At 40.2% G+C, this 60,948-nt stretch overlaps 1 long non-coding RNA gene and 1 pseudogene across 1 annotated transcript; both read right to left on the bottom strand.

Moving 5' to 3' along the window:
- Window positions 1-21,230: 21,230 nt before the first annotated feature.
- Window positions 21,231-23,863, bottom strand: LOC148213011 (uncharacterized; annotated as a pseudogene).
- Window positions 23,864-24,095: 232 nt separating this feature from the next.
- LOC148213010 (uncharacterized) lies at window positions 24,096-26,475 on the bottom strand. The gene is made up of 3 exons (XR_015789425.1): window positions 25,755-26,475; window positions 25,629-25,668; window positions 24,096-24,401 (listed from the first exon to the last, which is right to left on the bottom strand). It is a non-coding gene; the product is annotated as an uncharacterized LOC148213010 (long non-coding RNA).
- Window positions 26,476-60,948: the final 34,473 nt, after the last annotated feature.

Raw genomic sequence — 60,948 nt, 5'->3', positions numbered from 1 at the left:
ATAAAGAGTTGCATGCAAACATAAGGTCTAAGTTAATTAATTTTAAACCCCTTTAAAATTAATTAGACCTTAGGTTATATCTTCTAATGTGATTAAGGGTAGTCTTTTATTTTGTTTTAACTAGGTTTAAAATGAAATAACAAAAGACTAAATATAAAATGTTGTCTATAAGGGAACCCTGTCTAAGGAAGGTTCTGTCTAGACTGAGGTATTTAAGCTGACGGTAAGGGAACACCTCTACCTGGGAACCAACCTAGGGGTTGAATTAGTCAATATTTTATATACAAGCAATAATGTCGTTGGTTCATTAAAGTGTTTAACGAACTAAAACATTATTGTACAACTTCCGATATAATAGTTATATTGGACCGACTAAAAATACACTTAGTTAATTTCACTTAGCCGGAATTTATCTAAGTAATATACCCTAGTCTTAGAATACTAAGTGGGAGCAAAAGAGAATATGTAATATACAGCGTATATATTTGATATACAAAGTATATATAACATACTTTACTCTCTCTCTCACGTTCTCCTTTAAATTCACGCTGTGAGTTCCATGCTCGGCCTCGTGTCGCCCTGGGCGCAGCCTCCCTACGGAAGGTGTTTGCATGGTTCAATATCGAGGTGAATGGAGATAGTGTTCATTGTAAGTGGCAGAAGGACGTGTGACAACACATCCTACGGTCTCCGCCATTGGTTTGCACTGTGAGGTTTCATACATGACCTGCGTGTCGTACTGGAGCGACCATCTCTACGGAGGGTTCATTGTATGAGAATCAAAATCAAGGCAAACTCCAGAAATGGATAGGAGTCTCTTAGGTTTTGCTCCAATATTTTCCTTCTCTACGACAGGATTATTGGGGTGGACCTCTGAGGTCCGAAAATGTTGGGTCACGCATACGAGGAGTTGTTAAGTTAGTTAGCAATTTCCTGACCAAATAAACGATGACTAAAATTTATAGGAATAAGAGTTATTCTGGTGTAAAATTTAGTCGAAAATGTCTCAATTCAGTGAAGGAGTACATGTCCGCACTACAGTGGTTGTTGCTCTAAATCACTGAAGTGTCGTTGCAAAACCATTTTGTTAGGGTGCTTAATTACTTTTGTTAAATTTTGATTGGGTTTAAAAGGCTAATGCATGAAACTAATATAGGTTTGTTTTTACTTTCAGCATGCTACTTCTATTATTGCATTCTTAGCCGCGCAAAGACTTAATGGCGAAAATTACAAACAATGGAAGTCAAACCTAAATACTATTCTCGTGATAGAGGATCTTAGGTTCGTCTTGCAAGAGGATTGTCCTCAAGCTCATGCGCCTAACGCCACTGTGGCGGTGCGCAACGCCTATGACAGGTGGATCAAGGCCAATGACAAGGCCAAGGTCTACATCTTGGCTTGCATATCGTATGTGCTTGCCAAGAAGCACGAGGACACGGTCACTGCTAAGGAGATCATTGACTCTCTGCAGAGCATGTTTGGACAACCGTCCTCACAGGCTCGACATGAAGCCCTTAAGTTTATTTACAACTCCTGCATGAAGGAGGGTTCATCAGTGCGAGAACACGTTCTCAACCTGATGGTCCACTTCAACGTGGCTGAGTCGAACGGGGCCGTCATAGACGAGCAGAGTCAGGTCAGCTTTATTCTGGAATCACTTCCGAAGAGTTTCCTCCCATTCCGCAGCAATGCGGTTATGAATAAGCTGGAGTACACTCTTACCACGCTCCTAAACGAGCTTCAGACCTACCAGTCTCTTATGAAATGTAAGGGACGAGAAGGGGAGGCAAATGTAAAGAGGTTCAACAGAGGATCGTCCTCTAGAACCAAGTCTGCGCCTTCTTCTTCTGGAAGTAAGACTTTTAAGAAGAAGAAGGCTGCTGGTAAGGGGTCTAAACCTGACTTAGCTGATGCTGCCCAGAAAGGCAAGGTCAAGGTTGCAGAGAAAGGAAAGTGTTTCCACTGCAATATGGACGGGCATTGGAGGCGCAACTGTTCAAAGTACTTGGCCGAAAAGAAGAAAGCCAACGAAGGTAAATATGATTTACTTGTATTGGAAACATGTTTAGTGGAGAATGATGACTCCGCCTAGATACTGGATTCAGGAGCCACTAATCACGTTTGTTCTTCATTTCAGGGAATTAGTTCCTGGAGGCAACTTGACGCCGGAGAGATGACTCTCAAGGTCGGAACGGGAGAGGTCGTCTCAGCTGTGGCGGTAGGGGATCTCAAGTTGTTTACAAACAATAATATGTATATATTATTAGATAATGTGTACGTTGTTCCTAAAATTAAAAGAAACTTAATTTCAATTTCTTGTTTGTTAGAACATATCTATTCAATTTCTTTTCATATGAATGAAGCGTTAATCGAGAAAAGGTGTTAATATTGTTCTGCTTTGCTTGAAAACAACTTGTATGTGCTAAGACCAACCATAACTAAAGCATTTTTAAATACCGAGTTGTTTAAAAATGCTAGAACTCAAAATAAAAGGCAAAAAGTTTCTCAAAAGGAAGATACCTATCTTTGGCAGTTAAGATTAGGTCACATTAATCTCAATAGGATTGAGAGGTTGGTTAAGAATGGCATTCTAATTGAGTTAGAAGATGATTATTTACCACCATGTGAGTCTTGTCTTGAAGGCAAGATGACTAAAAGACCTTTTACCAAAGAGCCTTTAGAACTTATACATTCAGACCTTTGTGGTCCGATGAATGTTAGAGCTCGAGGAAGGTATGAATACTTCATCTCTTTTATCGATGATTATTCAAGGTATGGTTATTTATACCTAATGCAACATAAGTCTGAAGCCCTTGAAAAGTTCAAAGAGTACAAGACTGAAGTTGAAAATCAATTAGGTAAAACCATTAAAACACTTCCATCAGATCGGGGTGGAGAGTATATGGACTTGAGATTCCAGGACTATATGATAGAACATGGAATCACGTCCCAACTCTCAGCCCCTGGTACACCTCAACAAAATGGTGTATCAGAAAGGAGAAACAAAACCCTGTTGGACATGATTCGATCAATGATGAGATATGCTCAGTTGCCTAACTCGTTTTGGGGTTATGTAGGGGAGACTGCAGTTTATATTTTGAACGTAGTTCCATCAAAGAGTGTTTCTGAAACACCCTTTGAGCTGTGGAAGGTCGTAAACCTAGTTTTACGTCACTTTCGCATTTGGGGATGCCCGGCACACGTGCTCATGACTAACCCGAAGAAACTGGAACCTCGTTCAAAAGTATGCCTATTCGTAGGTTACCCTAAAGAGACGAGAGGTGGTCTCTTCTTCGATCATAAAGAAAACAGAGTATTTGTATCGACAAATGTTACTTTCTTAGAAGAAGGCCATGTTCCAGATCATAAACCACAGAGTAAGGTAGTAATTAACGAGATTTCCAATGAGGCTACAAACACGTCAACAAGAGTTGTTGATCAAACTGGAACTACAATAAGAGTTGTTGATGAAGCCAGCACATTGCGTCAGTCACATCCACCTCAAGTGTTGTGGGTGCCTCGACGTAGTGGGAGGATTGTGTCACAACCTGACCGCTACGTGGGTTTAACTGAAACTCAAGTTGTCATACCTGATGACGGCGTTGAGGATCCATTGACCTATAAGAAAGCAATGGAAGATACTGACAATGACAAATGGGTCAAAGCAATGGACTTGGAAATGGAGTCGATGTACTTCAATTCCGTTTGGGAACTTGTAGATCAACCTGACGGGGTAAAACCCATAGGGTGCAAATGGATCTACAAGCGAAAACGAGACGCCGAAGGAAAGGTACAGACCTATAGAACATCAATTCTCATGAGGCTTGCTCGCGGTCGAGTGGTTCCACATGGACTATTTAGACTCGGAGGCAGTATTGGAACTTAGAGTGTTCCTGAAAAGGCAGGGATGCGTCCAAGTGGGAGCCCTATTCGGCTGCTCCACTCCGGGAAATGCCTTAGAACATCAGTTCTCCAGAGGCTTGCTTGCGGCCGAGTGGTGCCACGGGGACCACCCAGGCTTGGGGACAGCCTTGGAACTTAGAGTGTTCCTGAAAAGGTAGGGATGCGTCCGATTGGAAGCCCTGTTCGGCTGCTCCACTAGGGGAAATGCCTTAGAACATCGGTTCTCCAAAGGCTTACTCGCGGCCCGAGTGGTGACACGTGGGCCATCCGGGCTCAGAGGTAGCTGTGGAGGTTAGAGTGTTCTTGAAAAGGAAGGGATGCGTCTGAGTAAGAGCTCTGTTCGACTGCTCCACTCGGAGAGATGTCTTAGAACATCAGTTTTCCAGAGGCTTGCTCGCGGCCGACTGGTGCCACGTAGGCCATTCGAACTTAGGGGCAGCCTTGGAACTCAGAGTGTTCATGAGAAGGCAAGGATGCGTCCGAGTGGCAGCCCTGCTCGGCTGTTCCACTTGGGGAAATGCCTTAGAACATTGGTTCTCCAGAGGCTTGCTTGAGGCTGAGTGGTACCACGTGGGCCATCTGAGCTCGGGGACAGTCTTAAAACATAGAATGTTCCTGAAAAGGTAGGGATGCGTCCAAGTGGGAGCCTTGTTTGGCTTCTCCACTCGAGGAAATGCCCTAGAACATCAATTCTCCAATGGCTTGCTCACGGTCGAGTGGTGCCACGTTGGCTATCTGGACTCGGGCAGCCTTGGAAGTTAGAGTGTTCCTGAAAAGGCAGGGATGCGTCCAAGTGGGAGCCCTGTTCGGCTGCACCATTCGGGGAAATGCCTTAGAACATAAATCCTCTAGAAGCTTGCTCGCAGTCGAGTGGTGCCACCTGAGCCATCCGGACTCGGGGGTAGCCTTGGAACTTAGATGTTCCGCCAAGCATGCGACGGCACGGAGCTCCACTTGGGTTTCGTACGTACTTGTGTACTTATTACCATATATGGGGACGCGAGGGATCGTCCTTCGACTCCACAACCCCAACCGTCACCGCCTTTGAATGTCTTTTGTCATTATGCAGCGTGCGTTTCAAGGCGTCCCTGGTGGCTCCACCTGGCACGTCGCTTCATTTGCTCCAGAGTACAAAGCGATGTGCCTTTTCATCAAAGCGACACGTGGTCGCTTGTCCCAACGATTGAGGGAGGGTCTCCCTCTACTATAAATTAGAGGAACACTTCCTCTTTGGTTTTCATCACCATTTTTTCTTTCTCTCTTTCCAAGTGTACTTTCAAACGAGTGGAGATGTCAGGTTCTTACAAAGCAACCATATTCGGGTGGACACTTCATGGGAGGACGGCCCCACTTTCCTAGAGGGACATCCACTCGTCGGGAATGAGGACAACCTTCTTTCCCTCTATGAGGACATCCCATCCGAGGAGGAAGACTACCTCCTCTCTAATGGGGTTGTCCTTACGAGGAAGAAGATGAGGATGAAGTGGGAGAGGAGGAAGAGGAAGAAGACGGTGGGATCGACACCGGGTTAGACGAAGGAGAGGAGAGTGAGCCTTCTAATGCTAGAGCGAACTTCTTGGAGCCTAGGTTCCTCCCTCTTGAGTTCCTCCAGACCTCATGCAACTGAGCAATAATGAGCTCGTTGCAAAGGTTTGTGAACTCAAGCGATACCTCCTAAAGATGTGGGAGGGGTTTGTTAATGCTGAGAATGGCTGTCGTTTTGCTGTCAAGATAGTCCGGGAGGTCCTCAAGAGGATGGCGGAGAGGGAACAGGTGTATTTATCCATGTTTCATAGGGTGAGGCGCTTGGAACGAAGGATGTTGTGAAACGCCCCTGTGCGATGACAATATGCTACCCTTTCATTCGTTTGCTGTCGCTTCTTTTGTATATGGGGTGGCGGCAGTGCTGTCATTTTTATCTTGTAAGGGGATTTGGCGGCCCCGCATCCCCCGTCTTTATTAAGGAAATCATCCTTCATGTTGAGAACCAGACTCTTCGTGATAGCGTGGCTGCTCTAGGACATGCTTTGTCTGCCAGCCCTTGTGATTGTTAGTGGAACAAGCGCCAGCACCGGTCTGGTCAGAGGACTCATAAGGCACTCCCCCGATTGGGACCTTCCTTGGCTAAAACGGTTGTTCAGGGGAAGGCTTGTCCGTGTGGCGGCTATTCAGGCTCTGTTGTAGAGTAGTGTTTTGAATTTATATCTTTTCTTACCCGTACTTCTTGTAAGGTGACGTTATGAAGCCTCGTCATTTGCTTTTGTTTTGGTTTTGAAGATTACAAGGGTTGTACTTGACGTGTTGTTAGTTAAAAAAATGGTATTATATTTTGTTTATTTGGAATTGCTTTGCTCGACCTATGTTTTAGGGAGTTGTGGTTATTCATACTTTTACTTCCGGAGAAGCGGGGCCTGGGTCTTACGGTACCACGCAAAATCAAAAAATTATTAACGACAAGATTCCCGTTTTATTAAATAATAAGAGGAGTCACCTCGGTAGTGGTAGTCCACTATTCATCTCACGGACAGTACGCGTGCAAGTGATCGGCATTCTATTGGTGGCGAAAGGGCCTGTCGTCTAGGTTCTCCAGTGTGTAGGTCCTTGGTCAGATGACTCCCGTCACGCGGTATCGTCCTTTGCAGTTTGGGCCGATGCTCCATACGTGCATTCTTTTCTGTTCAGCATCACCTTTCTCAGCACCAATGCTCGGACTGCGAATCTGTGTGGCTTTACTCGTGAGTTGTAATACCAGGCCAGTCGATTCTGGTGTCGGGCCACTCACATGCGAGCGGTTTCCGTGTCTTCTTCAATGAGGTCCAGGGAATTCAAAATCCCTTCCTCGTTTAGTCCCTTATCAAAGACCTGAATTCCCAATGGGGGGAGGACTTCCATTTCCACGGGAACTGTGGCCTTCATTCCGAAGGACTAGGGGTTTTCACCTGTTAAAGTCCTAGGAGTAGATTTGTAAGCCCATAAGATGCCCAGAAGTTCCTCTGCCCACTGGCCCTTAAGCTTCTTGAGCCTAGCTTTCAAGATTCTTTGACATGTCCGATGGTTTGCGGGTGTACGGGGGTTGAGCTGAGGTGCTTGATGCCTAGGTCCGAGCAGAATCTCTTGAAGTTTTTATTGCTAAATTGTTTCCCATTGTCCAAGATGATGGTATTCAAAATACCGAACCGACAAATGATGAATTTCCATACGAAATTCGTTATGTTTTGCTTGGTGATTGTGGCTAGTGGTTCGACCTCGACCTACTTGGTGAAGTAATAAATTGCGACGACTGCGAATTTCTTATGGCCTTTTCCCATAGGTAACGTACCGATCAAGTCGATCCCCCACAGCGGAAGAGCTAGGGAGCTGTCAAGCTTGTCAGCTGCTCGGCATGTCGTCGTGCAATGACGGTTGTTCATTGGCATCTATTGCAATGTCGTGCAAACTTCCTGGAGTTTTTATTCATTGTAGGCCAATAGTACCCTGGTCTCAGGATTTTGTTTGCGAGCGCTCGACCAGTCAGGTGGTCGCTGCAATCTCCCTCATGGACTTCACTGAAGATGTACTCAATTTCAGATGGTTCTACGCATCTGAGCAAAGGAAGCGAGTACCGTCTTTTGTATAGGACCATGTCGTTGTGAATGTAGTGAGCTCTCTACCTTCTTAGCTTTTCGGTAGCTCCTCTGTCTTCCGGTAGCTTGCCGATTTCCATATATTACCTGACTGGGTCTCTCCAATCCGTGGTATTTGGCTGGTCGATGTTTATTGTTTCTGGCTCGGTGATACTTGACTCTCCCAGTGTTTCGACTATGACCGTTCGAGGTAGGTCAGTTTCGTAAGACGATGTGAGACGAGCTAATGCGTCAACGTTGGCATTCTTCAAGCGTGGGATCTGCTCGACAACACTATACTCAAAGGTGTTCAACAGGGTCCGTACCTTTTGGAGGTATAAGGTCATTCAATCATCCTTAGCTTGGTACTCTTGGTTGATCTGGTTGATGACTAGCTGGGAGTTGCTAATGATGCTGAGGTGTCGAGCCTCTACAGACTGGGCCAGCCTTAGCCCGACGAGCAGTGCCTCGTATTCGACCTTGTTGTTGGAGGTCAGAAACCTGAAGTGGAGGGCATACTCGTGGCAGCTTCCCTCTCAGCTTACTAGTAGGACTCCCACTCCACAACCCTGGTGGTTCGCTGGACTATCCGTGTACAGATCCATCGACCAAGGTCGACACCATCCTCTTGTTACGCTCGAGTTAGCTCGACGACAAAATCAGCAGCCTCTTGATCCTTCACCGACACCCACGACACATAATGTATATCGTACTTACTCTGCTTGACGGCCCATTTAATGATTCTTTCTGAGACCTCTTGTCTTTGAAATATTTGTCGAAGCGATTGGTCGGTCAGGACCAGGAGTAGGTGAGCTTGGAAGTAGGGCCGCAACTTCCTTGCCGCGGTGACTAGCGCGAGAGCCAGCTTTTCGACGTCGGAGTAACGTGTCTCTACCTCGATCAAGGTCTTACTGGTGTAATACACAGGGTGCTACTTTCTAGCCTCCTCCTTGATTAGTGCTCAGCTGACTGTGCTCTTTAAAACGACCAGGTAAAGATATAGTTCATCCCCTTCACTTGGCTTGGCTAGGAGGGGGGCGGACACCAGATACTGTTTTAGGTCTTGGAAGGCCCTATCACATTGGTTGGTTCACTCTAATTTTTCCCCCTTTTCTCAGTGTTTTGAAGAAAGGCAGGCACTTGTCGGTTGACCAGAAGATGAACCAGTTTAGCACTCCTATCTTCCCGTTCAGGCTTTGGAGCTGTTTCAAGTTGGTTGGAGCGGAGATATTCAAGATGGCTCGAATATTTTATGGATTAGCCTCAATCGCCCTTTGGTGCACTATGAAGCCTAGGAACTTTCCCAACCTCACGCTAAAGGCACATTTAGCTGGGTTCAGTCTCATGTCATGATGGCGCATGACCTGAAAGGCTTCGGAGAGGTCGTCCTTATGTTGTTCGATCATTCGACTCTTAACCAGCATGTCGTCGACGTACACCTCCATCTTTCTCCCGATCTGCAGGGCGAACATCTTTGTCACCATACGTTGGTAGGTTGCTCCAACGTTGTTCAATCCGAACGACATGACTTTGTACGAGAACAACCCTTGCTTTGTGATGAAGAATGTGTGCTCTTGATCTGCCGGGTGCATTTTGATCTGGTTGTACCCTGAGTAAGCATCCATAAACTTCAGCAGCTCGTGCCCCGCCGTGGTATTTACTAGCTGATCGATCTATGGCAGGGGAAAGCTATTTTTTGGGCAAGCCTTGTTTAAGTTGGTGAAGTCAACGCACATCTGCCACTTTCTGTTGGCTTTCTTAACCAAGACTCTGTTGGACAAATAGTTTCGATAAAGTCAGTGCTCAATAGTTTAACGACTTCTCATGTCGTGGCGGCATGGCAAGCAGCATCCATGGTTCGCTTTTTTTGCATTACCAGCTTCGCGCTTGGGTCCATGTTCAACTTATGCACGGCGACCGAGGGAACTATACTAGGCATGTCTTCGTGGAACTAGGCCAATATGTCGACGTTATTCTTGAGGAACTCGACTAGGCTCCCCTTCCATCTACTAGCACCTGATGTATTGGTACGTGGTTGATCTCGAAGACAACGACGAGGACATCGTTGTGCGGCTGGAGCTAGGCGTTTGCCTCCTTGTCGGTAAAGGTAACTGCAGGTCCTGGATCGGCCGATTTCACGGTTAAGACCTCTAGTGCTTCGATTTTCCTCTGGCCTGTCAGGCTAGGGTCTTTCACTTATTCCTGGATTACCCTCCCGCCGGTCCCTCGCTAATGGTGAGGATATCCGGCGGGCGATCATCCTTCTTTGGAGACTTTGGCTTTGCCTGTGCTTTGCCCCCGTTATACTTTCATCTATGCCGCCCAGGCTTTATGCCTTTGCCGACGAACTGCTTTAGATATCCTCTTTGAACTAGGGACTCAACCTGGTCCTTGAGGTCTCTGCAATCGGTTGCGTCATGTCAGTGGCCTCGGATGAATTTGCAATACTTACTCCTATCCTTCTTGGCAGCGTCGCCCTTGTAGCATTCCGACCATTGCAACATGTTATCGACGAGGGTCCTATTGATTCGAGTAAGTATCTGGTATACCGGTATGTGAGTGTGAGTGTATTTCCCGTACCGCAGTGATCGGTAGGTTCTCGAGTAAGACCGAGCCCCGCCGGGCTCTCTCTTTACAGCCGATATCTCTACTGATTTCCCTTTGTTGCGACTCGTTTGGCTTTCTTGTCCAAAGATTGTAGCACGAGCAACTCGTCTTCTTCTATGTGCCTGTTAAACCGGGTCGTGAGTTCGGCCATAGACCTTGCACGGTACTTGCCGAGTGATCATACAAGTTTCCTTTCTTTGATGCATTGGGAGACTGCCCATAGAGCCACACTTTCATTGCAGTTGGGTACTCGGAGCCTCTCATTCAGAAGCGTGCGAAATACGCTTTTAGGTCCTCGCCCGTCTTCTAATTGACTAAAGAGAGGTGGGCTTCCATTCGTCTGTTGGTGTAGGAGTAATGGAATTGGTCTACAAACTTGCTTGCTAGGTCCTGGTAGCTCCCAACCGAGCGCGGAGGCAGATCTTGGAACCATTGTCGAGCGGGTTCAATGAGGGTTCCGGAGAAACCCTACACTCTTCGGTGTCATTGTATCCCACCTGCCGCATCGCATCGTGGTACGATATGGCATGGTCCACGTGGTTTACAGATTCATCCTACTTGTCCAACCGGGGGCCCTTTAACCCCTTCGGCAGATCTACGGCTAAGATACTGGCTATGAAGGGTCTTAAGCAATCTTGGAGGGTTCGTATTGCATGGTGGGGCCGACACCCCCGACTTTGAGTTAGTTTTTTACACGATTGAAGACCTCTTATTTGACTCAATATAGATCTTCTCGGACAAGCCCGGTTCGGGACCCGCTGGGCCTACTTGATGTTTCAGTGCTTGTCTCCGAATCCAAGTGCGAGATTGTTGGATCACGTCGATAGCGGCTTTTGGTTGGCTTATCTCAGAGGGGTCTCGATCCTTGAGGAATCCCTAAGGATGCTGGGGGGTCGCCGTCTCCGATCATCGCCTGCATCGCAGCCCGGGGGTCCCTTTCAGTGATTCGCTCTTCGGCTACGCTCCGTTCGAGATGGGAAAGGTATCTTGGGTTCAGTCGCTCAAGATGATCTCGATCAGCTGCCCCACCTGGGCGATCATCTAGGCATGGGTCGCTCTCATTTCGCTATGTAACCTGGAGCTTTTCCAGTGGGTATGCCCTACCTTCCTTTTGCACATGTGTCCCATCGGGCGGAGCGAGTTGGCTGTGTTTCGTATCCTTTTCGCCTTCTGAGGAGCTGGGGGAGTTGGGAAAGGGTTATCGGTGGCTTTGTCACATCGACGTTCTCCGTCGACGGGGTTCTCGTAGGACGACTCTTTGTTGGAAGTCATCCCAATAGTGTCTTAGTGTGGAGAACTGGTTTTCGTTTGCGGCTTGACGTCGTCCCCATTGATGGCGCCAACTGGTGACGGCAAATTTTGGCCAAGGGTCGAGTGGTCTCCGGACGAGCAGTTCAGAGATGACTCCACGAGACTTGAAACCAAAAAACTCGACGATGGTGTAGTGTCCGACCTAATATACTCCGACGCTTAAGTTAGTAATGAGAGTAAAGATAGGAATAAGATACCAGAGAATTCAATAACAGGTTTTTCATTTACTTGGTGTGGAGGATCGTTCTTCCTTTTATAGCCTATGACGACCGACCGAGAAAGACTATGGTTGGAAATGGTAGAGAGTCGCGCTCTGTATGACAGAACAGAGATGGGCGCATCCCCGCTGGTGCATAGTAGCCCCGCTACCTGCATCCGCTGAGCATGCTGCCCAAGGCCATTGGATGCGCCCATTGTGCCGACATCACGCGCCGCGATATGTGGGTATGTATGGGGCGTAACCGTTTGTCATGTTCATCCCGTCATGAGCAGACACGCCCCCTGCTCGGCAACATCCTCACCGAGAATCGATTCTCAACGGGCCCGCGCCCGTGGAGGGGCAAACACGTGTCCTATTCGAAAACTACCCGTAACAAATTTAATTAATTAATAATTAATTAATTAAATCAAAATATTAATTCAATAAATAATTAACAATTAATATTTTAACTTTATATTTAATTAATACTGTTTATTTAAATCATATTCAAATGCAGACCATTGTATAGCCTATATTTTTATGTACATCTTATGTATATTAATTTTAACCTATGGTTTTAATATAAATCTAATTCATATTAATTCTTCTCTGAATCTTATTCAAACATTTCTTTCATAATATATAGAATTAATTTAGAATCTTTATCCAAAATTAATATTTATATAATGTATCAATTTACATTATATACATTCCCCATTTTGAACATTAAAATTTTTTTCAAAAACTTGATCCTCGTTTTATCTATTGTGAGCTAGAAAGGGAACCTAATGGACAAACAGATCAGAAGCTCTAGCGATAGGAGGTTAATTGATTAAACTCATTAACCAAATTAACCAATATTCGTTAACTGCATATCAGTCCACTAAAGTTACATCTTGCACCTTAAATATACTATTCCTCTAATGAACAACTTGTTTATGGTCCGACCATTAAACAGAAGCCCATCTCGTGACAGTGAGAGGGTGGGGGTTGTTCAAGTCTCGGAGTCAGCCTTTAAGGGAACACTCATCTACTTACTATAAAGTCGGGAAGATGTGAATTCCATCTTGCGTAGTTATGTTCTCAGCTCTCATTCGGTCTCATCTCCAAAATGGTCAGATTATTGCGTCGGCACCTTGGGCCACTCTCACCTATACAAATGAAAGGATGATCCCTTATAGACAGGAGTCCATAACTCACTCAGGATTAAGATCGAGTTACCTGGTCATCCTACGAAATATTAATCTAGTTAGTTACGGTGTTATAACTAAAGATTAATTATTTCGCAGTTCAATCTTATACAAACTCATTGTATAGGATACCCCACTCGCATGTCTTCACATGAATGACCTGGATAGAGTCGTCTGTAATTATTACAAAGCGGGTCATGTCCATAGTGTTAACAAGATAAGGTACCCAACCTTATCCATGTACTATAGACCATTTAGGTTATTACTGGAACATTATCCACTTGTATATATTATATACATACTTTATATATACTGTATATAAAATATTTATATTGTATATTAAATATATACTATATATATATATTGTTCCAGTTACATTAAATAGCCTTGGATCTTAGTTTATTGAAATACGAATAATGCAAATAAGTAATCAAATAACTCTTTATCGAATAAAAAATTGTTTATTAATTACAAACTCACAAGCCAAGGCCACGAAACCAACACTGTACCCCTTGCTCTCGTCCCAACTTTGTTTTACACTCGGTTGAAAATTTCCTTCTTGATTATGCCTAAATCCTCTATGTTGATTTCGGTATAGGACCCATTCAGGTGGCTGAACGTTCCCGTGTTGGTCTGAGACTCTATGTTCGACCCTATCATCATGCGTCTGTTGCTCCACTACTTAATAGCTCGAGGGTATAGTGCAAGCGACATTGTCACAAGTATACCGAGTTAATCTCACGGGGACTAGTTTCTTTTCAAATAAATTTTCAAACGCTTGAATGAGCAATTAGGTTTAGTAGAAAAATAATTTAAAAATATGAGGAAAACATAATTTAAAAAAAAACCAAGCCGTACTACTGTTTAGTTTTAGAAAGAGTAATTACACTTACTAGATGCGCCACACACATGTTCACTTGTTTTATGCAAACTAGTTTAACTCCTATTCGATACTGCTTTTGGTTTGTTTATAAGCCTATGCTAGCATTTACACACATTTATGAAATATTAGAATCCTAAATAATGCAAACTCCAATTTTCGTTTAATGTGCAAGGGAACCTATGTCTAGTTTCTTGTTTTGGTTCTTATTTCTAAGTAACTTTCTGTTTTATCTTGAACAACTATGTTTGACTCTAACGTTTTCAAACTTAAATTCAAACTCGTGTAATTTAAACTAGTGACCCAAAAGTAAATCAACTGCATGAATTATATCAATGAAGATAAGCAAGAGGAGCGTAAGCGTCGCACTCACAAATAGATGTAATTTAGAAAGATAGGAAACTAAGACATCCGTAGGATGGTTGAAAATGTAATCTAGCTACTCATGGCAATAAAAAAATTAAATCAGAAGAGATAATAACAAAATAATTCATTTTCATTCCATTCGAAAATAATTACCAGACTATAAGATAAAAGAAAGTCAACTAAATTTCCAAAAGTGTTCAAAGCAAATTATATAAAAACCAATGGAAATAACAATAAACAAAATCGAATGTTGCTGGAATTCAAGAATTAAGTTAAACAAAAACTAAAGAGTAGACTATAAAAGCTTGGGATAGTTCTCCATCATCACTTGGAGACTTGTATTTATAAGCATGGAGGATGCCTTTTGTTGGAGATAAATTTGGGAGGTTAGACCAATTTTGGACCAACTAATTTTGACTTTCTCTTGCGTGATCTGAGGAAGAATGGCGTGGGCATTTGGTTTTCATGGAATGCTCGATCAAAATAAATTAAAATGCACGTTTTATCAATCTGGGCAAGAAATGGGTCTGTCGCATTTGGGTGCAACAGGGAATATTCAACAAAAATGTGGCTGGCGCATTTGGTCAATGAGCTACGGCTTTGAGAATGTTATGTGCCTAGCGCATTTGATTAACAATCATTGTTTTTTTTCTACAAAACAAACATATTCTCATAATTTTACTTGCATTCACCTCAATCTAAGTTCCCGACTCTTAAAACATAGAATATACAATTTTTCACTTGATTATACGAACATATATTCTCAAGACTCTAGTGTACATTCCTAACCGCCTGTGGTCTCATGCCCTACTGCCTCCCTCAATGCTTGACAAATCACCCGCTTGGATTTCATCCTAAAATATATATATATATATATATATATACACACTTTGAGGGTTCTCAATCGTCTCATATTCACATATATGTGGATCTTTAATATATCTTCCTTGCTATGACTGAGTCACAAGTGATCCACGAATGGGTCGTGCTCTGTGAAATTTGGATAAATACTATACATTGTATACAATGAACTAGAAAAATGATATTTGACCTTTGAACTTTATATATTTTTGCTTGCCTCCGTGGTTCGAACCTTAATTCTTGTTTGTGTTTTTTTTTTATTATTAGGTACTGCATCAGTAAGAAGTTCGTGAGGTGCGCCACTATTTTTGCCAAAAAAAAAAATCACTTCTTTTTAATTAAAAATTAATTTAATTGTTTTTTCATTTAAATAAAATAATGTAGATTTATTTATTGTGCATATTTCCCTCGATAAATTTAAATTGATGATAGAAATATATAGTAATATAATTTTTATTTATACGTCTTCTTTAAACTATTTACATATTATCTTTCTCCTATATTTACATTGATAATTCAATTATATTTTATTTTGAACAAATTATGTACCTATAAGATTGTAATTCTTCTATTTGTTTTACAAGAAGTTTTAGCATTTGTGCTAAACAAACTAATGTCTTAAATAATATTTTATTATAATTTAGGTTTCAATATTTCTAAATCTGTAGCTTTATAATAAAATGCATCTAAAATTATATTAGAAAAAAATGGGTTGCTTGCAAATATGACAAAAAGATTACATAAAATTAATAAAATAGCACTCACATTCTAAAATTTCAAATATAGCAATTTTTTACCAATTCACGGAGGCCCACATTGTTAAAAGTCCTAATTACCCTGCAAGTCCAATATTAACATGCAAAACCCAAAGATGGTAGCCCAAATCAAAAGAAAACCTAATTTTTTAAATTTCATCATTTTCGTCCGTTCGACGTCCATCATTCACCACCACTTTTTCATTCAAACCATCAAAACAAAACCTAACTTTTCAATTTTCACTCTGATTTCCGTTCGATTTCCATTCGATTTCCATCAAGAAAGTTATCCCCAAATAATTTTCGTTTGTTCGATTCTCATCCAACCTTCGAGCTTCTGATTTCCAGCCCAAATATCGTTTGATTTCCGTTCGATTTCCGTCAAGAATGTCATCCCCAACTACCATTTTCGTTCGTTTGATTCTCATCCAACTAGCAAAGAGCTACAATGTTTACCAAATTTCGATTTCCGTCTGATTTCTGTTTGTTCGTTCATTCTGATATCTTTCGATTTCCATTTGATTTCTTTAAGTAGTGGTATATATGTTTCCATTTCGATTTTTGCTCAACTCCTAACACACAATGCTTACATTTCGATTCTTGGGATAAGTAGAGATATATATGTTTGCTTCCATTTCGATTTCAATTTACTATAGCAGTGACTATATTGAATATATCAGTTATAATAGTTCACATAGTAGTGACTATAGCAGTAACTATATATTTAAATATGTCTTCATTTAAATATAGGAGAGTCAGGTAGGCGGCTTGCTTTTTCTTTTTCTTTATCTTTTACTGCTCTGAGTGGTTTTTCTCTCTCAGTTTTACTTCCAGTTATCTTGGCAGTCAGTGGGCTCTGATAAAAATTCTAGCGCAAAATAACAAAAATCAAAGTGCTAGGTTTTTGTACAAATAGGGTTGTTTTTTTTAGCATGATTCATGATTCACTATGCATTCAGATGCTTTTTGTTTGATTTCTTGTGGATATCCAAGGCGAAGAAACAAAAGAAGAAAAGAGTGAGGTATGTGATAACAGACCAACACGAGTGCTTCCAGCATGCTTTGTCCTCACTCACATGCTTCACCCAACCTAATCGCATGCTTCACTTTGGAGTTCTTACGATTGAGCCACCGAAAAGGAAGGTGCACCTTGTTGGTATGGATAGTAACTATCAATTCTTTTAAGCCTTTCTTAACCATTCTTCAATAATCTCAGGATCTCTCTCATTCGGATGTGGTATCGGTTCATTCATGTAGCCCTCCTCTCGGGCGTCACATGATATGATAATGATTACTATTCATATGATATTCTGACAGACTTGATGTGAGTTTCTATGCAATATATGTTTCATATACGTCTCATATACTATTGATATACTTATGACATACTTATGACATATTTGATATATTATATTTTATCTTAACAGTATATTGTGGTATTCTGGGGTTAAAGTACAACAGTACTCTAAACCATAAACAATTGACAACATCTTAAAAATGCTTTCACCAACTCAGAAAGAAATATTTGAAAAAGGACCCTTTGGACACTTCTTGTCATTTAGGGTTAGCAGATGTCTACTACAATTACTAGTGCATCTAATTATTAGAATATCTGACAAAAGTCCAAAAGATGCATTAGTATTCAACTTTGGTGGAAAGTTTACAAGATTTGGACTGAAAGAGTTCAGTTTGATGACAAGTTTGAATTGTTGTCATGAATACCCCACTCTTGACAAGATCATTATAGATGGAGAAACAAATACCGATGAGCTTAGGAACACGTTTTTTAAGCCTAGAGAGCCAATAGATAAAAGAGATGTACAAGCAGCTTTTCACATTGGGTCTCAAAATGATAATTTAATGGTGAAAATTGCTAACTTGTACATCTTAGAATGCTTATTGTTTGCCAAACAACTTCACACTAAGGTAGAATGGAAGCATGTTGACATTGTCGATAGTGAAAAGTTGTTTCCGAAATATCCATGGGGTAGGTTGGTATATGATATAACAATTGAATACATCAAAAAAGCTTCACAAGATAGATCATCAAATTATACCTTGCAAGGCTTCCCAGTTGCACTGATTTGTTGAGCATGTGAAGTAATTCCCAAACTTTCTGATCCGAGGGTGGGAATTGCAACAAAAAGGGATGGATATCAAATCTCAAGAATGTTGAAATCGGATATCCTATCATAGCCGGATTGACACCATCTGCAAGAAAATATTTTATCTGCAAGTGATGTAAGTTTCTTACTTCACTGATCTCTCTCTCTTTCTCTTTTTTGGTTCTTGTTTCTATTGATTTACTACATTTGTTGACTTATTATGCAGTTCTCAATAATTACAATTCTTCCTATGAAAGATGAATTATCTATGGATAATATGGCAGAAGGAAGAAATATTGAGAAGGAAGAAGGAACAAAAACACATGGTTCAAGTAAAAGCTTGACTTTGAAGGAGGAAATACAAGAAATTAGAAGTGTCCAGAAACAAATGATGTGGATATTGACTTCTATATTAGAAGTAATCAATGATGGATTTCCACCAAAATCAAACATTGAAAAACAATCCCAAGAATCACTTCAGAAGAACGTACCTCCATCGATAAGTCTTCAGCTTCTTGACGAAGAAGTAGATATTGATAAAATTGTGGAATATGCAATCAATCATGAGAAAGAGGATGCAGATCAGGATGGGAAAGGGAAAAAAATGAAAAAGAGGTAAATCTAAATTACTTTACTTTTCTTACATTGATTTACTTTTCTTATCTTTGGAATGCTTCTTAGAAGAATGAACAAGACAATGAGAATGAAGAAAAAGAATCAAGTGAGGAAGAAGAACAAGAAGGAGCAGAAGACAAGGAAGAGGAAAAAGCTAATGAAGATGAAATTGTAAGTATAGTGAGACAATAGTTAGTTTTATTAATCATTTACTCGTGTTATTCACTTATTGAAACTCATCGATGATTTTTATTTACAGAAAATTATAGAGAAACGATAAAAAAAAATCCACGACAAAGGGTCAAAGCAGGTAAAATAGTGATTTACTATTATACAACTGATATATACTGATATATAACTTATGGACTTCTGATATACAATTGATTACTGTTATATAATTGATATATAGCAGATATAGAACTGATTGACTTCTGATACACTATTGATTATTGGCTTCTGATATACTATAGATTTACTTCTAATATACTACTAAGTTGCACATATACTCTTCATATATATATATATATATATGATATGTAACTGATTGACTTCTAATATACTATTGATTTACTTCTGATATACTAATGATTGACAAATATACTCCTAATATGTATGTGATATACGTTTGATATACATATGATATATAACTAATTTACGTTTGATATAACTATGATATCTAATACTATAGTTGATATATAATGATTTACTTCTACTATACTATTGATTTACTTCTGATATACTAATGATTGACAGATATATTCCTGATATATATGTGATATATATTTGATAAACATATGATATAGAACTTATTTACTTCTGCTATAAATATGATATCTACAAATTATTTCAAATATATTACCTCTAATATGTTTCTTAAATACTACTAATATATGAAATATTTTTTTTTCAAATGAAAACAATTGTCCAAACAAGGAAAATGAAAACTAAAGTCATTGAAGAAAAGGTTGATGTTGTACGTCCCAAAAGACAGCATAAACCAACTCCAAAGGTGTTTATGGAAAAACGAAAAGTTGCAAAAATATCATCTCCTAAGACGCGAAAATCACCGAAAACGAAGATTGATCATGATTGCCCAAGCTTTGACTTGAAGATAACTCAATGATGAAGAACTTGGAACTTGTGCTTTTGGAACTTGCTTCTACTTTTCTAGACTTTTGGAACTCGTACTTCTACTTTTATTAGGGGTGAAAGAAACCGAACCGACCCAAAAAACCGACCCGACCCGAACCGAATCGGGTCGGTTCGGTTAAAAATAAAAGTGACCCGAACCGAAACCGAACCAAACCGATATTATTGAGTTCGGTTCGGTTTCAACCGATATTAGGGTTTCATACCAATTATAAACGCAGCCGCCTCCCTCCTTTCGTACCTACGGCTACGCTACGCACACCCTCTCTTCCCCTTCACGACTCAACCCAGACATCCCTCTCCTCTCTCTCCATGCACAACTCACCTGCGGCAACCATCTCTACCGACGACGACACGCGGCCCAGGCATCCCTCTCCTCTCTCTCTATGAACAACCCACCGGTGGCAACCCTCTCTACCGAGAGCGACACGCGGCCTTGGATCGTCCTCTGTTTTTTGTATGAAATTTTGGAGTCGGTGGAGTTCTAAAACCTGAAATTGAAAATTTTGAAGATGATGATGATTTTGAATCGATTAAATTACTTAAGCTGCTTCTTCTAATTTTTCTTCCTTCAATTTCTTGATCTTCGGATTTGATGTGGTTTTTGGGTTTCTTTTTCTTTTTGGAAGCCGATTGGTTGAAGAGGGAATCGAGGAAATTGCCTAATCGGCCGCCGGGGGAGAGGTGGCTTGTTGGTGGTGTTTTTTCTCCTTAATTGTTTCGGTGGTGGAATGATTTTTTGAAGATCTTATGTGAATTTGTAAGGGGAAAAAAGGAAGAGAATTTTGTGGAAGAGGGAGCTGAGGAAGAATGAATTTATATAGGGAAAAAAGGAGGGTTTTTTTTAATCAGTTTCGTGGGTTTTGTTTTCTCCCTCATTTGTTTTTTGTATGAAATTTTGGCAATACAGAGGGGTTTCATGGGTTTTGTTTTATTTTTTAATCAGTTTCGTGGGTTTTGTTTTCTCCCTCATTTGCAACGAAGAAGAAACAAATTAAAATTATGGGTTTAGATTTAGGTTTTAGGTAAAAGAAGGAAAAAAACCCTAAGATCACAAGGTGAAGGGGAGAAGAAGGAAGAGATGCTGGGGAGAGAGGGAAAAAAAAATTCAAATCGGATCGGGTCGGGTTTGACCCGAAATGTTTCGGTTCGGGTTGGTTTTGACCCGAACTTATTCGGTTCGGGTCGGTTGTTCCCGAAAACCGACCCGACCCGAACCGATTAACCCCTAACTTTTATAGTGACATTGTTAGTCTAATTTGTGTTTATGAATATGACAATCTACTCATGTTTAGATTACAAGACAATATCTTAAAGGTTTTAAATGATATGCCATTTTTTTGGGCAATGTTGTTTTGATATGAATACCTTTGAGTTCATTTTGATGTTTAAACCTTTAAACTTTTTGAGTTCATATTGATATTACTTCTCCTTGTACTACTAATATATGTATGATGTATACTTGATATATTACTAATATATTATTGATATACAGATTTACAACTGATATAATTCTAATATATAGACTAATGTAATGCTCTAAATTATGTCATCAACCTTAACTTACAGAAGCAAAATCATATAAGCAAACTCTATTGGGTATACGCATTGTGTTGTAACAAAGAAACTACTTCGTTGTAAATTGAAATCATAAAAGCAATGTTTTGGTATACATCCTTGATATACATCATTGTTCAATAGGTGCAAATTTACAAGTTCTACGATTGTGTCCAACACGTTGACAACGTCCGTATTTTGTGTGCTTTCTCACCTCACCAATTGAAGGAATCCTTTGTTTTCGAGGCCTTCCTGCTGGAGTTTAATGATAAAAGGTAATACATTAACATCAATTGCTACAGATCCCCAATCCAAATGGTTACCGACAGGACGAATTGAACCATCATAAGTAAATAAGAATCTACTAGACAGATAATACTCAGACACATATGAATAAGGATTCAAATCAATCCTACAAATAACTGCAAGTGCATGAGCACAAGGAATTTCTTCCAAATCCCAAACATGACAAGTGCAACTTTTAGAACCCAAATTTACCAAAAAAATATCCACTTTATGAATTACTTGAAATTCAACGTTGTTGATAGGATCAACCTGAAAAAAGAAAAAAATAATAATAAAAAAATAGGTTGTGAAAGAAAAATAAACATTATTAAATAATAAAAATTAAAAACATTTACCATCAAACTTTTGGATTCATTAAATTGTTTATGTATCTCAGTATCAGTCCAAGGACTCAAAAAACTATTCAGAGAAGATGCCGATTTACTTCTATCATAAAACCACCTTTGAAGTAATTGTCTAACTGAATCAAGTAGTGATGCAACAGGTTAATCTCTTGACTCTTTCAAAGTTGCATTGAGGCTGTCATAAATATTAGTTGTCAACATTTGATATCTTCTTTCTTTAGTGTATGCACGAGCCCATTTCTTTGAAGTAATTGTCTAACTGAATCAAGTAGTGATGCAACAGGTAAATCTCTTAACTCTTTCAAAGTTGCATTGAGGCTCTCAGAAATATTAGTTGTCAACATTTGATATCTTCTTTCTTTAGTGTGTGCACGAGCCCATTTCTCAAATCCAACATTACTAAGATATTCTCGTATAGTAGGATATATTGACTCCATCAACCTCATATTTAACTCAAAATCATTAGTTGTGTAGGATTTGGCAGAGTTTTCAAAAAATCTATCAATAAAGGAGTCCTTGTATGACAACATCAAATTCTTGAACAGATGTCGCTTACAAACACAATATTGAGCATATGAAAAAACCTTTAGAATGCTTTTTCCAATGCTTAAATGATGATGAGAAATGATAACTAACCCTTCTCGATCTCCAAAACTATTCTTTAAATTTTGAAAAAATCATCTCCATGATGCATCATTTTCTGAATCTACTATACCAAAAGCAAGAGGGAAAATCTGATTGTTACCATCGCACGTTGAGGCAGTCAATAGTGTACCACCATATTTGCTCGTCAAAAATGTCCCATCAACAGATATATTAGGTCTACAATACCTCCAACCTTCAACTGATGCACCTAGAGCCATGAAACAATACTTAAAATGTCTAGTCTTATCAATTTCATATGCAGTGTATGTACCTACAAAAATAATATAAATGTTATGTCAATAGTATATCATTACACGTCAAATATATCAATAATATATCACATCAACACGTCAAATATATCAGTAATATATCACAGCAACATGTCAAGATATCAAAATCAGATATGATAATCAATAGTATAATCAAATTTATATTAGTAGTATATCAACAGTATATCAGAACACCTACATCATAATAAAATCAAGAAGATATATCATCTCATACATATTACACATATATCAAAAGCATATATTATTGATATATCATTAAAGAAAACAAACTTGGATTCATTTCTTTCAACTTCACAAAAACTTCGGAATCAATGCATAAGAATCATCAGCATCTCCTGTCAACAATTTATTAACAGCTGTTTTTGCCCTCCAAGCTTTATAATAACTAACACCAACCCCATAGTTTGTTCGCATATGATGAATCATATCTTTCAGAGTCGAACGGTCAGAAGAACTAAATCTAAATTTCTCAACCATACATTCACCAATAAAAAATGATGAAGCTTGTCTATGAGAAGATTGAACTATGGTCATACGACAATTATGATCACTAACATACTTTCTAATCATCCATAGTTCACTACCTCTATAACGAGATGCTTTAACATACCATTGGCAGCCATTCTGAACACATTCAAACTCAACTGATTTGAAATTTGATCTCAAAGTCTTGAACTAAAAGCTATTCTTTATAGCCATAAAGTGAAAAGCTTTTGACAAAACATCCTTATTTGCAAATAAATCCTTCTTCTTCACATGAAATGTAGAAGACATACTAGTAATATCAACATCGTTATAAACTTGAAAGTCTCTTGCAATTATAGCAGAAGAAGCAACAACCAGACCTAAATTCTCACTTCCAAAGGCATAGCATTTAAATGAGCAACTAAAGGATATCTTGTGCTGTCATCCTTAATTAAAGTAAAAAACCAAGCAACATCTTTATTTTCATTAATCTCAACAACAGTTTGAACTCCATTACTACCAAACTTTAATAAAACTGAAAATTGGAAAAAACAAATCGATGGATCCAACTTCACTTCATTCAATATCCAATTCCTAAAATTCTGAAAATTCATATCTTCGTCAACCAAAATCCCAATAGTTTTGTAATTCGTATAGCAGTGACTATCATCCCATTCACCACTGTGAAAAACAAATATTGCAAGCTTGCCCATAACTACAGATACTGCAAAAATATAAAATATTGATGATATTAGTATATCAATCAACAAATAACATAACATAAGCCGCATATATACGCTATATTTAATGTAACGACCCAGAATTTTCCGCACACCTCCAGGTCACATTAACTACCCAACTAATCAAATTTAACCCCGACTACATCCTGCCAACTTCCTATGCACACAAACTTATAAAATCAAGTTTCAATCCTCATCAATTTAACGATAAATCAATCTCATGAAATAACATTCAACAACATTCGTGAACCACTTCACGAGGCAAGTTTATTATTCAATCTATATGAATCTAAACAAATGGAATAAAACTCAAATAGGCACCTATCCCGAAGCAAAACTAACAACAAGGGAAAAATCTCTCAATTATTCAAATACAAATAAACCATTCATTGGCCACAATATAAGGCCTTAACCAATGACTTAAACTAAACAGGAATAACTAAGCAGCCTATGGTCCTCGCTCGTCATGTCTCCTCCGTCCCATCACCATGGTCACCCATGAGTCCTTCACCTGAAACAATCATTGTAGAGGGGGGGGGGGGGTGAGTATATAAAATATACTTCGTAAGTAGCCCTCACCAAGCACACACAAACATCATGCTCATAACTATAAAGGAAACATACATCGTCATGCTCTATCATTAGAGTATGCGAACAACCATAGACATGCTCTACTATTACATTATACATTCAACCATAAACATGCTCTATAAGACACGATGCTAACCACAATCATATAAAAACAACTACCGTCCACTTGGCTCCCTAACACCTCAAGTACATCTATGTTCACCTCAGCTATTCAAGCTTTCCAAGACCATTCTGTTGGTAGTGTCGGCCCCTGACCATTTTTATCCAGAGCCCCGACACCAGTGCATCGACCCTCGACCATTTATACCCGAGGCCTCGATGTATTTTCAACTATTGGCCCTTGACCATTTTTACCCAAGGCCCCAATAGTTCTCCTTGCAACAGACTCCTTGCTTCGACCCTCGACCATTTATACTCGAGGCCTCGATGTCTTTACAATCTATAGGCCGTTGACCATTTTTACCCAAAGCCCCAATAGTTCTCCTTTCGAAAGACTCCTCGCATCGACCCCCGACCATTTATACTCGAGGCCTCGATGCTCATCTTTATCCAATATTGGCGTATCGACCCCCGACCATTTATACCCGAGGCCTCGATACCCAATTAGTGACGTATCAGCCCTCGACCATTTATACCCGAGGCCCTGACACTCACCCATTCACTTCATAACTTTCATAACTCCACATAACATTTCTAGCCTCCAACCAAGATTTCAGTACTACTTCCCTAATAACACCAACCACCACAACCCCCATCACGACACAACCACTAGTATGATTTCAATGCATCATAGATCTCAAAAACACAAAGTTTGACAACAACCAACCTGCTCACAGCATGGCGCACACAAAGCTTCAACAAACAACCCTATGACATGCTTCACATAACATGCTTTTCACAACATAACAACTCCTAATCACTTCCAACCATACAATATCAGTAAGTTTCTAAAGTTGCAGACAACAAACATGGATACCAGTCATATACATATCCCATATATAAAATAACAGCAAGTTACAATAACAGCATTGACCTCACAAACCTATCCAACAATTAAAATAATAAGAGAAAACATTTTTATAATGTACAATCAGCAAGAACGATTTCTATTAGCACACAACAACGCACCCGCCCCCGTGCTACTTACAAACAATTGTCCTAAAGCTCCTAAGCTTGTTGAACACTTCCTGAAAGAAAAGAGTACGATCTCGAGGTTAGTAGCCAATTAGGAACATTTAAACATAATTGAAACCAAGTTTAGGTGAGTCGTTACCTACTAACTCACAGTAAAACCTCTTGGGGTTTGAAATGGGTAGACGCCGAGGAGGTTCGGGCTCCCAAATCCGAGCTCGAACGACCTTATGCTTGCTAGTCTGATACCAAAAAGGAATGGGTAACGCTGATTTGGGTCCGATTAGCGGTGGGTCAACGCCGAACCAATGTCGAATAGAATGGGTATCCCGGAACAGACGTCGTGTGGCTTCAATCTTGCTGGTTCAACCTTGGGAGGGGTGGGTCACGATAATCTAGCTCCTAACAAGGGTGGGTCAACACGGAAACTCGCCGGAACGAAGAAAACGTCACGGAACTAGGCTGTTCGGGCTGAACGTTGGATGTCGCCGGAGGAGGTCGTGGTTCTCGTCGTCTCGCCATTATCCGGCCGCTGGGTATCGTCGTTCTTCGTGGTGGTCGCCGCGGACGGCCACGTTGGATGTCAGAAATCGAGTCGCTGCTGCTTCGATGGTGGAACGGGCTGATTCGTGAGGATGCGTTGCCGTGGAACTGGTGCAGGATGCCAGAGTTGCCGCGAATCGGGTTGCCGCGAAGCTGGACCAGACTCCCGTGGTGGTCGCCGAAAAACCCGAGCGTCGCTGAAGCCGGTACACCAGTCGCATACTTCGCCGCTGCTAGGGCTCTTCTTCGTCGCCGTCGGAGGAGAGCTGGGTCGCCGGAGAGAGCCATGCCAGTGCTGATTCGTCGAAGAAGAAGTTCGAAGTGGGGGGGGGGGGGGGCTGGCGGCTGCAACAAGAAAGGGAAGGGGGAAGAAGAAGAGGAAGAAAAAACAAAATGGGCTAGGGTTAGTTTGTTTTAAAACCCTTTTCTTTAACTTGTTTCAAAAACCTAAAAGCCCAAATCTTATTCTTGAAGGTGGCCCAACTAAATAACACAATGACCCAAAACAAAAGCCCAATAATTATACTTTAGAAATAAAAATAAATCCCACAACAACCCGAAATAAAATAGTTAACTTAAACTCTAAAACCCAAGAATAATAATTCAAAGAAAAGTGGAATTTAGGAAGGAAAATCCTAAAACTCGTGAATTTAGAATTTAACTAAAAATCTCCTACACAGGTCGAGAACTTAAATTATCTTAATCCAAAGAAATTAAACTTAATTCTAATTTAGCCAAAAATTAGAATTTCAAAGTTAGAAAATCCAAGAATTAAAGTTATCAACTTAGGGAAAATTCCAAAGACACTATTTATCTCTTAAAATAAACGAGTCAGAGAACGCGGGGCATTACATTTAATATCTATATTGAGTATATTAGTTATAGATATACCTAAAATATCTATGATATACTTCACTGATATACTTCACTGATATACTTCATATTCAATGGAATTATATCAGTATGATATACCTCACTGATTTAAGTGATATACCTCACCTAAAATTCAGGCAGATTCTCCACAATCTTAATGGTGATCTTTCGCCCAAAATCAAACACCAATAACTAAAATCAAGCTTAAATTCGAAAGAAGAAGAAGAAAAACTAAAATCAAGACCTCAGAAACGAACAAAATCGAAGAAGAACAACAGCAAAAACTAAATATAATTATAATAGTCCCTCAAGAAGTCCAAATTCTTCTCTTCGAAATCTGCCTTATTAAAACGGACAGAAGTTCCTCAAAGGCTGAAAGTTCTTCACGAACAAAATCGAAGAAAAATAAGAAATAAAATTGAAAGAGCTAAAATCGAAACCTGATGAACGAACGAAGACGAAGTAAAAAGCTAAAATTGATACCTGATGAATGAATCAAGACGAACGAATAAGCTAAAATTGATACCTGATGAACGAACGAAAACATGCGAAAAAGAGACGAGCAAAGAAGATGATGATCCGAGAGAGAACGAAGACATGCGAAGAAGAGACGAACGAAGAAGACGATGATCCGAGAGAGAACGAAGACGCGCAAAGAAGAGACGAACGAAGAAGACGATGATCTGAGAGAGAGCGAAGACGCGCGAGAAATCTGATGAGAGCAATTTGAGAATACTAAAAAATTCAAAATCAGAATCCTATAAAAATTACTATATTTGAAATTTTGATAAGTGAGTGTTATATTGTTAAATACCCCAAACTTATTTTCCACCCAATGCAATAACCCGAAAAAAATCATGTTTCACCATTAAAGATGGTAAGTTTAATCAATTTTTACCTAAAGCCAAATTTGACCATACAGTTAGATGATTGTTATAATATTTACTAATATATTAAATTTTCAACAATTCACCCATTCATTTAAAACAAAAAAGTAACGTAAAAAAACCCTCAAAACTCCCAAATTTATTGAAAATCAAGTTTTGCATAAATTTACTTTTATTAACGCACAAACTCACAAATAAAATAATTCTACTAAAATATACAAATCTTTTTATATGAAAAAAACCGAGTTCTAATGTCTTTTTTTAATGCTATCAATTTCGTGCCAAATATATGTTTTACTATTCATTTGACACATGATAATATATTTTGAAAAAAAAGTTTCAAACGAAATCTAGAATAGGGTCAAAATTGATACATTTTTTAAAGTTTAAAGTGAATATTGCAACACTTATCTTATCTTGGTTGAAGATGTAATTAAATAAAATTAAATGTTTATAATAAAAATTGATACACCTTGACAAGTTACGGGTTAAATTTGATCTATTCCCATTGTACTTGTATGTATTTGTGCCCCTTGACATAAGCCTTAGGATCCATCAGGCCGGGTCACAAGATCAAAGTTTAATTGTTCGAGTTGCAAGGTGTGGAAACAAAGTCCCACAATTGTTAGGGAATAGAGTGATCCATGGTATATAGATGAGGATAATTATCTCCATTGGTATGAGACCTTTTAGATGAAACCAAAAGAAAAGTCGTGAGGGTTCATTTATAGCAAAAGTATTAGAGTGAAAGTGCACACCCATCTCGAATAATAAAGTAATGGTGATATGTCCTATCTTCTGCTCAGATGCGGATTTCACTAATAATATAAGATTGAATACAAAGCACTCAAATATCCCCAACGCTTCTGCCAAAACCCCGAGCATCTGCCTCGAAACTGCCATAAGACGCTCTTAAAAAGTGGTTGAAAATGGCTGTAATTTATCGTGGGCAACTCTAAAACCGAAACTGCATCTTTTATAAAGTCGATACAAAGCCATGTTTCCACGGACGAAAAAAGTCTGTGCGTTCCCTATCGGGACAGCGTCGCAGTGCTGCCCCATCAACCATTCTAGCCTACAACTCTCCGCTTCACCTATTTTCATCCCTCTTTGTCCTTACTTGATTTCGATCCGATCTTAACTCGTTCCAACGTCGGTTTGGCTCCACTAATCCCAACAAAAACAAGCTGGAATGTTGCAAGGAATATCACTATGCACTAGGCGCCCTTCTCTATTTTTTAACCATTCTGCTAGTCAACCTACTTATTGATGGGACATGAATCCCAAGCGGCAGTGGTAGAACATGTTCTTGAATTTTATTTGAAAGTTTTAAAATACAGAAAACAAAAAATACAGAAGAAGAATATGGGTTTTCTTACCTTTGAAGATTCTTCTTCACGTAAAACCAAAAGATAACACCACAAGCTCTTCCTTGCTAATTTATTACCCATTAACTAATTTAATTAGTACCTGTCAATCTAATTAATAATTGTTAATCTAATTAATGAAATCTATATATTAATTAAATGAATAATTAACCATTAATTATTTACCTTTGATTAAATATTATATATTTAGTTAAAATTATATATATTTTAATCATATTCAAATGCATCTGTATTGTTCTAACCTATAGTTTTAATATAAATACAATTCATATTAATTATTGATAACATATAGTATTAATTTTGAATATATATCTAAAAATAATATATATTTATATACAATATAACAATATACATTAATTTTTTTTTGAATCAATATCAATATACATTATATACATTCTATTATATAAATTGAACATTTAAAATTATTTCATAATTCTTGATCCTCGTTTTACCCGTTGTGACCTAGCAAGGAGACCTAATGGACCTATAAATCAGAAGCTCCAACCATAAGAGATTAATTGATTAAACTGATTAATCAAATTAATTAACATTTGTTAATTGCAGATCACTCCACTAAAGATCCACAGCTGCACTCTTTTCACTGCAGGATATTTTGTGTCAATGAAAATTGACCATTGACGACAAGTCAATCCTTCTCGAGTGTTCGTAACTTGAGCTAGATCAAATTACCGTTTTACCCCTTAGTTACATCTTGCACCTTAAATATCACTGCTCCTCTAACGAACAACCTATTTATGGTCCGACATTAAATAGAAGTCCATCTTAAGCAACTTAGAGGGTGGACCCCTTGTTCAAGTCCCGGAGTTTTAAAGGAACACTCATCTACTTACCACAAAGTCGGGAATGAATGAATTCCATCTTACGTAGTTATGTTTCCATCTCCCCACTCGGTGTCGTCCCCAAAATGGTAGGATTATTGAGTTGGCAACACATGCCACTCTCACGTGTACAAATCAAATTACGATCCCTTATAGGTAGGAGGAGTCCATAACTCGTTTAGGATTAAGATCGAGTTACCTGGTCATCCTACGAAATATTAATCTAGTTAATTTACGGTGTTATAACTAAAGATTAATTATTTCGTGGTTCGATCTTATACAAACTCATTGTATAGGATACCCCACTCGCATGTCTCTACATGAACGACCTGGATAGGGTTGTTTGTAACTATTACAAAGCAAGTCGTATCCATGGTGTTATCAAGATAAAATATCCAACTTGATCCATGTACTATAGACCATTTAGGTTATTACTGAAACATTATCCACTTATATATCGAATATAAACTGTATATCAAATATATACAATGTATATCTAATATATACACTGTATATTAAATATATACCGTATATCAAATATATACTATTCTAGTTACAATAAAGAATCTTGAATCTTAGTTTATTGGAATACGAGTAATGTAAACAAATTTACTCTTTATTGAATAAATAAATAATTTGTTCATTAATTACAAACACACAAGCTAAGGGCACCGAACCCAACACTTATGTCTAAGATATGTTGAAGTTCTAAGTCCTTTACTACCCTATTAATAAAAAACCTTAGTTTGATAAAAACCACCTGCAACCAAGAATTACGGTCCTATGTCTAAGCTACTTAAACCGAACTTTTATATCTAAAGCCTTTCTTTCCTTAGTTTAATCACGTAAATTGCAAATAACCATCAAACCTTTCAATATTGAATGAATATTGTAACTCCTTCATTGACTAGATGAATTTGTTAAGTTTATCAGAACAATCTAGTTGATGTAAATAAACGGCGGCCTTTAACCTTATGCTATCATCTTTTAAAAAGTTAATTAGTTAACTCTCCATAAAAGAGCTAGAAGAAATTAATTTAGCTCATAATTAAATTGTTAAACTAAATTCAATAAAAGTGGAACTAGAAGACATTTTAAAGGGATATAATGTAAAAGAACAATGCTAAATAATTAAGAAAATTGCACCCGAATGATTCGATTCCAAAAAGATGTGTGATTACAAGACCCTTGTATAGTAAATAACTCACGATAGATGAAGAAGAATAAATAATTCTGAAAATGTAAACTGAACAACACAGTTTACAAATAAGGATTGATGAGAGCATGGTGAAAAATAAATGGAAAACCTAAAAATAAACTTAAAGAGCTCGACAAAGTAACTACATGATTTGTTGAACCAAAGAAGTTAAACTAAGATACAGAACGTTGATGAAATAAGAGGAGAAACAATTATGCATGAATTGAACACATAACTAATATTTTAGGGACTAATTATAAGTAAAACAAAGTTAAAGAGTACACAATCGAACTCCTTTTTTACCATTGTAATTAAACAAAGAAAATCAGTTATGCTAAAAGGGGACAATATCATACAATTGTGGAGATACTTGGAGGTACTTGGAATAGTGTTGTCCTTAACTAGCGATATTAGAGCCATGGTAGAAAACCTAGCTACGTGCAAGAAATCCTAGAATGTTGAACAAGAGTGACAGGTAAGCTCCATAGTGATAATGAAAATTGTTGATCAATTCTCAGGTCGAACAACAAATTCTTGAAGGCGAGCAAGACTATCTATTAATTCATAGATATCGATAGAAAGCGGACCTATCGGTTGGACTCCTCTTATATGAAAAGAGGTATTTGTGTTTGATGGGAGATAAGGGGTACTTGTGGTTGGCACCTAATGTTCCCACAATATGATTCGTGTAGTAGCGCTCTATCTAGACGTGCTAGATAGAAGCAGACTCTCATTGTTGGTCGGAAGTCATAGATCAAGCTCTTGTGTTGAGGACTAGATGAATGAATGACTATTGGAGGCAAGATACAAGTGATACTATGTTCGAGGGAAGGATTGCTGGAGTTGCAAGGTGTGCAAACAAAGTGACACATTGATTAAGGAAGAGACTGATTAATGGTATATAGATGAGGACAGTCATCTCCATTAATAAGAGACATTTTGGGTGAAACCAAAAGCAAAGTTGTGAAGATTATGCCTAAGATGGACAATATCATACCATTGTAATACCCTGGATGTTGGGGATACTATTGTCCTTGTTAGGCTTTTCGTAGGAAATGGATAATAACCTTTTGTAGCGTTGTAGTGGAATCTAAGAAACCCAAGTAGTGATTGGAGATTAATCACGAACTGAAAAATCACACGTTTTAGAGTTTGAATTCTTTAATTGGCGAAGAATTTGAGACAACAGAAGTTTTTTGTGTTTTATGGGTAGAAAATCTCTCTACCAAAATTCTCTCTTAGGCTTTTCTCATAATGACTCACACCCAAAATAAGAAACATGTATCACCCACATATTCTAATATATAGAGAGAGATGAGAGATTTGAGGATGAAGAGGCATTACTCAATTGCTCCCTCGTTTCAAAATTCAAATCCAATTTGAATTTTAGATTTAATAAATCCTACATCTCCGGCTCACACATTATGTACTTTCATTGTGGGCAGCCCAAAAAAAAAAAAAAAGAATACTATGTCCCATCTTCTTATGGAGCTTTTTTAATGTCTAAAAAATAGGAAACACATTCCAGTTCAACAGCATAAAAAATTCATACAAGAAAATAGGTCGTGTGACCGTCATATTTTAATTTCGAGAGCGAGTCACTTTACAATTGTTAAGTTTGTAAAGTAACTTGAACAATTGGGTAGCGTCAATATGAAGTGCCCTAGAGTCATTTAGTTACATTTATCACAACTCATGATCTCTTTTAATATATTAATTTCATATATGTGTGTATTTAAAATTATATTACAAAAATATAATTGGTCGGCCTGTAGATACACTATAATGTTATACTCGAAATGATCTTCTCTTTCCTAAAAGATTTCCATTCCCACACAATTGTTTTATAGGCAGGTCTCATTAGATTGAATCATTCATGACCATTGATAACATCCCTAAGAAAAATAACATTGCAATAGAATTCCAAAGTTTAGCCAAAAAGGTCATAAGGGTACTTATGCAGATTTCTTAATCTCGTGGGTCTCACACAGCAAAGAAGTAGAGACTCATTATCTTCTGCTACCTTTGGTGCTCAAATTGTGCACACGTAGTATGAAACACGTGTTATAGTATTTTACTATTTCTTGTTAGAGTGTACATCTCAACTAAATACTATACAGATGATGATTCATATATACTTAATAGATCTAACTTGAGTCCACAACCCTAACATAATATTTTATGAACTAATGATAACAAGACTTCCATCAAGCATTGAAAGACAATTCGAGGTGAATAAAAGGATTTGTCACCTTTGAACATAATACGATCTCATATTGATCACATATCAAGGCGATATATCATTTTAAGCTAACACATGTATTCTATTGTATTGCTACAACAAACAAAAAAATTGCCTAAAATTATCTCATTTCTAAATGACCCGCAAATCAAAGAAGCAATCGCTAGACGATAGTTCATATTAGCTTTCTCACACGAGCAATTGCTTCTATAACTTGTGTGTCAGCTAGAAATGAGATAACTTTAAGCAATTTGATTGTTATCGCAATAGAATATAATATGAGAGCATGTGCTAGCTTAAAATGAGTTATCGTCTTGTGATCGAGATGAGATCATATTATCATCGTATGCAAATCCCATTATTCACCTTAAACTGTCTTTGCATGCCAGATGGAAGTCCGGTTATCATTAGTTGATAAAATATTGAGGTAGATTTGTCAACTCAAGTTAGATATTGAGTATATCGGAACTATCTTCCGTACATTATTTCATCGAGACACACAATAACAAGAAAGAGTAAACTACTTTAACACGTATTGTTGGGAAATTAACTGACCTGAATAATTTTCCCTTCTACAGAACTACCCAAACGCAACCCAAAATATGCAAATAGAAAGAAAACTGTAAAAATACGAGAATACGACACATCAAATTATACTAGTTCACCACTAAGGACTACATCCAATCTTCCACTCAAATGTGGGTAATTCACTGATAACTGTTTAAGGATTGGAATACAAAACTCTCCCCAAAAATATCCCCTAGAGGTCCCAACAAAAGCCCCCTAGCTTCTAAGTATTATAACACACTATACTTTGGTACATGAATACAAAACACTCACTAAACCCACGGGATACAGAATCCTTTTAAACAGTACCCACAACCATTCAAGTCCCTTTTATTTGGATTATGTACAAATGAAACCTTAACATAAGGGTTGTCTTTATAAAAGGCCAAATATCCTAATTCTTATGGGAAAACAATATCATAATCCTTATAAGACAACAATCGCCTACTCCCGGTAGGAATTCGTAATAGTGTTGAAAAATCATTTTCTACATAGGACATGAGTTTCCTGTTTTGGCTCCATAATCCCAACAATCTCCTACTTGGAGATAAAGCGACAATTCTCTGTCTCCTACTGCATCAACAGTGTCCCATCAACTTCTTGACACCTTTGTCAAAGAACAGTTCTGATTGCTATATCAACGAACCGATCCACACTACTCAGTCCTACCCAAGCTCTGTCTGTGATTGCCCCGAGATTGATCAGTCCTACGTGGTCTTGTCTCCCAGACGTTAGAGACATAGCCACGTTCTCCCACTTGATCTAAGTGGTCTCTGACGCTTCCTCTCTCGATTGAACCCAACGACCTCTGAAGGAAGATTCCTCTGATGACTTGGCGCTTCCATCCAAGTCTGTTGCCTTTTTGGAGACATTACCCTTGACTTCAGCACCAATTGTAGTCTTTTCCCTCAATTCACTATCTTGCCTATGTGACTTCATCAGCTTGCTCATTCGTCTGACAACTAGGGTATCGCTCCGACAGTCTACTAAACACCTCACTGAGCTATTCCCCTTTCTACTTCCCAACTTTTGTACTTGAACTAATGATAGATTCTTCTGATTTGTCCTGACTGTCAATCTTCCTGATTCTTTCAAGTCTCGCCCTGAGCAATCTGCAGCTACACTGTGCATCCTCTGTCTCTCAGATCCCTTGGCAACCTTAAACTCAGACACATAAACAGAAGCTCTCTTGTGGCCTGTTGCCACCACCCCGGATTCCCTCTTGAGCTTCCAGCAAACCCAACTAAACTCACTACTCTAACTATCGTCATCTTGCTTCCCTGCGGATAACAAATTAAATCTGAAGCGAGGAATATACCTGACGCCCTGTGGCACCAACTAGGCCCCTTCGCCTGTCTTCATACAAACATCTCCAATTCCTCTCACCTTGGAGATACTCTCATTCCCCATCTTCCTAAGACATCATCATCTATAATAAGCGATGAGAACCAACGTCTATCTAAAGCAACGTGCGTTGATGCTGCAGTGTCTACTACCCACTGGTCTACAGATATGTTCCTCTGAATACAAGCCATAAACTTTTCAATCCGTTCTTCTTCCGTTATAACATTTGCAGTATTGTTCCCCTTCTCAAAATCTTCTTTGAACTTCCTAAAAATGAGTTTAACGTGTCCCTTCTTATGTCAGTAAAAACAATCCACTTCCCCATTGGAACTCTCACTACTCCTGCTATATCTCTGCTGCTGCTTCCCATTGTAATTCACCTTTGCCTTCCCTTTGTTCTGAGCTATTAAAGCTGATTCAACTTCATTCTCTGCTCCTGACGTAGACATTTTCCCTAATTTTCTCCAGACTTCCTCAGATAAGGCGGCATCACAAATAGCTGAAAATTTTAAGCTATTTTCCCCTAGCGAATTCGACATTGTGGTCTTTATCGTCTCCCAACTGTCAGGCAAAGATGTCAACAGCCTCATAGCCTTCACATCTTCCTCAATCTTGACACCCATCCCTTCTAATTTGTTCAAGATATCGGTGACCTCATTAATGGGAGAAATTCACCGAGGTTTCCTCCTCCATATGGATATTAAAATACTTCGTTTGTAGAAGTATTTTTGTATTGGCATAAGGTTTTTCATACATGTCTTGCAAGGCCTTCAACAACTCATTCGTTGTAGTATCTTTCGCCACCAGACTAGAAATATTCATCGACATCGACATTCTAATGTTTGCAACGGCTTGCTCATCCATCTCATTCCAACCCTTGTCTGTCATCCCTGCTGGTCTATCCCCTAAAGTCTTGTGTATCTTCTTGCACGTAAGAAGATCCTTTACCTGCATCTTCCAAAAGCTGAAATTCTCTCCTACGAACTTCAGAACCCCTTCATAGCAATGGTGTGCGTGATATTTGTCTACCATGATGATGCAATCCTACAGCTCTTATACCACTTGTTGAGAAATTAACTGACTTAAATAATTTCCCCTACCACAGAAATATCCAAACACAACAAAAAATATGCAAATTAGAAGAAAACTGTAAAAGCACAAGAATAACGACACATCAAATTATACTGGTTCACCACTAAGGGCTACATCTAGTCTTCCACTCAGATGTGGGTAATTCACTAACAACTGTTTACGGATTGGAATACAAAACTCTCCCCAAAAATATCGTCTAGTGGTCCCAAAAAAAGCCCCCTAGCTTCTAAGTTTTATAACATATTGTACTTAGGTACAGGAACAAAAAAAGACTCACTAAGCCCATGGGATACAGAATCATTTTCAACACTACCCACAATCACTCAAGTCGCTTTTATTTGGATTATGTACAAATGAAATCTTAACATAAGGGCTGTATTTATAAGAGGCCAAATATCCAAATTCATATTAGAGAACAATATTGTAATTCTTATAAGACAACAATAGCCTACTCCCGGTAGGAATTGGTAATAGTGTTGAAAAATCTTTTTCTTCATAGGACATGAGTTTCCTGTTTTGGCTCCATAATTCCAACAATCTCCCACTTAGAGACAAAGCGACAATTCTCTGCCTCCCACTGCATCAACAGTGTGCCATCAACTTCTTGACACCCTTTGTCAAGGCACAGTTCTGACTGTTATATCAACGAACTGATCCACACTGCTCGGCCCTATCCAAGCTCTGTCTGTGATTGCCCCAAGACTGAGCAATTTTACGTGGTCTTGTCTCCCGAACGTTAGAGACACAGCCACGTGCTCCCACTTGATGTAAGTGGTCCCTATCAGTTCCTTTCTCGATCGAACCCAATGACCTCTGAAGGAAGATTCCCCTGATGACTTGGTGGTCCCACCCAATTCTGTTGCCTTATTGAAGACATTACCCTTGACTTCAACACCAACTGTATTTTTTTCCCTCAATGCACTATCTCGCATATACGACTTTATCAGCTCACTCATTCGTCTGACAACTAGGGTATTGCTCCGTTAGTCTACTGAACACCTCACTGAGTTATTCCCCTTTCTACTTCCCAACTTTTGTACTTAAACTAATGGCAGATTCTCCTGATTTGTCCTGTCTGCCAATGTTGCTGATTCTTTCAAGTCTCGCCCTGAACCATTTGCAGCTACACTGTGCATCCTCTGTCTCTCAGATCCCTTGGTAACCTTAAACTCAGACACATAAACAGAAGATCTCTTGTGGACTGTTACCACCACCTTGGATTCCCTCTTGAGCTTTCAGCAACCCCCACTAAACTCATTGTTGTAGCCATCGTCATCTAGCTTCCCTGCTGATAACAAATTAAATCTGAAGCTAGGAATATACCTGACGCCCTGTAGCACCAACTCGGCCCCTTCGCCTGTTTTAAAACAAACATCTCCAATTCCTCTCACGTTGGAGATACTCCCATTCCCCATCTTCACTAAGACATCATCATCTATAGTAAAGGATGAGAACAAACGTCTGTCTGAAGCAACGTGCGTTGATGCTGCAGTGTCTACTACCCACTGGTCTACAGATATGTTCCTCGAATACAAGCCAGAAACTCTTCAATCCGTTCTTCTTCCGTTAGAACATTTGCAGTATCGTTCCCCTTCTCAAAATCTTCTTTGAACTTCCTACAAAAGCGTTTAACATGTCCCTTCTTGTGGTAGTAAAAACACTCCACTTTCCCATTGGTACTCCTACTACTCCTACCACATCTCTGCTGTTGCTTCCCATTGTAATTCATCTTTGCTTTCCCTTTGTTTTGAGCTACCAAAGCTGATTCAACTCCGTTCTCTGCTCTTGAAGTAGATGCAGACATTTCCCTATTTTTCTCTCGGCTTCCTCAAATAAGGCGGCATCACAAATAGCTGAAAATTTTAAGCTATTTTCCCCTAGCAAATATGACACTACGATCTTCATCGTCTCCCATCTGTCAGGCAAAGATGTCAACAGCCTCATAGCCATCACTTCTTCCTCAATCTTGACACTCATCCCTTCTAATTTGTTCAAGATATCAGTGAGCTCGTTAATGTGGGAATTCACCGAGGTTTCCTTCTCCATGTGGATATTAAAATACTCCGTCCATAGAAGTATTTTTGTATTGGCAAAAGGTTTTTCATACCTGTTTTGCAAGGCCTTCAACAACTCCTTCGCTGTAGTATCTTTCGCCACCAGACTACAAACATTCATCGACTTCGACATTCTGATGTTCGCAACGGCCTGCTCATCCATCTCATTCCAATCATTGTTCGTCATCCTTGCTGGTCTATCCCCTAAAGTCTTGTGTATCTTCTTGCACGTAAGAAGATCCTTTACCTGCATTTCCAAAAGCTGAAATTCTCTCCGATGAACTTCAGAACCCCTTCATAGTAATGGTGTGTGTGATATTTGTCTCCAATGATGCTGCAACCCTACAGCTCTTATACCACTCGTTGAGAAATTAACTTACCTGAATAATTTTTCCTTCCACAGAAATATCCAAACCCAAGAAAAAATATGCAAATAGGAAGAAATCTGTAAAAGCATAAGAAATAAGGACACAGTAAATTGTATTGGTTCACCACTAAGGGGTACATCCTGTCTTCCACTCAAATGTGGGTAATTCACTAATAACTATTTAAGGATTGGAATACAAAACTCTCCCCATAAATATCCCCTAGAGGTCCCAACAAAACCCCTCTAGCGTCTAAGTATTATAACACACTATACTTAGGTACAGGAATTAAAAACACTCACTAAACCCATGGGATACAGAATTCTTTTCAACATTGCCCACAACCACTCAAGTCCCTTTTATTTGGATTCTGTACAAATGAAACTTTAACATAAGGGCTCTATTTATAAGAGGCCAAATATCCTAATTCTTATAGGAAAACAATATTGTAATCCTTATAAGACAACAATATCCAACTCCCAGTAGGAATTTGTAATAGTGTTGAAAAATTCTTGAATTTGTAATAGTGTTGAAAAATTCTTTTCTTCACAGGACATGAGTTTCCTGTTTTGGCTTCGTAATCCCAACACGTATTTCATACAACGTGTGCACAATTTGACCACCGAGGGTAGCAGGAGTTAATTGAATTCTACTTATTTGTTTTGTGAGACCCGTGAGATTAAGAAATCTTCATATATACCCTTATGACCTTTTTGGCTAAAATTGGAAGTTCTATTGTAATGTTAGTTTTCTTAGGGAGATTGTCAACGGTCATGAATGATTCGATCTAATGGGACCTACCTAGAAAGCAATTGCTTGGGAATAGAAATCTTTTAGGAAATGAACAAGATCATTTCGACTATCACAGTACAGTGTATTAACAGGTCGACCAATTATATTTTTGTAATATAACTATTATTATATACATATATGAAATTAATATTTTAAAAAGCGACCATGAGTTGTGATAAATCTGACTGAATGATTCTAGGGCACTTCATGCTGACTCCACTTAATTATTCAAGTTACTTTACACACTTAACAGTTGTAAAGTGACTCGCTCTAGAAATTAAAGTATGATGGACATACTGAATGTTTTCTTGTATGAATTTCTGATGATGGTGAACTGGAATGTGTTTCTTGTTTTTGAGACATTAAAAGAGCCCCATAAGAAGATGGGACATAGTGTCTTTTATTGTGCGAGTAGGAGATGTAGGATTTATTAAATCTAAAATTCAAATTGGATTTGAATTTTAAAATGAGGGAGCACTTAAGTAACTGCTCCTCTCCCCTCAAATCTCTCCTCTCTCTATATCGAATATGTGGGTGATACGTGTTTTTCTTCTTTTGGGTGTGAGTCATTCTAAGGAAAGCCACATAGAGAATTTTGGTAGACAGATTTTCTACCCATAAAACATAGAGAAGTTCTACTGTCTCAAATTCTTCACCAGTTGAAGAATTCAGGCCGTGAAACGTGGGATTTTCCATTTAATCCGGTATAAGGAGTACATGTCTTACAATTGTCACACAAAAAAAACATGGTCCAAACAAATTGAAGTCATGGTTTTACATATGTCCTCATAAACTTTGCTCATATACCAATGTTAGGTTTTTTGTAGGAATTGGGTACTAACCTTTTATAGCATTGTAGCGAAATCTACAAAAACCAAGTAATGACCGGAGATTAATGACAAATGCAAAAATTCCACGTTTCACTGCCAGAATTCTTCAACTATTGAAGAATTTGAGACAGCAGAAGTTCTCTGTGAATTACGGGTAGAAAATCTCTCTACCAAAATTCTCTTTGTGGCTTTTCTCACGATGGCTCACACCAAAAAAAAAAAAAAGACGCATAACACCCACATATTCTGGTATAGATAGAGAGGAGATATTTGAGAGGTGAGGAGCAGTTTCATTTCAAAATCCAATTCCAATTTGAATTTTAGATTTCATAAATCCTACTGTCATTGACAGGTCAAAGACTAATTATTTGAATCATGTTCAAACTATTATATTAATATTTTATAAATTGATACAACAAAATATAATAATAGAATAAAGTAGAAAATATCATGTGCAATTGGGTCGGTAAAATATAGCATGCCGAGGAAGTTATAATTCCAATAACACAGATTGGGAACAAAAAAAAATACAAAAATACCATGGTACATAACATGTTGAGTAATAGAATAAACTAGAAAATATGGCATGTTGTGGAAGTTAGTGTGCGTAGTATTTTATTTTATTATTCTTTTTAATGTAAATGACACGTTTTCTTGCCTGCTATATATATTTCTTAAGAATAACAAAGAATGATAAAGAAGAACAATGATATGCGAGTCAATGAGTAGAGAATGGTGGCTCAAAGTAAATTAAAACCAGTTAGGGATAAAGTAAATTGTCAATAGTGGGACGGTTAGGAGTAAACACTAAATCATAATTTAAAGACAGTCAGGGGTAACCGCTAAATTTTCAAATGTGAAACGATCAAGGGTAATCCTAAACCGTAATTTAAAGAAAGCTAAGGGTAAATGCTAAACTATCGAATGTAGGACGGTCAAAAGTAAACGCTAAATCGTAATTTAACGGCAACCAGAGGTAAACGCTAGGGGACATTTTGTGGGGACCTGTACGGGATATGTTTTGGGAGAGTTTATTGACAATATTAGTGGATTACCCACATCTGAGTGGAAGACTGGACGTAGCCCTTAGTGGTGAACTAGTATAATTTTGTTGTGTTGTATTATTGTGTTTACAGTTTCTTAGTTATTTGCATATTGTGATGTGTGTTTGATATTTCTGTAGAAGGGGAAATTATTTTGCGCTATTAATATCCCAACAAGTGGTATTAGAGCCATGGAAACGTAGCTGTGTGGGAGAAGAATCCTCGGGGGTCCAACAGAAGTGATGGGTAAGCCTAAGAATCACTACGGAACTTGTGGATGAATCTCTAGATTGGATAAAAAAGTGCTCGCAGTGGGGAGCAATGACATGATATGTGTTCAGGTGACGAGCAAGACATGTGCCCTATCAAGTCGGGGATTGAGTCGGAGTATATTGATAGGAAGCCTATCACAGTCGGGTAGACTGATACGAAGAGTGGGGTTCCATTATTTCGAGGGGAGGAGATTGATCAGTCAAGGAGAACAAGACAACGTGTTAAAAATGAAAAATATAGGGGAAATAGTTTTCTTTTACTTTGATGAACCTTTCATCAGTTAAGTCTCAAACGTACACTACCACGAGAGCCTTCCCTGCTATATCTCCGATGAAGAACCTTTATTTTGTGGGAACCTTTTTCGGTTTTGAAAACAAGGGAGTTTTGAGAGAAAATCAAGTTTTGCACGAGAATCTAGAGAGACGTAGAACAATTCTGCATCTCTTTTAATGATGTGGTGGGGAAGTTATCCCCCCACTTCATCACTTGTCACTCCCCACCAAATATTGACGGGAGCGGTAATTTTAATATAATTAATATTAAATCTAATTAATTAGATAATTAATAAATCCTTTATATGATTATTAATTAAATAATTAATTAATTAACCAAATATCATATATTTGATTAAATTAATATATGAATCATATTCATATGTACTTTTCTTCTATAATCTATAGTTTTTATGTACATCTTATGCACATTAATTTTAACCTATAGTTTTAATGTCAATCCAATTCATATTAATTATTATTTCTGTTCTTGCTCATTTACTCTTTTTTTTTATTTCCTTTACAGCATTCATACAACTTTAATATTTTATTTTTAATTTTGCTTTTTGGTATTCTAATTTACTATGTCAAGTACAACTGTAATTCCTTTGGAGACGACCTTGTTTTTATACTACAACAGATTATTTAGTTTATACTTACATTAATTTTCCTTTAGTTGTGAGGAAGCGAACAAGTTTTTGGAGCATACTGTAACTATGCTGGAGCATCTGAGTGGTAGTGGAAGAGCTATGTTGGAGCATACTGTAAGTAGGGATTCTAGAGCTCAAAAAGGTTTTACCGGTGGAGATAAATTGCACACCATTGTAGAGGAAAAGCCACCAAGCTTACTTATAGAAGAGCCAACCGACATCGAGCCTACTCTAAAATGTCGTGCATCAAGGACGAGGAAATCGAAAAGAGAGCTAGAATCATCATGCAGCAAAAAAAAAAAGGCAAAACCTCAAGTCACCACTTCTAAGAAGAACAAAAAAGTAGAAAAGGGAACTTCTTTTTCCTGAACTGAGGGAAAGAGATATGCTACATATATTTTGCAGGAGCCACCCTCAGCAACAAAGAGAAGGAAAAAGATGATGGATCCAAAGAGGAAGATCAGCCCCACGGGCGACTCGTTGGATGAGAAAAAAGACGAAGGAGATTGATATACAAGAGGAAGTCCCTTTCCCTTTTGCTCATTTTGAATAACCCCTACCCCATGATATTTTAAATTTAGGTTTTTACTTTATGTCGTTTATTTTCATTTGTCTTCATTTTTGCAATTTAATTTTTCATGCATTGACCTTTAGATTTTTGTAGTTAGATATATCTAACCTTCCCCCAATTATATTTTGAGTGCTTATATGAATTGAGATATGATTGTTCTTGCATCTACTATTCTGTGCATCTTTTTCTTGCCCTACATTCTTAAGTAATAATACTGCCAGTAGATGTTTAGTCTTGAATATAGTTTTTTGCTAGAGCATTCGCTTGCGGACAGTGACTATTTTTATTCCTACTCTAGCTTAGGTTCTAGTACAAAGGCCCTAGCAGCATCCTGAGAGTAGAGTCCAAAACAAAGAACACTTAGTTGATAGGCTTCAATAAATTACCTATCCATGCCAACCACTACCTTAGTATCACCATAGAGTCAATCCTTCTTTTTCACACCCTTTGGATGTCCCTTTACACCATCTATATTTGACCGGCGAAAAATGCCCCTTATATAATGTTTGGGGAAAGAATACCCTGGACACGTGGAGGACCCCTATTGGTTCTCCAATATGACTTACGAGTCATGCCCAGCTCGGACGGCCGAGATCACCACCGTTAGCGTTGGTGGATGCCAAGTATGAGGGCCGAGGTGAACCTGGCCAAGGTCCGACCTGCCCAGAAGCTCGGTAGGGGCCGATGTGAGCTGCTGTCAGCGGCGTGAGTACCGGGTGTAACCGTCGCGAGATTACCGGGTGTAACCGACGGTCCCGAGATTACCGGGTGTAACCGTCGCGAGATTGGCGGGACTACCACCCATAAGTAGAGGACCTCACTCCACGATCAGGTACGATGATTTCTGACCTCGAACTAAACTAAGAGTCCGACCTGTACTGACTTGATCGTCGGAGTGCTCACCTTTCTGTGCAGGTCCGCCCAAGTATTCAGATCGGTCCGTGGGCCGAGTTCGAGCTATAATCAGAAATACACTGTTGTGCATATCCTTGCATAAACATTTGGCGCCGTCTGTGGGGACGACAATCTAAGTCATCCCAATCCTTTTAAACCAATACGCAAGCGAAAATGGTTCAACCAGCAAACTCGACCAATACGGCGGATTGGAGGACTCTAGCCGCCAGCGATGCCCACCAGAGGGAGGTCGGAGCGGCGGTGGTAGAGGGGCAAGGCCACGGCGGCCCGGCAACAGAACCCCTCCGCAGGTCGGCACGAATCACAGTCTTGTTCTACCGCCTGCGCACCCGAGGACATCCAAGGCCACCCGTGGCCGAGGTGGGACCTCTAAAAAGGTCGCCCGGGGTCCAGCCCCGGCTCCAGCGAGTGAGGACTGTGATGCACTCCAGAGAGAAATGGAGGCAATGCGCACGCAAATGCGGTCCATGGAGGAAATGTATAACGAAATGATACTAGCCGCAGGCGCAGGGTCCCGATCTGAAAATCGAGTGACGCGCGTTGACATACGGGAGCAAAGGGGTTCCTACCTCGGCCCAGCCGAGGAGAAACATCCCGAGGACAACGAGAGCGAGGGGCATGCTCGCCAGAGAGGAGACCTTCGTGAGCACCTCAACAGAAAGAGAGACTCATCCCTCCGAAAAGGACAGTCACCATCCTGCTCACACCGGAGCTCCAACCAGCAGGCTGAATCCTCTCGTAACCCAGTAACTCCTGCAGGAATGATTACGAGGGAGGAGTTCGACCAGCTGAGGGGCCAGCTCGACGCGCAGGTGGAGGCCTTAAAGGCTAAATGTGAGCAGAAAGAAGGTCCACTGAACGATGGCGACTTGGGAGAATCGCCCTTCACCTCGGACGTTTTGGAAGCACCGATCCTTCCGAAGTTCAAAGCTCCTACTGTGAAACCTTATGATGGGTCGAAAGACCCCAAGGATTATGTTGAGGTCTTTGAAGGCCTCATGGACTTCCAAGCGGCATCAGACGCAATAAAATGCCGCGCCTTTCAGATCGCACTTACTGGCAGCGCGCGATTGTGGTATCGGAGACTGCCAGCCAGGTCGATCTCGACCTACTCTCAGCTGAGAAGGGAGTTCCTGGCCCAGTTCTCTTCTCGGCATTACGACAAAAAGACAGCGACCCATCTCGCCACCATCAGACAGAAGAAGGGTGAGACGCTGCGAGAATATGTCACCAGATTCCAGGAGGAGCAGTTGAAGGTTGCACACTGCTCCGACGACTCGGCCATGTGCTATTTTTTCACCGGTCTAGCCGACGAGGCCCTCACGGTGAAACTCGGAAAGGAGGCCCCGGCAACCTTCGCCGAGGTGCTTCAGAAAGCGAAGAAAATCATCGATGGACAGGAGCTCCTTCGAACCAAAACCGGCCGACCAGAACGAAAAATCGGCCGAGGCAGAAGTGGAAAAGATATAGAAAAGACAGATCCCAAGTCCAAGGACAAGGGATCCTTTTCCAGCGGCCGGGCTGAGTATCGGAGGGCGGAGAACGGACCTACCAGGAGCCGACCTTACGAACGCTTCACCCCGACCACGATTCCAATTCCCGAGATCCTAACGAATATCGAGGAGTCTGGAATGGAAAAACTACTCAAACGTCCTGAGAAGCTTTGGGGAGCCCCGGAGAGAGCGCAGCAAGGACAAATATTGCCGCTTCCATCGGAAGCACGGCCATAAACACGTCGGACTGCTGGGAGTTGAAGCGCCAAATGAAGATCTAATTCAGATGGCTACTTCAAGAAATTTGTGGGAAAACCAGGACCAGCTCGGCAGAAAAAAAAGGAAGAGCAGAAAGCGTTCGAGGACGCCGCCCCGGCGCACTGACCGACCTGCGGTCATCAATACCATTTTTGGAGGGCCAAGCGGGGGTCAGTCCGGACATAAAAAGAAAGGAGTTAGCTCGTGCGCCAGGAGCCAGGCGCGAGGGTGTGTTATCATCAGGGAGCAGAGGCCGACCTGCTCAATCACCTTCGACGGTGCAGACTTGGAGGAGGTTCGCCTGCCCCACAATGATGCACTTGTGATCGCTCCCTTGATTGATCATGTGGTGGTCAGGAGGAGGTTGCTGGTAGACGGAGGCGCGTCTGCTAACTCCTATCCTTACCGACCTACCTCGCCCTGGGATAGAGGAGGTCGCAATTGAAGAGAAAAAAGCCCGACACCGCTGGTTGGGTTCTCCGGGAGAATCAGTCGTCCCAGAAGGTTGCATCCACTTGCCGGTCACGCTTGGGCAGGACCAAACTCGGGTCACCCAAATGGCCGAGTTCGTGGTGATTGACGGGAGATCGGCCTATAACGCCATCTTTGGAAGGCCCATCATCCATTCATTTCGGGCCATTCCCTCGACACTTCATCAAGTTTTGAAGTATTCCACCCCCAATGGCGTGGGCACGGTCCGAGGAGAACAGGCCGCTTCAAGGGAGTGCTATGCCTCCGCACTCAAAGGTACATCGGTCTGCGCCCTTGAAACTCTCACCAGTAGGGATGAGACGCTCGAGTTCGAGGCCGACCTGCCGAGGAGGGAGCTTGCCGCACCCACTGAGGAGCTCAAGCTTGTTCCTCTGCTTAGTCCCGAGAAGCAAGTGAGCATAGCAACCAAGCTGGGGGCCACCAACAGAGAGGAGCTAATCCACTTCCTCAGGTCCAACTCGGATGTCTTTGCGTGGTCCCATGAGGACATGCCTGGCATTGACCAGAAGATTATGATGCATCGCCTCAGCATAGATCCGTCATTCCGACCTGTAAAGCAAAAAAGAAAACCTATAAACAAGGAGCGGAGTGATGTAATTGTTGAGGAAGTTAGCAAACTTTTGAAAGCTAAATACATAAGAGAAATTTCGTATCCTGAGTGGCTCTCCAATGTTGTATTAGTTAAAAAATCTAACGGAAAGTGGAGAATGTGCGTAGATTTTACGAACTTAAATAAGGCATGCCCAAAAGATTGCTTCCCACTGCCGAGGATTGATCAGCTCGTGGACGCCACAGCCGGGCACGAACTACTCACCTTCATGGACGCCTACTCTGGGTACAACCAAATCAAGATGCATGTCCCAGATCAAGGTCATACCGCATTCATAACAGACCAAGGTCTGTACTGTTACAATGTCATGCCCTTCGGTTTAAAGAACGCAGGAGCGACCTACCAGAGCATGGTGAACAAAATGTTCGCCAAGCAGATCGGCCGGAATATGGAAGTGTATGTGGACGACATGCTTGTCAAGAGCAAGCAGTCTAAGTCGCATCTCTCCGATCTGACCGAAGCCTTCGAGGTTCTGAGGACATATCAAATGAAGCTCAACCCAGCTAAATGTGCCTTTGGAGTCTCTTCGGGAAAATTCCTTGGCTTCATGGTGAACAACCGGGGAATCGAGGCCAACCCCGAAAAGATTAAAGCCGTGCTCGAGATGAAGGCACCTAAGACGCTGAAACAGCTTCAGTGCCTCAATGGCAGGATTGCGGCCCTGAACCGGTTTGTTTCCAGATCGACAGATAAGTGCCTTCCTTTCTTCAAAATCCTACGGAGGAAAGGGCCGTTTGAATGGACAGCGGAGTGCGAGCAAGCATTTCAGCAGTTGAAAAGCTACCTTGGTTCAGCACCTTTGCTCGCCAAGCCCATGCCGGGGGACAAGCTCCAGTTGTACTTGGCAGTGTCTGACAGCGCCGTCAGCTCGGCCCTAACCAGGCAAGAGGAAGCACGGCAAAACTCGGTCTACTACACAAGCAAGGCTATGACCGAAGCCGAGACCAGATACCCTCAAATGGAAAAGTTGGCTCTTGCTCTAGTCACCTCGGCCCGGCGGCTTAGACTATACTTCCAAGCCCATACTGTGGTGGTGCTCACTAACCTGCCCCTAAAAAACATCTTCCATAAGCCAGAAGCTTCTGAACGCCTGATGAAGTGGGCAATGGAGCTAAGTGAGTACGACATCCAGTTCGAACCCAGAACTGCGTTGAAAGGACAAGCAGCAGGCAGATTTATAGCCGAGCTCACACCAGCTTCCGAGCTGAGCGAGTCCGACCTACCGTGGACAGTCTATGTCGACGGATCCTCCAATGAGAAGGGGTGCGGGGCCGAGGTCCTCTTGCTCGGACCAGGAGGCGAGCGATTTGAGTATGCCTTGCGGTTCGGCTTCCGGACTTCTAACAACGAGGCTGAGTATGAAGCATTTATTGCCGGCCTGCGGATCGCTAGAGCATTGGGGGCCTCTTGTGTTAAGGTCTTCAACGACTCCCAGCTGGTTGTGAGCCAGATCAAGGAAGAGTACCAAGCCAAAGACTCTCGGATGGAGAGGTATTTGGGTAAGGTCAGATCGTACCTCGCCCAGTTTCGAACTTACGAAGTACGCCGGGTTCCCCGAGCAGAAAATTCTAATGCTGACGCCTTAGCCAATTTAGCATCGGCGTACGAAACCGACCTGGCCAGGTCGGTCCCAGTCGAGATCTTAGATAATCCCTCGATCTCAGAGCCAGATCTGATGGAGATCGGCGGTCCAGAGTCCTCATGGATGGACCCGATTGCGGACTTCATTAGGGGCAACTCACCACAAGACCCCAAGGAGCGCAGAAAGTTGGCAAGACGAGCAGCTCGGTTCGTGGTCCGAGGTGGAGTGTTGTACCGACGCGGCTTTTCCCTGCCTTTATTGAGATGCCTAACCCCTGAAGAGGGCCTGTACGTCCTCAGAGAAATCCACGAAGGAGTGTGCGGCAATCACTCAGGCGCCGGGTCGCTGTCAGCGCCAAAGTGATCCGACAAGGATACTATTGGCCGACCCTCAGCCAGGACGCCAAGAAATTCGTTAGAACTTGCGACAATTGCCAACGCTACGGAACCATAATCCACCAACCTCCCGAGCTGCTCACCCTCATCTCGGCCCCATGGCCATTCACGTAGTGGGGGGTGGATATCATTGGTCCTTTCCCTTTGGGCAAGGGCCAGACCAAGTTCGTTGTGGTTGCTGTGGATTACTTCACAAAGTGGGCCGAGGCCGAGGCGCTCTCCCACATAACGGAATCCAGAGTCACGTCCTTTGTATGGACAAATATCATATGTCGCTTTGGTATACCGCAAGCCATTGTGACGGACAATGAGAGGCAGTTTGACAACGCCAAGTTCAAAGACTTTTGCAGCAAGCTTGGCATAAGTCACCTTAGCTCGTCCCCCGCACATCCGCAAGCAAATGGGCAGGTGGAGGCAGTCAACAAGATCATCAAGCGAGGTATCAAACTTAGACTGGACTCCAAGAAAGGCAGGTGGGTCGAGGAGCTACCGGAGGTTCTATGGTCGTACCGGACCACCCAAAGGAATCGACGGGTGAGACCCCGTTCTCCCTGGCCTTCGGCTCCGAAGCTGTAGTCCCGGTTGAGATCGGCATGCCATCTGACAGAGTCGAGCATTACGAGCCTACGGCAAACGCGGAAGAGCTGCTCCTCAACCTCGACTCGTTGGAAGAAAGAAGAGCAATGGCCCAGCTACGCCTGGCGGAATATCAGGGCAGAATGGCCAGACATTACAACGCCCGTGTTCGACCTCGGACCTTTCAGGTCGGACATCTGGTCTTAAGGAGGGTCCAAACCCATGTGGGTGCCCTTGATCCGACCTGGGAGGGCCCGTTTGAGGTCAACGGCATAATCCGACCTGGGACGTACGTATTGGCCGATCTGAAAGGAGACGTCCTCGCGCACCCGTGGAACGCGGAGCACCTGAAGCGTTACTATCCTTGAAATGCCAAAAGGGTATTCAATGGATCTGTAAAGACTGTTTCACAAGAATTATGTTCGGAATAAATGAGATGATTTAATTTCATGGTTCAGAGCTCGACCAGAAATTAAATGGGGGCCACGGGCTCCCACACGATCACATTCCAGCAATCGGTTAAAATTCAATCCTCCAAAACCTAAGGGTACGAGGTGCGACGTGAAGAACAGTTATGGACTTAGGATTTTAGCCTTTTAACGTTTTTAAGTTAAAAGTGTGATGTTAAAAAGTCCAGAGTTGGAGCAATGCATTGAATACTAGACAGCGATCCGAGTTCAAAATTTCAAGTATTTTAATTGAAGGCGCGACCTCAAAAGTAAGAGGTGCGAGGTGACATTGGCTGCAGTTCAAAGAAAAAGCAAAGAAAGGAAAGATGCTGTCAACAACAAAGTAAAAACAAATGAAAGTTTCTTCATTAATTGCAGAGCAGAGCCAAGGCTCATAGACCTTGCAGCTCTGCCCTGACACTTACAAAAAAAAAGGAGAAAAGACAGCGAAAAGCCTCTTGAAGGGTGGTCGCCTAAGCGCCTGCTTGAGGAGCGCCCTCTTGAGTGGTGCCGACCTAATCCTCTTCGAGGTCGGAGTAGTCAGAGTCCAGATCTCTGACGTACTTATCCACCAACGCTTGGGGGCCAGAGGTGCCACTAGGCCCAGAAGCCCACTGCTCAGCATACTTCTTCTTCAGACCACCGAGATCGATCTGAAGGTCAGGCATGTCGGAAGCAATGCCCTTCATGAGAAACTTGAAGCCCGCGTCAGAGAAGTCTTTGGCAAATCCATCGAAGTCAGGATGTTGCCTAAACGATTCCTCCAATAGGGCTCCATTGCTGAGACGCTCTTTCACCGTCTCCAGCTCGGCAGTCGCACGCTTCAGCTCCTCCTCCTTCGCTTCAAGCGCCTGGAGCATGTCGTCCTTCTCCTTGAGGAGTTGGAACTTCTCCTTCTCCAAGCCCCTGGTGATAGCATGGGCAGCTCGGAGCTGGGCCTTGCGTCTGTCCTCTTCCTTCTTTAGCAGCTCGGCCTTGGTCTCCACCTCGGCCTTCAAAGTTTCCACCTCAGAGTGAGCCTTCAGTAGCTCATCCTTCATGGTGGAGGAAGCAGCCTCCAAGGCAGCGGAGAACCTCTTTTCCCTCGCTGCCAGAACTTCCCTCCCATCCAGCTCGGCCTTTACAGCCAGAGCCGATTGAATGGAAGCAACGAACGCCTGAGAAAAGGTACAAAGAAGATGAATTAGACCGAGCTACCTGTTAGGTAAATTAAGCAAAAATGGAGACACTAGTCTTACCTCAGCAGCGTAGTCGATGGTCCTCTGCAGAACGGACCCTAGGTCGCTCACAAATTTGGACGCCCTCCTTAGGCAGTGGTCCAAACATGCGGCCGAGATGCGGGACATCTGGTCCCTCACCCCAGAACTTGACGGCTCAACTCTGAACCGTGCCGTCACGTCGAACGTCCCGCCCATCCTGGCCTCGGGATCGTCCACCCGATCTGCGTAGCTCGCAGGCAAGACCCCATGAGCTCCGACCTCAAGGGGGAGGGCTGTCTTCTTCTTCTTCTTCTTCGCTTCAGAGGGACTTCCTCCCTCACCTTCTCGCCGAAGGCAAGGCGTCCACCGCCTCGGTCTGATCCCTGGGGCGCTTCTCCCTCGAGGGACCCCAGAAGACTCCAGCTCGATCACTGGGGTTGGATCTTCCGAGGCTGGTCCTACCACAGCGGGAGTGGCAGGTTCGAACTCTGGGCGGCCTCAAGAGAATGGGCACGGCCCTTGGACTTGCGCTTCACGTTGCTTGCAAATCCGCAAACCATGGCTGCAAAATAAAGAACAGGGGTCAGCACAAGGTCAGAGGGAAAAGGAGAGAAGCAAGCTCGGCATACCAAGTTCGGAGTTCGGCCTTGAGGATTCAATGGGACGAACTGTGGGGTTGTAGTCTAGCAGCCCGGACTCAAGAAGCAGCTTGTCGGTCACCAAGGTTCCGACCTTCCTACCCCTCGGAAAACGCTCCTTGTAGTATCTCAGCATGTCGAAGGAAGCTTGCGTAAGCTCGGGGACTGGTCGGATTGAAACTGCACAAAGACAAAATTTGAGTTAGACCTGAATAACAAGAAAGAAGTTATCACAAAAGTAAGAGCTACTCCGTACCTAGGTTCCCAAACCTAGTGGGAACGTTAAAGAAGGAACGACCCGACTCGTCCTTTGCCAGCCATTCCCCAGAAGTGTAAAACCATTTCCTCACCCATCCCTTGATGGAGGTCGGCCCCTTAACTATACCGCCTGCGCCTTTCCTTGCGCACATATAGAACCGACCAGGCTTCTTAGCTATCCTTTTCGCTTCGAAGCACGCGAGGAGCTGGTCTACGTCCAACAGCTCGGCCTCTTCACTATCCAGGGCTCGTAGCCAAAAAAGGATGGCCAAAGCGAAAATGACACCCCACCCATTGGGGGCCACTTGAGCCGGAGCCAGCCCTGTTCGGAAAAGAAACTTCTGGACGAAAGGGTGAAGGGGAAGTCTGAGGCCGTACTCAAACATTTTGAAGTAGAGAGTGACCCATCCCTCCAGAGGATTGTCAGCTCTCTCCCCCTCCTCCGGAATCCTGAGGAAGATGTTCTCAGGGATAGCGAACCCCCTACGAAGGGATCCGAGGTAGTGCTCAGGTATTCTAGAAGGGTATTCCAAACCCTGACCCGAGGTGGAGGCATCACTATCCTCCCCGTCATTGGAGAACCTAAAGTTTTCTATCTCCTCGAGCTCGGACTCTAACCTACGAGCCAAATCCTCGTCGGATCCTAAGTTGCTGCTAAAAGAGGACGACATGGCAACTACGTTCGAAAGAGAAAGAGGGAAGAGACCGACCTACCAAGGGTTCGAGCTACCTTCAGATCGAACTCCAAGAACTCAGGGAATGTAAGGTATGACCTGAAGGATTGGAGGTATTTATAGCTCGTCGGAAAAAATTTCCCCACCGTACACGTGTAATCAAACGAGCGGCTAGGATCCTCCCTAAGATCCGAAGCGTCGGAATATTTGAGCTGCTATCAGCGGCGTGAGTACCGGGTGTAACCGTCGCGAGATTACCGGGTGTAACCGTCGCGAGATTGGCGGGACTACCACCCATAAGTAGAGGACCTCACTCCACGATCAGGTACGATGATTTCTGACCTCGAACTAAACTAAGAGTCCGACCTGTACTGACTTGATCGTCGGAGTGCTCACCTTTCTGTGCAGGTCCGCCCAAGTATTCAGATCGGTCCGGGGGCCGAGTTCGAGCTATAATCAGAAATACACTGTTGTGCATATCCTTGCATAAACATATAACACTATTTTTCTTAGTTCTAAGTTTGGGGGTGTGCGGGAGCATCCTATATCCTACTGTCAGTAGCATTAGGGACAATGCTACGTTTTAAGTTTAGATGTGTGCGCACACTTGCTTTGCTTTTGTAAGGATAAGTTTGTAATGTATAACTATGAAACTTTCTAGTCGTGTAATTCTGCCCTTTTCAAAATAAAAAATAAAAAATAAAGTTCTTAAAGAGGCTCCAGGACTAGGAAGGGCTAGTAGACCATATTTGAAAAGGTAGGACGGTAATAAAAGGGTAGTGCCTTAGGCGAGCCAAAGGGAGTTGGAGAAGTGTATCTCTTGGTGAGTTGATGTTTTTGAAGAGGAAAGTAGGATGATGCTAGAGCTGTAGGAAAGAGCCTTTGCTAGAGTTGGAACAAGAATTTAGCTGCTCTCTTGTAGATGTATTTAGCAAAAGTAGGTTCATAAGCATTAATGTGTGCTGGCATTATGTGTAAAGACATAAAGTAGGACTTGAAGCAAGATGTGTGTTCATTAGATGCAAATGCTTTCCATATTTATGAGATGTTAGATTTAATCTTGCTTGGGGACAAGCAAGGTTTTAGGTTTGGGGATGTGATAACTCTCCATAAAGAGAGTGTTTTGTGGCATAATTTGGGCAATTTTTGTGTGTAAATGTGAGAGTCCTTATCAAAAGACCATGGAAAATAGAAGAAATCACTTAGTTAGGTCCTTGAGCTATTACAATTCTCAATTCTCTCGTTTTGAATGAATTATGCTTAATTATGGATGTTTTGTATATGAATTGCAAAATTTGTTGAGGGCAAGCCAAGTGCTTTCAAGGCTGTGTAAGTGTTGCTGAAGCATGGCAAGAAGATGCATTTATGCTGGAGTCGGAAGCTGCTCGGGATTCTCTTGAGCATGTGACTGCAGAGTCATTTATTGCACCAGTTTTACCGTGTCCGTACAACCTCCAGGTGGTGCACTAATTTTTAAGGACGCGATATAAATAGAAGAACAGTGTCCAGCCGCCACAGAGAGCCCCAGAACATAAAATCCATTTAGGCACGAAATTAGAGAACATTCCTCACCCATTTCGAGGAGAAGTCGAAGAAGAAGAAGCCGAACCTTCCGTCTCATTGAGTTGGGGGAATCTTCACTACTGCTGAAGCTTCCTTACTCAATGGGCTACATTTCTTCTCTACCCACTCTTCTCTTTCTTTTGTTATGAACTAAACACCGCCTTCACGGGGGGGGGGGGGGGGGGATGAACTCGCTAGAGCTGTTGTTTATTTATGTTATAGTAACTCATATATATTTATGCTGATTTCATAGAGGTGTTTTTATCCTTTCATCGTACTGATTTTGTTTGGCCAACTTTATTGGTTTGCTATGCTCACTTGAGGTTTGGGAAAGTCTTTGTGTTGCTTGTTTGCCTCTATTTGCGTAAGATTTCTCTTTTTGAAGTAGAATGGTGAGTACTTAGGGATGAGACTTACCCTTTCATGCCTATAAAATATTCTTATTGCTTGTTTAGTCTACAACGGGAGTTGGGGTTAAACACATTTGGGTATCTCAAGAGAGAGCCTGTCGGTTTGGGTATTCAGTTTACTAGAGCATAACTAGACGTGAGTGAGAGCATTAGAGTGATTCCCCTTCGATTTACCATCATTTCGCGTCAGATTTCATATTTCTGCTTGTTTTCCCTTTTCGGATGCTCCATAGCAGAAGTGCATAATATTTATGTTCTTGCTCAGTTACTATTTTTTATTTTTTTTTGTTGATTTCCTTTACAGGATCCATACCACTTTAATATTTTATTTTTAATTTTACTTTTTGGTATTCTAATTTACTATTTCAAGTAAAACTGTAATCCCTATGGAGACGATCTTATTTTTATACTACAACGGATTATTTAGTGTATACTTGCACTAATTTTCCTTTATTTGTGAGGAAGTGAACAGTTGGCATGTAAGGGAACACTCATCTACTTCCATAATGTCGGGAAGGAGTCAATGTCATCTTATGTAGTTATGTTCCCAACTCCCCACTCGGTCTCGTCCCAAAAATTGTAGGAATGTTGAGTCGGTAACTCAGGCCATGCTCATGCATATAGATCAAAGGATGAGCTCTCACAGGCAAGAGTCCATAACTCGTTCGACATTGAGAATGAGTTGTCTGGTCATCCTATGAAATAGCAATCTATTAGTCAACGACATTACATTGGTTATTTCTCGGTTCGATTTTATAAAGCGGGTCATATCCGTAGTGATGCTAGGATAAGGTACCCAGCCTTATCTATATACTATAGATTCTTTAGGTTATTCTCATAACATTATCCACTTGTATATCGAGGTTATATCAAATATATACCTAGTATATATACTGTCTCGGTTATATGATAATAACCTTTGATGTTTAGTTTATTGGATCTGGACATGCAATGTTGTAAATTCAACCACAAGTTTACTGAATTAGAAAAACAAAACTTTATTAAATATAAATGTTTTTTTTTTACATAATTACAAACTACGAGTTTAGGGCAACACACCCAATAGTCCCTGTAACAACCGAAAAAAAAATATATATATTTAAATTATTATTTTTATTTAGTTGGTTTCTTTGTTTTCTAAAAAAAATATATATATATAAATTTTTGTTTTAAAAATTATTTTTAAAAGATAATTTGTTCTTAGAATTTGAAAAAAATTAAAAAGAAAGAGTTTTATTAAATCTTTATCTTTTTATTATCCTTTTTAAATAAGGATTCATTAGAGTTTGTTATAAAAGCTCTTAAACCCTAAGTTTTATTTTCTTAAACTGTTAAACCTAGTTTTCTCTCAAAGAGAACAAGAAAAGAAAAGAAGAGTTTTGGTATTTTCTCTCAAAGATCGGTAAAATTTTCGTCCTTATTGTTTTAGTTTACTTTTCTTGATTTGTAGTTCTTTAATTCAGTTTATTGGGAAAAGTTTTGAGGTCTTTGTTTTTTACAATAAAAGATTTTAAGGACTTTTTACCCTAAAAATTTTCCAGAATTTTTGGTTTGAATTTTTTTGTTTATAATACTTTTTTTGGGCTATTTTGAGGCTCTTTTTACATAATAAGTTTACCTATTTGTATACTATAAATTATAGTTTGTTGTTATGATTTTTACATGAAAAATTATATGTTTTTACCAAATTTTAAAGGTTTTCTATAAAGTTTTCAGATCTGATTTTTCTATAAAAATCAATAAATTGTTAATTGTTTTATGGAAAATTCTTGGAAGTTTGATTTTATAAAACAGAAAATTTTTCAGATTTAAAATCCCCAATTTTCAATTGTTTAGAAGGTTTTTAAGCTGGTTTTATTGAGAAACTTTTTGTAAATTTAGTTCGTATTGATTTATATCGATTCTTGTAATTTTAAAGGTTGTTATGGTGGATTTTAGAGGCTTTTAACCTAGTTTTCAGATCTGGTTTTGTAGCCCCAAATCCATACTTTCCTAATTATTTGCATAAAAAAGTGTTTTGAATGGGAAAATTGGGTAGATAAGATTTGGGTTAGTAATTGGTTGAATTTTAAATCCTTGGATAGGATTTAAGAATTGATTTTGGATATTGGTTGTTTCTAGGCCTCTAAGTTGACAACTACCAAGGAAGAAGTTAATTAGATTCGTAGGATTTCTGAAAGAGGCAAGTAATTTGTCATATCCCTTCAAAAAAGTATTGTAAATGATTTACCGTATCCTTTCGAAAAGTGTTGTAAGTAATTTGTCATATCTCTTCGAAAAAGTGTTGTACGTAATTTGTCATATCCCTTCGAAAAAGTATTGTAAGTGATTTACCATATCCCTTCGAAAAGTGTTGTAAGTGATTTACCAAATTCATTCGAAAACTAAAATGTATTTTGGATTTGATATGAAGATTTGAAATTGATATCTTGCGTATGAAATTGAAGTTTTATTATGGATTTGAAAACTAATTTGACAATTGATATTATGTTTATTTGCAAAGTATTTGAAGTATTCTTATATGATTCGATAATGTTTTGTTTAAATTTATTTAAAGGTTTGAAATTGATATTTTGTTTATTTGTGAAATATTTGAAATCATGTTTTGGAGGATTGATAAAGTTTGTTTTAAATTATTTCAATGTTTTGAATTAATTTAATATTGAAAGTAAGTATTTGTTTTGCATTTTATTTGAAAGATATTTTGATTGATTTCATAGGGGTATCTGGATATGCCATGATTTTGTTTTGAGGAATGTTTTGCTTATTTGGGGAAGTAGCCTAATTTGGAATTGATGGATTTATGTTCTGGCTTATTTGTGGGAAGGCACTTTTGTGGTTTGACATTCCTTGGGAATGAAGATTCATGTGTGTGTTATTCACTCATATGGCCTCACACTTAAGTAACTCTGTTCTGGTCGATATTAATTCGACAACTCTGATAGAAGCTTCTGATTGATTTAGTGTTACCTACGGGTAACCACATATGTTCTGTAGGCTACCCAAATAATGCAACATTCCACTCTGATTTTGAAAGTATGAATGAATGTAAGATTGTTTTGAATGTTTGAATAATTTAGTTATTCAAAAGTTTGAAAGTTGTACCAAGTGTTTTAGAATGAACTTTGGAAGTTTTGATTGAAATAAAGTTTGTTTTGAAGGATCTAAAGTTTGATCGAATTAAAGTTTGTTTTGAAAGAATGAAAGTTTGCCTTAATTTACTAGAAATTTTATCTTATTTGAAGTCTTTGTTTTCAAAAATCTAGTTTATTTTTGAAAGTTTTGAAAATTGTACTAAATAATTTCTAAAGGACTTTAAAAGTTTTGATTTGTTCGTATTTTTGTTTACGAATGTTTTGAAAGGAAAATGAATTTTGAAATTCGATATGGAAATTGCTTATTGAGTATTTTTGTACTCATTTTTTTCTATTTTCTAAATGTTTTCAGATGAAGGTTCAAGTGACTGCTCAAATAGTGATTGAGAAATAGTGTTTTGGCATGAGGAGTTGAAATCTTTAGTATTTTTCATTGTTTTTAGCTTATGAGAACTTAGTTAGTTCTGGTAGTTATTCCTTGGCTTTATTATAGTGTAGGTTTTTTTTTTTGTGTCAAAGTTGGACTTGTCCTTATCTTTTGTCATAGTATCGTAGTAAATAAAGAAGTCTTCCGTTAATTTAATGTTTAGTTGGTTACGCTTCCGCATTTTGTCAGAATGACCGTATTGGAAAATACGGGTTGTTACAGTCCCCAACAAGTGGTATCAGAGCTGTAGTATTGCAAAGCCATGGGAGACAAGTATCACACACACTACTACTATGAAGGGGTTCTGAAGTTCACTGGAGAGCATTTCAGTTTTTGGAAGATGCAGGTAAATGATCTTCTTACATGCAAGAAGATACACAAGACTTTGGGGGAGAGACCACCAGGGATGAATGATAAGGATTGGAATGAGATGGATGAGCAGGCCATTGCAAACACCAGGATGTCTTTATCGATGGGTGTATCTAGCCTCGTGGCGAAAGAGACGACAGTGAAAGAACTGATGTGGGCCTTGCAAGACAAGTAAGAGAAACTTTATGCCAACACTAAAATACTTCTATGAACGAATTATTTCAATATTCACGTGGATGAGGGAACCTCGGTGAATTCTCACATTAATAAGCTCACCGATATATTGAACAAAATATAAGGGATGGGCATCAAGATTGATGAGGAGGTGAAGGATGAGGCTGCTGACATCTTTGCCTGACAGTTTGGAGACGATGAAGACCGCAATGTCGAATTCGTTGGTGAATGATAGTTTGAAATTTTCAACTATTTGTGATGCTGCCTCATATTAGGGAACTAGGAGAAAATAGGGGAAATTTTATGTATCTACTTCAAGGGCATAAAATGAGGTTGAATCAGCTAAGGTAGTTATGAACAAGGGAATGGGCAAGATGAATTACACAGGGAAGCAGCAGCATGGAAATAACAGGGGTAGTGGGAGTTCCAGCGAGGAAGTAGAGTGTTATTGCTGTCACAAAAAGGTACACATTAAATGTTTTTGCTGGAAGTTCAAAGAAAATTTAGAGAAGGGGAACAATTATGCAAATGTTGTAATAGAAGAAGAACAGATTGAAGAGTTTCTAGCTTGCTTTTTGAGAGGAACGCATCTATAGACCATTCAATAGAGTGGGCAGTGGACACTGTAGCATCAACAAAATTTTTTGGGGGTTGCTGGTGTTGGGTTTTATGCCCTAAACCCCTGGTTTGTAAACATAAAACAAATATTCATTCAATAAAGTTGTTATTGATAGAATTGCATTGACCCAAATCCAATAAACTAACATCCTAGGTTATGTGATGTAACTAGAACAGTATATAATAGATATACAATATATATTTAATATACAACATATATATTTGATATACAGTATATATACGATATACAAGTGGATAATGTTCCAGTAGTAACCTAAACGGTCTATAGTAGATGGATAAGGTTAGGTACCTTATCCTGGTAACACTATAGATACGACCCACTTTGTAATAGTTACAAATGACTTGATCCAGGTCATTAGTGTGGAGACATGCGAGTGGGGTATCCTATACATAAAGTTTGTATAAGACCAGACCACAAAATAATTAATCTTTAGTTGTAACACCGTTAGCTAATAGATTAATATTTTAATAGGATGACCAGGTAACTCAATCTCAATTCTGAGTGACTTATGGACTTCTGCCTGTTAAGGCTTGTCCATTGATTTGTATGGGTGAGAGTGGCTCGAGTCGCCGACTCAATATGCCTACCATTTTGGGGACAAGACCGAGTGGGGAGCTGGGAACATAACTACACAAGATGGATTCACTCCTTCCTGACTTTAGGGTAAGTAGATGGTGTTCTCTTAAGTGCTGACTCCATGACTTTAACAATGGGCCCCACCCTCTCACTGGCCCGAGAGGGACTTCCGGTTATTGGTTGGACCATAACCGGGTTGTTCATTAGAGGATCAGCGGTACTTAAGGTACAAGATGTGACACAAAGGTAAAACGGTAATTTTACCCAGGTGTGGTGACGAACAGTCGTAAAGAATTGACTTCCCGTTAATGGTCAAAATCCATGGACGCAAGATATTCTACAGTGAGAAGAGTGCAACTGTGGGTCTTTAGTGGAGTGATCGACAATTTACGAATGTTGATTCATATGGTTAATAAGTTTAATCAATTAATCTCGTATCATTGGAGCTTCCAATCTGTAGGTCCATTAGGTCCCCTTGCTAGCTCGTAAAGGATAGTTAAGAACAGTTAGTCTTGAAAAAGAATTTGAATTATTCAAATTAGTTAAAGGTAATTAAGGTTAATTGTATGAGATACAATTAATATAATGTATGTTGATACATTATAATATAAAGTTAATTTTGAATTGGATTCAAAATCATGAGAGAGATAAATATTAGAATTTGATTCTAATATAGTTGATAAATTTTAATTTAATAGAATATGATTTAATTAAATTAAT

This window comes from Momordica charantia, assembly GCF_013281855.1.
Source record: "Momordica charantia cultivar OHB3-1 chromosome 2 unlocalized genomic scaffold, Mcharantia_2.0 BLBB01000002.1, whole genome shotgun sequence".
In the NCBI taxonomy this organism is placed as follows: Eukaryota; Viridiplantae; Streptophyta; class Magnoliopsida; order Cucurbitales; family Cucurbitaceae; genus Momordica; species Momordica charantia.
This window is presented reverse-complemented; position numbering and strand designations above follow the sequence as displayed.